The sequence below is a fragment of the Trachemys scripta genome, chromosome 2 (genome assembly GCF_013100865.1).
Source record: "Trachemys scripta elegans isolate TJP31775 chromosome 2, CAS_Tse_1.0, whole genome shotgun sequence".
Taxonomy (NCBI): domain Eukaryota; kingdom Metazoa; phylum Chordata; order Testudines; family Emydidae; genus Trachemys; species Trachemys scripta.
In genome coordinates, this window is record NC_048299.1 from 283,018,092 (window position 1) to 283,090,180 (window position 72,089).

Here is a 72,089-nt window from a genome sequence, read left to right on the forward strand (position 1 = left end):
AAGCATGAAGGGGCAAATGAATGTTTAACATATCTGGCACATAAATGTCTTGCAATGCCAGCTACAACAGTGCCATATGAACGCCTGTTCTCACTTTCAGCGGGCAGCATTATCTCCCGTAAATGTAAACAAACTTGTTTCTCTTAGCCACTGGCTGAATAAGGAGAAGGACTGAGTGAACTTGTAGGCTCTAAAGTTTTATATTGTTTTGTTTTTGAGTGCAGTTATGTAACAAAACAAATCTATATTTGTAAGATACACTTTCACGATAAGAGATTGCGCTACAGTACTTGTATGAGGTGAATTGAAAAATACTATTTCTTTTGTTTATCATTTTTGCAGTGCAAATATTTGTAATAAATAATAATATAAAGTGAGCACTGTACACTTTGTATTCTATGTTGTAATAGAAATCAATACATTTGAAAATGTAGAAAAACATCCAAAAATATTTAATACATTTCAGTTGGTATTCTTTTGTTTAACAGTGCGATTAATCGCAATTACTTTTTTTGAGTTAATCACATGAGTTAACTGCGATTAATCGACAGCCCTACTTGAAATATTTTAACAAATTAGCTAGCATCACTAAAATACATGGATATAATATCCTGTTGTGTAAACCCTTCAAGCCTTACAGCATGCATGTGCCTTCTGATTGAAAATCAGATAATTAACAATCATTAAGGCCCTACTTGAATTGCAGGATGACTGTACAAAAATTGCAGCTGAGTTGCGGACAAGCCATCAAAATTTGTGGAAAAGTAATAATGAACATTATTATTTGCACTAGTAAAGGTCATTATTATTTTTCCCCGATTTTCCACTGTCAGTCACCCAGGGCTGAGAGCGGAGGATCCCGCTGTTGGCAGCCCATGGCTCAGGGCGGGGGGAAAGGACTGAGAGCAGGGACCCAGGGCTGAGAGTGGGGGCTCTAACAATCTTTCAATCGTTACAATGACAGACATAATATAAAGTTGTCATGTTGGAATCTTCCCTTGAAAGGTTTTCAGTTTTTTATTTTTAAAACACAAGCTCACAGAATTAGCTGCATTAATCCTGATTTAACTAGTGACACATTAAATATATTTGAAAGCAGGACTGTTTTGAAAAATGTAGAGAATACCCACCAAATGCTGGCTAGAACTCATTACTGAGGTGCGGGTATTTTCTTATTCAACAGATCTACTCACAGTAATGACAAATATATGTTTTTATTACTTTTGGGGCAATATAAAGCTGCCCAGATAGGGCAGCTGGAGTTTTCTTTAGTAAAGGAAAATCTTTGGGTGGGGTAAAGCTCGCATGGCAAGCTCTATGTCACTTGCTTCTGGCCCCCTTCAGGTAGGAGGTAGCAGAATGCTCCCTAGTGAAATATTTCTGCTGGTGTCATTACAGCAGCTGTTTAGTCTGCTTTTAGTTACATTGGGGCCAAAGCAGACGCCCGCTAGGCTTAGGATTGAGGAAGAAGAAAGGAAGTTTACACCTAGTTTTCACTCCGTCAGGTCTTGCCCTGCGCATAGCTTGACTGGACTCAAGGATCCATTTATTGACGGCCCTAGTTGTCTTAGGCCCTGTCTACACTGGCAAGTTTCTGCGCAGTAAAGCGGCTTTCTGTGCTGTAACTCCCGAGGTGTACACACTGCCAAGCCACTTAGTGCGCAGAAACTGTGCAGTTGTAGCACCTTAAAAAGGATCACCCCAACGAGAGGTGTACAGCTTTCTACGCCAGGGTTACAGCGCTGCGGTGCCAGTGTAGACATTGTGGTCAATTATAGAGCTGCAATTGGCCTCCAGGAGGTGCCCCACAATGCCTGTTCTCGCCTCTCTGGTCATCGGTTTGAACTGCCCTGACGTCAGGTGACCAACCATCATCCCCACCCCGTACATTCCTTTGGAATTTTGAAAGTCCCCTTCCTGTTTGCTCGGTGATGCTTGCAATGGTCTCAGCACATCTTTCCAGGTGGCCATGCCTGCTCCATGCACCAGGCGATTCCCCGCTTGCAGCAATGCCGAGCTGCTGGACCTCATCAGCATTTGGGGAGACGAGGCTGTCCAGTCCCAGCTACGCTCCAGCCGCAGGAATTATGATACCTATGGACAGATTTCACGATTCATGACAGAAAGGGGCCATGACCAGGACACACTGCAGTGCAGAATCAAAGTGAAGGAGCAGCGGAATGCCTACCACAAGGTGCGGGAAGCAAACCGCCACTCTGGTGCTGCGCCCCCGAACTGGCGGTTCTACAAAGAGATGGACACGATATGCGACGGCGACCTCACCTCCACTGCAAAGACCACTGTGGATACTTCGGTGGCTCGTGTGCCAGTCGAGAGTGGACCGAGCCAGGAGGAGGAAATCTTGGATGAGGATGTGGAGGGGGACAGGGACCCAGAGGCAGAGGATGACTTGGAGATCAGAGATGCATGCAGCCAGGAGCTCTTCTCTACCCTGGAGGAGGCTAGCCAGTCACAGCTGTCGGATGCTGGTGCAGCGCAAACAGGAGAGGAGGCCCCTGGTAAGTGGATTTGATTTTGGGAATTGCTGAAGCGAGTTGTTGGGGGCAGGAGGATTGCAGAAAGCAGGCTTGTCTCCCACCACATGCCTAGTCTGAGCGGCAGAACAGGCTGTTGATTAACTCCCTCACTTCACTTATGATGTACTCCACCACCGAGAAACAGGATTTGAAGGAGCGGCGGGACAGAGAGAAGAGGGATCGAAAGGAGAACGTGGCACACCAGAATGAAGCCAAGGAACGGCTCTTAAAGATTATGGAGCGCCAAGCAGACACGCTCCAGGTGATATCTCTTCAAACCAAGCAGCTCCATGCCCGCCCTCCCCTGCAGCCGCTGTTGCAAAACTCTTTTCCATGCTCCCCCCAGACACCGCAACCCACTCTTATCAACCTCCTGGCTCCAGTCTATTCCTGCGGCATTCCACTCCTCCCCCTTACAGTCCAGCACTGCGGACTTCCACTACCCACTGCACTCAACACCCATCCCTCTGCAGTTTGGCCCTGCTGAAGTACAGTACCCGCTGCATTGTACTCCAAAGGATACGAAGATTGGATATGATCCCTGGACATACACAAGTCTTTAGCCATCCCGGGACACCTTCTCCTCCCAAGACCTTCCCTTCCCTCATCCCCCCCACTCCTGATGTTTTTTTTTGTTTGACTCTCTTCTCCAGTTGTTTTTTAATAAAAGAATTGTGTTGGTTTGAAAGCAATCTTTATTCTATTAATTGAAAGCAAAAATAGCCCTGCAAAGCAACATACAATTATGTTAAACCTACATATTGCATCGTCTGCACCAATCACCTCCTAGCATTACAAGCACTGCACTCCCGAACATACCAACAAATATTAGTGGCTTTCAGCTTCAAATTGCTTTCTCAAAGCATCCCTGACCCTTATGGCAATGTGCTGCGCCCCTCTAATAGGCCTGGTCCCCGGCTGTTCAAACTCAGCCTCCAGGCACTGGGCCTCTGTGGTCCAGCCCTGGGTGAAGCTTTCACCCTTCCCTTCACAGATATTATGGAGTGTACAGCATGCAGCTATAAGCATAGGAATATTGTCATCAGCCGCGTCCTGCTTCCCACAGAGGTAGCGCCAGCGGGCTTTTAAACAGCCAAAAGCACACTCAACAGTCATTCTGCACTTGCTCAGCCTGTTGAACCACTCCTTGCTGCTATCAAGTTGCTCCGTGTATGTCTTCATAAGCCATGGCATTAAGGGGTACCTGGGGGTCTCCCAGGATCACAATGGGCATTTCAACTTCCCCTACGGTGATCTTCTGGTCTGGGAAGAAAGTCCCTGCATGTAGTTTCCCGAACAGGCCAGTGTTCCGAAAGATGCATGTGTCATGAACCTTTCCGGATCAGCCTGTGTTAATGTCTGTGAAACGCCCATGGTGATCCACAAGCGCCTGGAGAACCATTGAGATATACCCCTTGCGATTAATGTACTCGGTAGCTAGGTGGTCTGGTGCCAGAATTGGAATATGCGTGCCATCTATCACCCCTCCACAGTTAGGAAAGCCCACTTGTGCAAAGCCATCTACAATGTCATGCATAGTGCCCAGAGTCATGGTCTTTCACAGCAGATGAGATTTATGGCCCTGCACACTTCCGTCAACACGAGTCCAATGGTAGACTTTCCCACTCCAAACTGGTTAGCGACCTATCGGTAGCACTCTGGAATAGCCAGCTTCCACAGTGCAATCACCACATGCTTCTCCAACGGCAGGCCAGCTCTCATTTTCTCAGCCTTGCACTGCAGGGCTGGGGTGAGCTGATCACACAGTCCCATGAATGTGGCTTTCCTCATCCGAAAGTTCTGCAGCCACTGCTTGTCATCCAAGACGTGCATCATGATGTGATCCCACCGAGTCGGCTTGTTTCCCGAGCCCAAAAGCGGAGTTCCACTGTGGTCAGCACCTCCGTGAATGCCACAAGCAAGCTCGTGTTTTAGCTACTCTTGCCTTTGTAGTTTAAGGAATAACTCCGCTGCCACTCATGACGTGTTGGTCAGAGCGAGCAGCATACTCAGGATCCATTCCTGCAGCTTGAAGAGGCAGGGCGTGCAGTACACAAACGGTTGAAAGATGGTGTCAAATGCGGATGGAAGCACAGGGATTACTGGGATGCAAAGCAATGCATCACGGGGTATTGGTACAGGATTCAGGAGGTCCCATGACCCCCTTCGCCTTCCCACAACTCTTAGCGGCAGAAGAGGAAGAGATGCTCCGTGGAATAGCTGCCCAGAGTGCACTGCTCCGAATACCGTCGCAAGTGTGAACATGCTATTGTGAACACAGGCAGCCGACAGTGTGAACACACAACACTGTTTCCCTTCATCACCCTCTGAGCGGCGCAGTAACTCTGCCATTGTAGACATGCCCTTAGTAACAATACTGTAAAGCAAACGCAACATACTACCAATTTACTATCAGAACAGATGAACACCTAATCAGAAATAGCTAAGCAAGAAATAAAAAGACATGGAATGAGGAGACCCACTTATGTTACAACATACACAGATGTGAACTTACCAGTCCAATTTGTAAAGAAAACAAATTGCAAAGAAATTATGAAAGAATTCAAAAAAGTTTAATTGGCTAGAGAGTAAAATAAATAACAAAGAAAAATGTATAAACTAACCATAACTTTCAAAACCTAAAATTTAACAAACAGAAGATGTGAAGTGCCTTGCTCTGAAATAAACTTCATAAGACAGCCAAGAACTAGTAATGGGAATTAAATCAATTTGTGCTGTAATATATAACAAAAGGCCCACCCCTGCCATCTTTTGAATGCAAAACTTCCACTGACTTCAGTAAAAATATGTGAATTGACCGCGAGCCTTTTACAACTTTACAGTCCTTCACAAACATTAACAAAGTAAACCTCACAACTCACCCAGTACTAGGTAAGTATAGTTTCCCCATATTACAGTTGGTGAAAACACTCAGAGAGATAAGTGACCGTTCCTCAGGGATTCAGACTGAGTAAACTAAAAAGCTAGGTTTAAAACTGAGACGTTCCTGCCTCTCAAACCTCTGCTTAGTCCATTAGACCATACTGCTTTGTAAAAAGTGCCTTATTCATGAAGTTGGAGTTGCAGTCTTTTGATGACACTTCATGTTTTTTATATTTTTAGACAGTCTCTTGTTGTAGGTATATATAGAGAGATCAAAAAACCCCAAACTTCTGTGATTTACCTATCTAACATACTTATATCTCTCTTCTACCATAATATCTGAGCACCTCACAATTTTTAATGTATTTATCCTCACAACACCCCTGTGTGGTAGGGAAATACTATTATCCCCATTTTACAGATGGGGAACTGAAGCACAAGTTATCAAGGTATGTAGGTGTTGTTCTGCTCAATATTACAGAGCCTAGCTGATTTAGAAGCCTAAGGGTACGGCACGGCCCTGCAGTTTGGACTACAGGAGTGTGTCTTGCAGCATGTACTAGAGAGCTGCACTGTAACTCCCATGTGGATGTTGCGGGCGTGAACTAAAAGGTAAGTGGTTTACATTAACATACTCCTCTGCACTAAGTTAATGTGAACCATGTACCTTTTTGTGCCTGCACCATCTGCATGGCGGAGTTACGGCACAGCGTACTAGTGCACATGGCAATTCTCACCCCTGTAGTCTGAACTGTGGGGCCACGCAGGATCTCATTTTCAAAAGTGAAAAGTTAATGGGTCTTACGCTCTGAAGTCAATTGGGCATTGCAATTGTGAGCAGAGCAACACCTAAGTACCTTTAAAAATCTAGGCCAAAGAAACTGAATGACTTGACTAGAATCTGTGGAAGAGCAGAAAATTAAACCTGGGTCTCCCACATCCCATGCTAATGTCCTAATCACTGGATCATCTGTCCTCTGACTCATATCACATCATGATCATATCTAATAGCATAAGAAATGCTAGGAGAAATAGTTTAAGCTACTGAACACAACCACATTACTCTGCTTGAATGACAGATTTTCATACTCGCTACAATCAATTATTTTCCACATTCAAAGTCCATGATACTGAAACTAATATTTTGCCATTATTTTTTTTTTCTCATTTCTTCTTTCACTTATTTTCTCAAGTGGTAGTACTGGAATAGTTAGTGGGCCCAGTAAACCTTCACAATCTTTCTTCAATATCTCTTCTACCTCTTAAAAATATCTTTAAATATTTCCTAGAATTGCAGCTGTCCAGCAGTACTTCTAAGAGTCTCTGCTTACAGAACTGCTAATCAAGCTGAGCAACAGAGAGGTGAGCCAATGAAAAAGGTTGGAAGGACAAGCATTTCAAAGACATATAACAACTTTCCAAAATAAAGACATCTGGCATACACTGTTTCCAACCTAAAATATGAAGAATGCAGTTTCACTTATGCTTACTGTGCCCAGTATTCTGAATCATATGGGCATAGTAGTTCTCACTCTCTTGGAAATAATAAAATCTTTCTAGTTATTGGACAGTATTCCCTGGATGCTTAGACTGTAAGAGCTGTTTGACAATTTTTAAGCTTTATGGTTGCAGAAGACAAATTTGATGTCACCAAAGAAAAATATTTGCATGAAGAAAATTGATTTAATTCTTATGTGCCTAATCTGGACAAAAATAAATGGTATTAATTATTATACAATCAACCCATTTCTATCTAACTCATTTGGTTGAATATTTAATAAAATGCCATTGCAAGGATGCTAAAATAATCTAATCCCTGACAAACAGCATCCTAATACAGAACAATCTTTCCTTACATGTGTTTTCCACATATAATTTTCTTGCCCCCGAAGGCTATGGAACTTCATATTGGTTCCCATTTAAACTACCTGCCTTTTCCTTGTAAAAACTATTAATAAATCCTAAAAATGAAAACTAAGGACTTAATTCTTCAAATACTTAGTACCAGGCATAGTGCTTCCCACTGTGAGTAGACCCAAATAATTCAACAGGATTACTCAAAGTTTTAATTATATAGTTTTCAGCTCCTCCAATTTCAAAGAGAGCTAGACATAGTGCCTACACTATATATCTGAAGCAGAAAAAAAAAGCATCTCCTGCAAAACAGGATAAAGCATCATTTTAGGATTGCATATTTATTTTAAGTCAATATTTTATGCACTTAGGTTTGTTTGAAATATATTTCCCACACTCAAAACTGCTAATTATTCTAAGTTATGATTAATCAAGGTATTGTACAGGTTGTCAGTTGGGAACAGCAGAGTAGCAGAAGGGAGATATACTGGCCACTGGATAAGTAGTTTTCTGTTCCCTGAGTGACCAGAGCAGGGGCTGCTCCAGGCTAACAGACCACCTGACTCCAATTAACCTGCTAAGAGTCAGGTGAGGCAGTTAAGCACCTGACTCTAATTAAGGCCCCTCTGATGCTATAAAAGGGCTCACTCCAGTCAAGCCAGGCGGAGCCAGAGGAGAGGAAGTTTGCGTGAGGAACTGGGAGCAAGAGGAGTGCAAGAAGCTGAGAGTGAGTAGGCGTACTGCTGGAGGACTGAGAAGTATAAGCGTTATCAAACATCAGAAGGAAGATCCGGTGGTGAGGACAAAGAAGGTGTTGGGAGGAGGCCATGGGGAAGTAGCCCAGGGAGTTGTAGGTGTCGTGCAACTGTACCAGGAGGCACTCTAAACAGCTGCAGTCCACAGGGCCCTGGGCTGGAACCCGAAGTAGAGGGCGGGCCCGGGTTCCCCCCATACCTCCCAACTCCTGATCAAACACAGGAGGAATTGACCTGGACTATAGCTTCTACCAGAGGGAAAGGTCTCTGGACTGTTTCCTGACCAACAGGGTGAATCTGTGAAGCGAGCAAATCCGCCAATAAGCGCAAGACCCACCAAGGTAGAGGAGGAACTTTGTCACACTGGTGTCAGGGGTGGGATTTGGGGTGCACAGCACGGCGGAAGAAGGAGGGTGATTTAAAAAAAAAAAAAAAAGGGAGGGTTTATTTATTTTTTCACCACAATGGATGACGTAATGCGGGCACTGATACAAGCTACGGCGGCTCAGCAGGAGGCTACCCGTGTCCAGGCAGTGCGGCTGCAGCAAGAGACTAATCGCCTGCTGATGGACCAGACTGCTCAAGACCGAGCTATGTTGCGAGAACTGGTAAGCCAGGTAAAGACCCTTACAGAGCTGAACCGTGGCCATGATGGGATGCAGCTCATACGGGCCAGCCATTGGGTGCAGAAAATGACATGGGATGATGATGTAGAGGCATACCTTCTGGCTTTTGAGAGAACAGCCCTACGGGAGGCCTGGCCTCGACATCAGTGGTCTGGCATCCTTGCCCCATTCCTGTGTCGGGAAGCCCAGAAGGCCTACTATGATCTGCCTGAAGAGACTGCAGCAGACTACCCCCAGCTGAAAGCAGAGATCCTGGCCAGATCTGGGGTAATGACTGCAATGCGGGCCCAGCGGAATCACGAGTGGAGGTACCAGGAAAACAAAACCCCGCGGTCCCAATTGTATGACCTCATCCATCTCGCACGAAAGTGGTTGCGAACTGAGTCCCAAAATCCGGAAGAGATACTAGAAGTTCTGGTCATTGACCAATACATGAGGGGACTACTGCCAGACCTTCGCGCCTAGGTAAGCCAGAACGAACCCTGCACCTACAACGAGGTCGTCGCATTGGTAGAGAGGCGAAGGACCGAGAGGGAGCTCACCCGACCAGTTAAGGAAGAGGCACCCGGGTTAAATTAGCAGCACCAAAGCTCGGGTGACTGGGCCACTAAGAGGGCCCAGGTGGAAAAAGAGGGCGGCTGAAGGCCTATTAGAGGCCACAAAGAGTCAGAGCACTGAGGGAGAAGAGGATCGGAATGTTAGACTGCCCAAACCAAGAGGCCTGGGAACACTTAGGGCTCCATACAGATGTTATGCCTGCGGGGAGTGGGGACACATAGCTGCACAGTGTCCCAATGCTGAGGAGCCTATGCAGTGTAACCTGGGGAACTGGGCAGACTCATGCTCCCTAATCCACCTTGTGGGGGTCTCACTAATCCCACATATGTATACCAGACCAGTGAAACTAAATGGGGTAGAGACCACAGCACTGGTTGATTCAGGGAGTGCTATCACGCTTGTCTCGGGGAAGCTCATGAAGCATAGTCAGCTGCTGTGGGCTAAGCATTCGGGGATAACCTGTGTCCATGGGACAGTTGGTTATTACACTACCATCCCAGTAAAAATCGAGATTCAGGGGAACACTACTGAGGTAGCAGCAGGTGTAGTCCCTAAACTCCCATACCCGGTGCTCATAGGGAGGGACTTCCCAGGGTTTGGAGACTTACTCCCGGTAAGGGGATTGGAGAAAGGGAGAAACCCTGAAGTTAGTGAGGCATCCACAGTAGACTGTCAACCCCCAGTCTTCTGTGAAATATCCCCAGATTTGTTCTCCACTCCTAGACAGGGTAGAAAGACAAAAAGGGAAAGGAGGGCAGCTAAGGCCTTGGGAACCCGAATACTGACCCAAAGCCAGAGGGTCGCTCTCGTAGGTAAGCGGACCTGAGCAGCTGAAAAGGAGGCCACCCAGGAGGGAGAAGCACCACTGTTTGGCGTCCCAAGCTGCCCAACCCCTTGGTGTTGAGCAGGGGGGAGGGATATGTGATAGACCAAGATCAGTTGGGAACAGCAGAGTAGTAGAAGGGAGATATACTGGCCACTGGATAAGTAGTTTTCTGTTCCCTGAGTGACCAGAGCAGGGGCTGCTCCAGGCTAATAGACCACCTGACTCCAATTAATCTGCTAAGAGTCAGGTGAGGCAGTTAAGTACCTGACTCTAATTAAGGCCCCTCTGATGCTATAAAAGGGCTCACTCCAGTCAAGCCAGGCAGAGCCAAAGGAGAGGAAGTTTGTGTGAGGAACTGGGAGCAAGAGATGTGCAAGAAGCTGAGAGTGAGTATGCGTACTGCTGGAGGACTGAGAAGTATAAGTGTTATCAGACATCAGAAGGAAGGTCCGGTGGTGAGGACAAAGAAGGTGTTGGGAGGAGGCCATGGGGAAGTAGCCCAGGGAGTTGTAGGTGTCGTGCAACTGTACCAGGAGGCACTCTAAACAGCTGCAGTCCACAGGGCCCTGGGCTGGAACCCGAAGTAGAGGGCGGGCCCGGGTTCCCCCCATACCTCCCAACTCCTGATCAAACACAGGAGGAATTGACCTGGACTATAGCTTCTACCAGAGGGGAAGCTCTCTGGACTGTTTCCTGACCAACAGGGTGAATCTGTGAAGCGAGCAAATCCACCAATAAGCGCAGGACCCACCATGGTAGAGGAGGAACTTTGTCACAAGGTATATAACCTGGAGTACACACGCTTTTCAGATCCAAGTATCTTTACAACTACTGCCAATCTTTACTTTCAAGGCAGAGAAAAATATTTCTTATGGAAAACTAAAGGGGTAGTTAAAGAAAAAACAGAAGAGAAAATAAAGAATGCCAGCTATGGAATTTTACTTAACTTGAATGACTGTAAATGCTAGCCAAGCAACCATAGCAGCAGAAAATAAACATAATTGAAACAGTTTCTAGATGACACTTGTACATGTTGTAGATTACAACACTGCCCATATGGAGATGATATTTAAACTAATATACAAAATGTAATAAACAGTGTAGAATACTATAAACAAAGTTATCTAATTAACCTTAGTAAAACAGAACATAATACCTACGATAGCAAAGCATCTAAGTATTAACTATTATTGTAATACTTTCGCTACTTATATACTTGGCATAACTTTAAAATCCCTTAGGAGAAACACCCTTACTCAGGGAATGGAAAGAATGTTCTTAAGGACTGTGGAGGAAAAGTATTCTTAAAGTCCATTCCCAAAAGACCACATGATGATGCTGGTAGATAGAGACAAGTGTTTTGAGGATTTAGCTGTGATATGCCCCTCATTAAAAGATATCTGTCCTCCTGTCAATGTGTCCCACAATGTCCAGGCCCTTTTGGATTGCCCGCTATGAGTGGTCATCATATCTTTCATTTCTCTTTTAGCAGATTATGCCATTACTTCTCAGATGCAGATATAGACACAGTGGCACATACTTTTGGCACTTCAAGACTGACCTACTGAACATTGCTCTATCGTGACCTGACCCTGAAGGTCACCTAAAAACTACAGCTGGGTTTATCATGCAATTGCCTGCCTGTTAAGTAAGGCAGACAAGCATGAGAGAGACCAGTCCTCTATTGCATACATTGTCTGCCTATCCAATACGGGGCCATTTCAAAATCCTTGATTCCTTTACTTCAAGCTCTAAATAGGCTAAGGCAAATCCTTCAGAGAGAGTTTTTTGCTTCACACTCCGCCACTGACAATGTTTTGATTGAGAGGCTGAGACAAATAGAGCCCAAAGATCCAGATAAGCACAAGTCTTGCCACTTTGAGCGAATGTTGCCAGATTTCTCTTTTTAGCAAAACTGAGTTGCAAAATGGCTTCAAGCTGGATACTTTAGTAAACAAACCTCTAGCTTTGATTCTTTAAAAACATAACTGGCTTTAATCTATGGCAGGGGTTCTCAAACTTCATTGCACAGTGACCCCCTTCTGACAACAAAAATTACTACATGACCCAGGAGGGGGGACCGAAGCCTGAGTCCGTCTGATTCCCACCTCCCCGAGTGGGGAGTCAAAGTCAAAGCCTGAGCCCCACTGCCCTGGACAGGGTAGGGGTCAAAGCCGAAGCCCAAGGGCTTCAGCCCCAGCCAGGGGGCCTGTACCCTGAGCCCAATCCTTCGGGGTTCGGCTTCAGCCCAAGCCCCAGTTTGAGAACCACTGATCTATGGAGAAGGGCAGAGGGACTTTGTTCCTCTTCCTTGAGGGAACTGATGTACTCTGCAAATATTATTGTGATGGGCACTTTAAAAATATGCCAAGTAATACTGGTTATAAAACATATGGGATTATTATCAGGATATTATACATCTGTTAGCTACAGCAACTCTTTAATGACCTATATAGAAGTTTTGGGAGTGCAAGACATGCAGTATGTGACCTAAATTCTTATGCAGTTAGAAATAAAAGGGAAGGTGTTCTTTAGTAAAAGTGTGTTTTTCTGATGCATTTAAATTATCTAGTGGGAAAGAATTTGGGAAGTGCTGGTGAGATCGAATATCACTTGTTGGAAACTAATGAAGAATCCTTCTGATTTCATTATATATGTGGCATTTTCACAGTTGAAGATCTTCTCATTTAACCTCATTAATGAAATTTCTTAGTCAAAAAAGATCACTGGACACCTCTGTTAGAAAAAAATATAACCACTAAGGAGGAATTCTCAGGATCACTCCAATGATGCTGTGATGCACTGTACCTCAATGTAGTACCCTGTAATCCCCATATTCATCATTCATATGTGGTTGAGATATTTCAGACATGCTCTGTAAGATATCATATGAAAGGCCATGATCTGCTGAAACTTATTGTTCTGTCAAAATATGTATATCGTTATTGTGTATGGAGTTATGAGATTTTGCTATATGGTTGTTATTGAAATGTTGAGAGCTTGGGAAACACTCACTGGTAGCTCTCCAGTGACAATAAAGGTGGTGTGGGTGTGTTAAGTGACCATCATGAGCCATTGACCATCAGGGGAATTGTAAACAAGAGATTTAAAATTCTGTAAGAGACAGTTGAGCAGTACACAATGGGGATTGCTCAATGCTGTGACTCAGCATGGCTCAGCGAGATATACCTGGGCCATTATCTTTCCTGGGACATGACTTGAGAGTATAAAATAAGGGACAGTGGCATCATGAGTCCACCTCTTTCCTCCTCCACCTACGCTGAAGGCAACAAGAACACTGGAAAGACAAAGATTTTGAACTGAAGACTGGTCCCAGGCTGAAAAGAAAATTCAGCCTGTGTATTAAGAACTGTAACCTGCCTGCAATATCCAGCGGCGTGAGAAAAGCTGTTTGATTCAAATCTTGCTTAGTCTGAAAGTTTAGGATTTAAAATGCATGTTTACTTTTTATTTTCTTAGGTAACTATCTCTGATCTTTATGCCTACCACTAATAAACACTTAAAATCTATCTTTCTGTAGTTAATAAACTTGTTTTAATGTTTTATCCTTTCCAGTGAGTTTGTCTAAAATGCTTGAGGAATCTGCTCAGATTACAAAGGCTAGTAATCATGTCCACTATCCTTTGACGAAGTGACGAACTACCATATATACTTGTTCATAAGCTGAATATTTTTGGTAAAAAAGTGACACATCAAAGACGGGGGTCGGCTTATAAACGGGTCTACACCAAAATTTGATGATTTTAAACTCTGTGGAATCATTGAATTGAATATCTAATACATTGTTGTTTAGTTTACCTGGGGCGTCTGCAGGCATGGAGCCCCTCAGCTCCCTGTGGCTGCGGTTCGCCGGTCCCAGCCAAGGGGACCTGCGGGATGTGGCACCACGTCTCGCAACTCCCATTGGCTGGGACCGGTGAACTGCAGCCATAGGGAGCTGAGGGGCTCCATGCCTGCAGATGCTCCAAGTAAACAAAACGTCCCAACCTGTCAGCAGCTTACCCTGACGGGCTGGGAGCCAAAGTTTTCCAACCCCTGAAATATAGGGTCAGCTTATGAAAGGGTCACACAGTTTTTGCTATTTTTACCTATNCAGGGAAACACCAGTGCTCAGGATATACTTGTTCATTAGCCCGTTCGTTTATAAGCCAACACCCCTCCCCCCCAAAATGGATAGGTAAAAATAGCAAAAACTGTATGACCCTTTCATAAGCCGACCTTATATTTCAGGGGTTGGAAAACTTTGGCTCCCAGCCCGTCAGGGTAAGCTGCTGACAGGTTGGGACGTTTTGTTTACTTGGAGCATCTGCAGGCATGGAGCCCCTCAGCTCCCTATGGCTGCAGTTCACCGGTCCCAGCCAATGGGAGTTGCGAGACGTGGTGCCACATCCCGCAGGTCCCCTTGGCTGGGACCGGCGAACCGCAGCCACAGGGAGCTGAGGGGCTCCATGCCTGCAGATGCTCCAAGTAAACAAAACGTCCCAACCTGTCAGCAGCTTACCCTGACGGGCTGGGAGCCAAAGTTTTCCAACCCCTGAAATATAAGGTCGGCTTATGAAAGGGTCATACAGTTTTTGCTATTTTTACCTATCCATTTTGGGGGGGAGGGGTGTTGGCTTATAAACGAACGGGCTAATGAACAAGTATATCCTGAGCACTGGTGTTTCCCTGTGTATGATTCATGAGTGGCTTAGAGAGCATTCATGTAACTAAGCTGGGTATGTCCCTGAATGATGTTGACTGAGTGACCACAGAACCTTGAAAGGTTTGCTTCTTGTCACTAGCAAAGCATCATGGAGGAGTGTTAAGGGGCACAGAGATCCCACAGTTCAATGTTGTACCACGGGAATCCCATCATAGATCCATCTATAAATGCTTTGGTGAGAAATCACTTTATACATCTTGATTTTATAGCTCCTTTGTATAAAGGAGCGTAACATGTCTTCTTAAAAAGTTATCCTTTCCACCCATTAGCTGATAAAGGAAATCAGCTAAACGTCACTATATATATATTAAGAAGAAAAAAAATGTTCCAAAACCCAAGGTGGGTGGACAAAGAGGGACACACTTAAATTATGAATCACTATTATTTATTATTTGTGTTAGCATAGCACTTACGAGTCCTAGTCATGGACCGGACGCCATTTTGCTAAACGTTGTACAAACACAGAGCAAAAAGATTGTCCCTGCGCCAAGATGTCTTCAGTTTGAAAAAAAAAAAAATAGTGATGGTTTTCCACATGTGGAGCAACAAATGTTATCGATTACATCTCTACCTAACTGTATAAATGTCTGAAAAAGAATCAGAAAATCTTGCAAATTGGCCAAGTTTGCTACTAAGAAATGGATGGCTCCACTTCATGTTTTAAAAAAGTATGGAGATACTCAGAAAAGAGACCTTCTTACTCAATATGTCTGTTCCCTCTGCATATTCTAAGTTAGATGTGCTCACTTCAGTGATAAAGAGTGGTTACTTACAATATAGTAAGTGTGGTTCTTCAAATGGTGGATCCTAGTCTACCTCTTGTTTTGAGAATTTGAGGAGAGGGCATTTACAACAACACTGTTCCTCTAGTCTCTTCTGACTATTAAGCCCTGCTCCAATGACTCAAAAAGGCCATGCGTCTTAATCCTCCCCTTGCTGATAGAATATCATAGCTCCAAACTAAGACGGCCTGCAAATACTGTCAAACTTTTGTCACCATGTTATTCTTAGATAAGAAACATTCATGAAACCTTTACAGTATTTTAGCAATTAGTTCAGAAGACTTCAGCAAAAAATTTACATTCAAAGGCTGCACCTGAATGCCTAGTATTTAACATCTACAGACTACATAGGATGAGCGCAAAAGTAACAATACTTTAAAAAAAAATGATATTGGGTGACTCCAATCAGAAAAGGTTTAAGAATGCTATTAAAATGTGCCAGGTAGCTTCAAATGCTATTGCTTCAGAAGGCCAGACAAATAAAAAAAAGTCCTAGCAGAAAACAGTGTGTGCGTAAAATAATTTCACTATTTACATAGTATGCCTTCAAAAAAAAAAAAAAGCTAATTTAGTGGGTGTCGCTTGGAGTACTAACAATTTGTTTTGGTCAGTTCTGGACAGTTTTACTAATTTTGTTTTTATTTCTCTAACAGCCCATAAATAACTGGGCCAGGAATATTTCTGAAGGGCCAAACTCATGTCCCCACCACAAAAGCTGGGTAAATGAATGTTACGAGGGGGATATACAGGAAGATGTGGGAAGAAAAGGAATCCTTCATAACCCAGAGATAGGGCATGAATCAGTTTTGTAGCCAGTCTGTGGCTGCTGCTGAAACCTCTGAGTCACAGCACACTATGTTCCTCCTACAGAGACCACTGGCCCAGATCATTTGCATGGTTTGTCAGTCCACTGGCTACATCTTTTCCCTCTCCTCAGCCAGGAACTTGAGATACAGATTCTCCTAGGCAATATTCTACATCCTGTCCCTCTCATGAAGCAGAACTGTGGTGGATTTGCCCCTGAGAACATATTTGCATGAGACTAAGACAGAGGTGGGCAAACTACAGCCCAGGGGCTGCATCCGGCCCTCCAGATTTTTTAATGCGGCCCTCAAGCTCCCGCCGGGAAGCAGGGTTGGGGGCTTGCGCCGCTCCACGTGGCTCCTGGAAGCAGTGGCATGTCCCCCCTCCGGTTTGTACGGGTAGGGGCAGCCAGGGGGCTCTGCATGCTGCCCTTGCCCCAAGTGCCGCCCCCACAGCTCCCATTGGCCTGGGAGGCACCTCCGGACAGCACCTGTGGACGGAGCAGCACACAGAGCTGCCTGGCCACACCCCTGTGTAAGAGCCGGAGGGGGGACATGCCACTGCTTCTGGGAGCTGCTTGAGGTAAGCGCCACCCAGAGCCTGCACACTTGAACCCCTCCCGGACCCCAACCCACTGCCTCAGCCCTGATCCCCCTCCCGCCCTCCGAATCCCTCGGTCCCAGCCTGGAGCACCCACCCCTGCACCCCGAATCCCTCATTCACAGCCCCACTATAGAGCCCACTCCCCCACCTGGAGCCCTTACCTCCTCCCACACCCCAACCCCCAATTTTGTGAGCATTCATAGCCCACCATACAATTTCCATACACAGATGTGCCCTCGGGCCAAAAAATTTGCCCACCCCTGGGCTAGGATGTCTAAAAAACCCTTATTTATATAAACAATGGGTGTTCTTACCGCTCTTCTGGTAGTTTTAATAAAGTCAGCATTACAGAAAAACAATTCAACAAAGTAATTACACATACAAAATCTTATGTAAAACATGAATAAGCACAGTCCTACACACATACCTGTCAGCTGAACAGACATCACCTCATAACTGCTTAAAGAACCTCAATCTCTTCAAACTTGGAAAAAGTCATATTACTCAAACACAGCTATTTTCATGTAATTACTTCCATATTCCAAGCGAATGGAACTATTTAGACAGGTTTATGAGCTGATCTTGCTTTTGAGTGACAGACAAATGCACAGGAGGAGGCCTATGTGTTTTGCCAACCACTTTTCATTGCGTTGGCATAAAAACTGCTTGATAAAGGAAATAAACAGCCTCATTGTGGTAATTATACTCTATCTTATGCATACTGGAAAAAAAACTTGCCATCTTATGTATAGGAAACAGAACATCTCAGGGTTAGGGAAAGCAATAATAATTATTTAATTAATTATTGATAAAATCACTGTTATCTAGATTTGGTTCATTTTGACCAACTCTGCTTTTCTAAAATAACATTACTGATATTTGGACACACGGCCATGGAACTTTCACTGCTTTAAAAATGTTCAGACTGTTAACTTAGACCCTGAAAAGCACACAGTTCTAAGAAGAAATATAAATATTAATAAATCCCATGTTGACCATAAATAACAAATTCAAAGCTAGGCTTTCACCTTGGGGCCTATTAGGAACATTCAATATCAGCATGAGTCTAAGATGTGGTGAGTTTTTACTATGAAAGATACAGTGGATCATACAGTCATACACAGTTCATATTCAAATAATCAATGTACACATCTATAGCTATTTAAATTTATTATAAATTGAAAGTAAAAGCCATACTATTTTTAGTGTAACAAATTATATACATTACAGAATGGTACCATGCCCTAAATTATGGGGCTGTATTCTTTGTTTTCTTTTAATCTACATGACAATACAGATGCTATAATCTTTCTGAATTTCTTCTCATTACACCATAATGTACAATACATACCATAAAAAGTTAATATTAAAACACGGAGAAACATCTTTAAAACAACTAGCCAGATGAATTAAAATGAGCAAATTTGCTTGCCCCTTTGTTTTAAGAACAGAAACCTGTAATGAGCTGATATTCAAAGATCTTTCTTTTACATTTTGCAATGTAATTCTTAGAACTTTAATGGTTTAAAGGAAAAAAGGTTAGAGATCTAAATTACCCACAGCAAACATTATCACACTCTAAAAATGTAAAATATTTTAAACATATTCAGATGTTAGGCTGAAACCTTGCAGACTTTTAGATCAGACCTACAATTTCTGACAAGTACATGCCACGACATAGGCAGACCAAATAGTTCAAATGAAGGCCAAAATGATCTACACGGTTTATTTTATTTTAGTTTGGTTGGAATAGGCTGGTCAGACTTTGGCTATGGAATACTTAAAAAAAAAAATCATTAGGATCATCGCAAAAGCAAGCTAAAAACAGCTGTAGGGAGTACCTCTGACACTAAAATCTCATCACTGACAAGCATGAATACCAGTCCCCCAACCACTTTTACTGGTTAACTGAAACCAAATTAAAGCTGTCATCTTTACAAGGGAGTCAGAATTTTCTCTCTAGCCAATAAATAACTTTTTGCTATGTAACATACAATATCATTAATTAGATAAAATAAACTATTACTGTTAAAATTGTCTTTGGCACATGAGACAAGTGAATCCATTTCTGTACTGATTGTCTATAGTGAAAGGGGACTCTAACTGATATTGTACCAATCAATTGGCACCACTCACTGGATAATGGATGGTCTATGCTTTTGTCCATATTGGTGGCACTTCTCAGAACCACTAGATTTCACCGTGCAAAATGTCAGTAAACAACACTCAAGCTAAGGTTCTCAACAGAAATAGGATAAAATAGACAGATCCTGGGCTTCAAATCAATTGAAACAATTTTAAAAGGCAATTTCTTTAAGGATGGCAATATGCTTAATGGAATAATTAATATTTTTCAAAAGAAAACAAAAAATTGATCATATTACAGTATGAATGGAAAGGAGATTTAACACTATGGTACTGAATAGATGTACTTGGCCAGAGCAACATGGATCTTGGCTTGTTATCTTTTCAACTCTAAAGGTCTCAGAACTCTATGGACAGGTAACACTTGTTAAATCTACTACACTGCATTGTCCCCGATCAAACTCTGTTTTGTTTCCCCACCATCACAATCAATGCTGTTTTAAAATAACCAAGGAGGAATGGGAAAGGAGGCCAAAAGAAGCATAAAATACCTGTAAAGTACAGTTCATCATCCGCACTATGTAATCAAACTGCTGGTGGTCCAGTATTGCCCGATTTTGCTGAACATGCAGGCTTAGCTCCTGTGTGAGGCACTGTCGAGCTGCCTTTCCTTTTAGTGCCCTCAACGCAGCGGGCAGAGTCTGCAGAGAAGAAATCCTAACCTCATTAAAATGATCTGAAATGTCACTGAAATACTGGCAGTCTTTAATTCTTTGTCAAGACACTTCAAATAAGAACAGTAAATTAAAAGTCCAAATGAATCCAGAGCCAGAACATCAAATTCTCATGATAACTGATTTTTTGCTAAACGAGGCATTGACATTCAAGCTCTGATTGCTCTTTTTATATACACCATTAATCAACTGCAGAAATTTTCTGCTAAATCTCGAAGTGGGGAAAAATGAATACAGATAAGTAACAAAACGAATATGAAATCAGTCAGAAGATTATTGTGCATGAGAGTGAGGGCTCTCTGTCACTCTGGTAGAGACAGAACATATGATGGGCTAGGTCCTGAGAATCTGTCCTGATATATAGTGAATTATAAAGTTTTTCAGCATGAGATTGGGATGGACACATTATTCACAAGCAGTGGAGCCACTAGTATGTTATGCGGATCATCCCAAACAAGTGCCAATAAAATCTTTATACCATGCCATGATTTATTCTAAATAAACTACATATTTTATGGAAAAACTATTTTAAAAATACTTGGAAAAATTATTACAAATTTTATTGGGATTCTTTCATACCCCTCCACTACTAAAGCCAAGTGACTTAGTACATGAACTCATCTATACAGGTCTCCATGGAGAGCAAATTTATAGCTAAATTTTAGAAATCTCTACAAATTTCCTAAAATAACTTTTCCAGACATAATATCTAGAATTCACTTCTAATATATGTCATTTTACAGCCTTGGTGAGTTCTGACATAATTAAACTACGTTCCTATTTCAGGATTGAATACTGTCTGGCATGAACCACAGATCTGTGAAATTTGAAAGGCAACTTCCTCCAAATCTAATGAGTGGGGGAGAAATAACATTTCTGGATCAACTTTTCCCCCTCCCTTTAAATGCAGACACTAGAAGTTGCTCAGAGGTTTTGAGTGTTGGAAATAGTCTCAAAAGAGGTGGATTTGTGGGCACAATGCAGGTGAGACAAAGACACTTAAGAATTCATTTTATCACATGGATTTCACCACTATATATGTGATATATGTACAAAACTGGAAAAAAAATAGTAGAATTAAAGCTCTCATTTGTTTTCTGAATCAAGCTGACAATCCACTTGGTTTTCTGGCCTGAGCTTTTTGTTGTAAAAAATAAATAAATAAATGATATGCTGTTGAATTTAATAGTTGTAAAATTAAAAGCTGGCCATATCTGAAAGGCAGAAGTAATAAAACTATCAAGGACAACAATTGTGGCAAGTTACTAGTGGATTTTACTAAAAATGAGTCAAATAGTTAAGCACTGTCCTGTGTTCTATACATTGTACTAAATTCTGTTATCACTTTTAAAACAGACAAGAAATTAACTTAGTTGAAAAGTTCAATAGAGCACCTGTTGGCAAACAATGAGATTAAATGACTATGCCTATATTTTGTTTACATTCCTCACAACTGGAACAATTAGGCTGAAACTCTCAATTATCTTTTTTGTAAACCCATATGGAAAATAATATGTGATGAATAATCTCTGGATGGTTAGCCAAAAATTGAATGATCATACTGAACATTAAAAACAGGTCTTCAGAGGGAGCAATTGCGCACTACCATATGGTACTGTATTTAGACAATTTGGTGGTTATACTGCTTACCATTATCACACATTTAAATGACTGAACAGATAATGAACATTAAAATACACAACAAGAAATGTGACAGGGTTTGAGAGGAGGTCACTCAGTCACTTACCATGTGCTAGTTTAACTTGGAGGCAGTAAATGCTTATTTAGGAGAGTTAACTTTATTATTATTATTACCTTTTCAGTCTCCAAATTTTTATTTTCAAATATGAATGAGATGCAGTTTCTAACAACTTCCAGCCTCTGTGCACTGTTGAAAACTGTACTGGCCTTTTCCATTATGGAAACTAACAAAGAAAGAGAAGTACACACAAATGTAAAACAGTTTCTCTGTAAAAGCCACAAATAGTAATTAGACAGTACTTTTAGAAAAATCCTAACATGGCTTCAAATCTAAATTTTATTTTGCTAAGTTGTTTGTCATTATTAGGCTTATATGAGAAGGAATTTACAAACTGTTAAGTAGCCTTTAAAAACAAGTTCTTGCTCAGTCTTGCTTTTTTTCAGTTACCCTTATGCAGGACAGCCTGCCGCTGGCTTGCTGGTGGTCGTGCTCTGAATTTTAAGTGGAGTATTTATTTGCTTGTTTTGGTTGTCTGTTTCATATAGACAACCAGACTCCAACCTGTAAAACTAAATTAATGGTATTAACATACTAATTGAGTCTGGATTTCAAGATCACTATCTTAATCAATATGGCATGAAAAAAGTGAATTCTATGACCCTGTCATTTATTTTCATCTTACTGTACAGGGATGGAAATCACAGTTACATGAGTACAACAGTATTTCTTTTTTTTTAATTTCTGCCCTTCCTGGCTCCTCGTCTTAATCGCTCTTCTTTGGTTTGTCCACACACACAGATTAATGTTGGAGTCGCTACCAGGCCAGTTGATAATGAATTAGTGTAGAACCTTTCTTCGGCTCCATCTCACAATGCTAACCATACTTTTTTTTTTACACTCACCAAACTCAATATTACAGAAACACTTCAAATTTCTGTTTGTAATTTCACTTTCCTGAAGTTATACTCTCTCTCTGACAACCTCTGTTATGCATGCTTTGCATCTTTATTTTGCCTTGCTGCAAAAGTGTACAACCATATCAGTTATCTCTCCTAAGTTTTAAATCCAACAAACTGCAGTGGCTAATTAAAATAGGTCTTATTTTTTAGCCAGCTGTAGGTTAAACAACTGCATAGTTCCATATTTGCCTAGTTTTTAAAGAAACAAAACACAAAGCATTTATTAAATAAATTGATAGTTCACTATCCATTACTTCTGTTATCATGTACACCGAAACAAGTGTAAAGCAGACACTCAAGTCTTGCATGCAACCTGATGTATCTCATTCTTCTACTAAAACAAAGGGGGTAATTCATTTTCACATGAGGATTCTTACACTCAAAAATGTGCAAATCAATGAACCATGACAAATTTCAGGTAGCCAGATTTTTCTGTTGACAGTCCAATGAACATTGTGTGTATTGTGCTAAGAACCATCCTTTTTGATAACCTGATTAAATAATACATGGTTTCTTAAAATAGAGGAACCTAGAGCTGTTTCAAAGAATTTACAAAACTGGATCCTCCATAATAAAAATCCTCAGAAGAATCAAGCATTTAAATGATCTTCTGACTTGAAAAGCAAGTTTACAACCCGGTTCTCCTATCTAGAATTTGCTGAATTCTAGAGATTATTTGATAGATCTAGCATTCTCTTGCTCTTGCTTTCCCTCTCCCCCTCCACCTTCCCCCCATCAAAAATAGAGAGAACGCCATGGATATGAGAGCAGAATATGCCTTTCCCCCCCACACACACACACATAAGAGCTCCTATGTGTGCTGACATAGCCAACATGAGGAAAGGGAATTAATATTAAAAAGGTGTACACTGGAAAATCTACAGTTCAATCAGATAAAGGCAAGTTCCTCATTTCTTTGGGAAACTTTCTACCTGGATTTGTTCTGAGAAAGTTTATAATACCTAGCTCCTATTAAAAAAGGTATTGAAATGGCACATTGATCTTACATTAATTCTGAAACCAACCCACTACATAAGTGCTGAATTGGGAACAACAAATTTGATATATTAATGATATGTTCAATTCATTACGATAGGAATTCCCTTCTTGCCTTCCCTCATCTCTCAGTAAAACACCCCATTAAAACACATTTTAATTAAAGTAGATGTTTTCACTCATGCTAATATGGATTTATAAATATACGGCAGATAACAATGCAACATACCAACAGGCGGACCAGCAGGAACCACACACTTTTTTTCTACCCGAGTAGCCGGTGGTGCACTTTGGTTCTTAGCCAGGCCTTCTTGAATTAGCTCCTTAACCCGGCTGTCATTAATTTTGGGGAAAGGAAGGATATGAACTCGTAAATGGGATCCCTCCGTGGGCCGTGGAACTTTCTGGAATGCCATGTGAGGATTTGGATTCTCCTGCAACCAAACAACATAACATCTTACACTAAAATAGTTATTTTATATTAACACTTCATATAGAAGCAGCACAATATCTTGGAACACAGACAAATAAAGACTAGTCACACAATAGGTGAAGTTGGCAGGTGCTCCCCGCTACTGAAAAAGGCCTTAGTCTTTGTAACAGCACCAGAACATTTTAGCATTACAATAATCTTTGCACAAGCACAAAAAATTCTTCTACATTTTTCAGGCATTGAATATTTGGCTTGTTGAAAAAGTGTAAAGCCCAATTTCATGGACAATTTGTGTGCCCCTTATGCTTAAAGAATAAAAACTCTACGTACTCAAAATGTTATGTTCCAAATTCTCATCAATCCAATCCCCTTAACTGTAACTTTATCAACTTCACTTTTATGATTTTAAAGGATTTTATGAACAGTTTAATTCCTGGGTAAGCTCATATGATGTTGAAATGACAGAGAAATGTCACAGTATGCTCCTCAGCCACACAATTTACAAAATGAGTTTTGTTGGCATTCAAAGCAACTCAGAGGAGAAAGGGAGAAAATGGAAATGATTGCTTAAATTAAGCCAGATAAACTTAACTTAGTGCACAACTGACACTTAGCTGGTAGGTAACCAAAACAGCCAACCCTTTCACTATTGGAAAGGTTAGAGGAGTGGTGTGATACACAGTCATTTCACTAGGTTGAGTAGCTGAAATATATAAATGTCTCCAGCCACACAGACACCATAATAATGAACACAAAATAAGAATTTAATAGAGTAATTTCTTAGTCATAGAGTAAGAATGCACAAAACCTTGTTCTATCTGTATTAATTACAAGATACATAATTTTTGGAAGGAATTCAATTAGAATTTCACCCTCGGTATAAGTTTCAGGTTTCCTCTGCCCTCTTGCAGCACAACAGAGCAGTGATAGCATATTGAATCTTTCTGGAAATCCAAGGGATTTTCTGTTTGTCCAATCAAGTCTACATCATTATAGCAAGGGCAAATGAAAGTGTTAAGTGATCTTCTGCATGACTGGTTACATATATGTTGTTTATAACATATTTCTCTCCTCTGAGCAAGGAAGAACTAGTGTGTTCCTTGCATGTTCACGGAAATTTCTAGAATAGTGTCTGCGGCAGACAATATATAAATTAGAGCATTAGAAAGGGGAGTGCTTTGGGAACATCAATATGAGGACTTTGATGAGAGAGTTCTTTTGGTTTATGGTACAAAACTATCTGGTTTCTGTCCATTATGTTGCAGAGACTGGATTTTCCTTGCTTCTTTCATGCCCAGGTCTAGCATAGTTTCTCTACACAGTCAGGAGAAGGAGTATTTCAAGAGCACAATATATAAATATAAGATTCACAAAGTGAAAATGCAGTTTTGTGTACCACACTTTACCAGGTTTCCATCAGTGGGCATGTCTCTGTAGCTACTAAACTCCTGCCTGAAGAGAAGCTCAATATGGCTCTATAGCTCACTGTATTCACTAGACACAACTTGGAGGATATGGACAAAAAATCAACTAGAAGAAGAAAAGAAGGGCCAAAACCACAACAGCAAAACAGATATGTAACAGGGAGTTGGGACATAGGGTCTTTGAATCAGAGAAATGGAAAAGTTCAGAGGTCATCTTGTATGCAGTACAGTTGTAGCCATATGGGTCGCAAGATATTAGAGACACAAGGTGGGTGAGGTAATATCTTTTATTGGACCAATTTGGACAATCTTGTCCAGGGCCGCCCAGGGGCGGCAAGTGGGGCAATTTGCTCCAGGCCCCGGACCCTGCAGGGGCCCCGCAAGCCCTGGCCCGGCGGCAGTCCGGGTCTTCGGCGGCATTTAGGCGGCGGGGGGTCCTTCAGTCCTGCTGAAGACGCGGAGCGACTGAAGTGCCCCTGGCTGCTGAAATCCCGGACCGCCACCGGTGGGTACAAGAGCCGCTGCTCCCCCGCTTTGCCCCAGGCCCTCTGAATCCTCTGGGTGGCCCTGATCTTGCCTCTCTCACCAACAGAAGTTGGTCCAATAAAAGAGATGATCTTACCCACCATGTCTCTATACAGGTCATCTTGTCTATTCAATGGAAATTAATGTAGTATGGTTCCCTAAAGAATATTCTCCAAGGTTTTTGCTTTTTTCAGTTTTAAATAACTTAAGAGATTAGGACTTCCATTATTCCTTTTGGAAGGCTATTTCACAGTGTAACAGATATTACCATTAACAAATATTTTGTGATATTCACCCTAAATTTTCCTTTCCTCATATTTTTACATTACTCTTATAGTTACTTATTTATCCATTTTTGTTTATAAAAGTGCCTAAAGTTTCTGAGCATTGTACAAAGTGTTAAGAAGACATCTGTACTGCTGCAAAACTATGGGTTTCCGATCACTAAAATCAACCTTAATTAAGCAAAAGCATGGAAGAAGAGAGAGAGAGAGAGAGAGAGAGAGAGAGGCCTTACACCATGTCTTAAAAATGTACAGATCCTGGATCTGATGCGGGAAAAAAACAAATTCTCCATACTAAGAATGCCCTGGGGAGAGAGACTATCTTCCTTATGCCTCCAATATAGATATGGCAAAGAACCTTAAAATCCCTCTAGGCTGAAATCAGACTTGGTGCGTAATTTTCACCACTGGAGTCTCACCTTCATCCCAGATAGTTCATAGTTCTTCTTTTGCAGATAATTTGAATATCAAAATAATCTTTGAGGATGACATATAGGGAGCGAACGCTGAGGATACTGATAGGCATGGACATCAGCAGTAGCGTATTTACCCTTAGAAAACTAAATAGTACCATCAGGTCATTCAGTCTTCCTGAGTAGACCAGTAAAATAAGTCTTCTGCCATGATGGGGGCAAAAGTAAGTTTTAATGTCAAACAGGAGGTGACTGGACCATATCAGGACAGTTTTCAACCTTCTAAAAACTCAGTTCAAAACCAGTATCTAAAGAATTTCCACCTATATGGATAGAGCCCCAATCCAGATGGGAAAGGCTAATATCAGATGTATGATCTTTAGACAGCCTAGTACAGCTATTGTCTGCATGGATGCTGAAATCATTTAAGACAGTAAGCTGGGGTAGGTCCATGAAACTAAGTGAAACGAAAGCTCTGTAGTACAACACGGTGATCTTGACCACCTCCTCTGCACCTCACTAACCAATTACTCTCTGAGCCTTGGTATTTACAAATACCAGTAAATGTCTACCACAATCTATAAGGAAAGCTTAAAAAAACTAGGTGTGAGAAAAGAAGACTATAGGGGGACAGCCTTCAAATGTGTTAAAGACTGTCATAAAGAAGACAGTGATCAATTACTCTTCAAGACCACTGAAGGTAGGACAATCTGCAGATTTAGGTTAGATATTAGGAAAAGCTTTCTAACTATAAGAATAGTTAAGTTCTGGAATAGGGTTACACCAAGGGAGGTTATGGAATCCCCATCGCTACAGGTTTTTAAGAAGAGGTTGGACAAACAATTGTCAGGGATGGACTAGGTATACTTGCTTCTACATAAGCATGTAGGGATGGACTAAATGACCTCTCAAGGTTGCTTCCAGCCCTACATTTCTAGGATTGTATATGCCTCATGCCTTAGTGGTCACCAAGTCAAGGTCCTAGAAAAGACATCATGTGTCAACTCCTTTTAAAACAGAGAGGATAAAGAGTACCAAGACCAATTACACTGGTCTACAATTTTTGAGAAGTCGTCTGCTTCAGAGATAAAATGTGCTATTTATTATGTATTTTGATGTGCTAAATTCAAATATGACAATTAAAACAACTGATTGGCTACTGTTTCTAAGATATTTAAGTTTTTACATTTTATGTCTATGTATATTGTGTAGATAGTAGAGTTTTAATCATAAATTGTAAACCTAGGTCTTTTCATGTGTTTATGGTTGCTTTACATGATAATATTTCACCTGTCCTGTTTATGTAACACTTTAAAAATCAGCAAAAGGGTTATATAAATAAAATTGATTATGAAACAAAAGGCAAAAAAACTATTATGTACATAGTTTAGTTCTATTCAGTGTCTACTCGGCGCTTCTTGGCTTGTCTCTTGTATTCATTAAATGGAGCATCTCTTGTCACTGTCTAGCAATAGTCGGCAAGCATTGATGGGCTCCATTTGCCCTGATAGCGTTTCTCCATTGTTGTAATGTCCTGGTGAAATTGCTCGCCGTGCTCGTCGCTCACTGCTCCGCAGTTTGGTGGAAAAAAATCTAGATGAGAGTGCAAAAAATGTATCTTTAGTGACATGTTGCAACCAAAGCTTTTGTATGCCTTGAGGAGGTTTTCCACCAACAACCTGTAGTTGTCTGCCTTGTTGTTTCTGAGAAAATTTATTGCCACTAACTGGAATGCTTTCATTGCCGTCTTTTCCTTGCCACGCAGTGCATGGTCAAATGCATCATCGCGAAGAAGTTCACGAATCTGAGGACCAACAAAGACACCTTCCTTTATCTTAGCTTCACTTAACCTTGAAAATTTTCCACAGAGGTACTTGAAAGCTCCTTGTGTTTTGTCAATGGCCTTGACAAAGTTCTTCATCAGACCCAGCTTGATGTGTATGGGTGGTAACAAAATCTTCCTTGATTCAACAAGTGGTGGATGCTGAACACTTTTCCTCACAGGCTCCAATGACTGTCGGAGTGGCCAATCTTTCTTGATGTAGTGGGAATCTCTTGCACGACTATCCCATTCGCAGAGAAAACAGCAGTATTTTGTGTATTCAGTCTGCAGACCAAGCAAGAGAGCAACAACCTTCAAATCGCCACAAAGCTGCCACTGATGTTGGTCATAGTTTATGCACCTCAAAAGTTGTTTCATGTTGTCATAGGTTTCCTTCATATGGACTGCATGACCAACTGGAATTGATGGCAAAATATTGCCATTATGCAGTAAAACAGCTTTAAGACTCGTCTTCGATGAATCAATGAACAGTCTCCACTCATCTGGATCGTGAACGATGTTGAGGGCTGCCATCACACCATCGATGTTGTTGCAGGCTACAAGATCACCTTCCATGAAGAAGAATGGGACAAGATCCTTTTGACGGTCACGGAACGTGGAAACCCTAACATCACCTGCCAGGAGATTCCACTGCTGTAGTCTGGAGCCTAACTCCTCTGCCTTACTCTTGGGTAGTTCCAAATCCCTGACAAGGTCATTCAGTTCACCTTGTGTTATGAGGTGTGGTTCAGAGGAGGAGGATGGGAGAAAATGTGGATCCTGTGACATTGATGGTTCAGGACCAGAAGTTTCATCCTCTTCCTCATCTGACTCAAGTGAGAATGATTCTGGTGCATCAGGAACCAGCAGTCCTTCTCCGTGGGGTACTGGGTGTATAGGTGATGGAATGTTTGGATAATGCACAGTCCACTTTTTCTTCTTTGACACACCTTTCCCAACTGGAGGCACCATGCAGAAGTAACAATTGCTGGTATGATCTGTTGGCTCTCTCCAAATCATTGGCACTGCAAAAGGCACAGGTTTCCTTTTCCTGTTCAACCACTGGCGAAGATTTGTTGCACAAGTGTTGCAGCATATGTGTGGGGCCCACCTCTTGTCCTGATCTCCAATTTTGCAGCCAAAATAAAGGTGATAGGCTTTCTTAACCATAGTGGTTATACTGCGCTTTTGTGATGCAAAAGTCACTTCACCACAAACATAGCAGAAGTTATCTACACTGTTCACACAAGTACGAGGCATCTCTGCTCACTTTGGCTAAACAGAAATGTGTCCCTTTGCAAAATCAAACACTGAGAAATAAGAGAGCATGACACTGTGTGATTTCTAGAGCTGATATAGGGCAATTTGTTCAGCAGAGTGATGTAAGCTCCGTTATGATTGCATCATCCATGACTTCTAGGAATAACATGATGCAATTCATATCATGTATGACGCAATACCATCTTCAGATTGCATCATTCATTGTTTTGCCTAAAAAGCAAGTACTGTCCAAACCCAGTCATAGATTTATTCATAGAGCCAGTCAACGATGTATTTTAGTCATTTCTGGTTTAAATTGAGATCCCTTCCCTTTATAACTCACTTATCCTCCGCCATTCCCAAGTCATGGGTCGTATATACTGACCCAATAGCATATCTTGAAAACTAGAGCGAATCAACAATTTTAAGCATCATTTTCGTTCTCAGTGACCCAGAACTAGTAAAGTTTGACTACATTTATTTCAGAAGCATTTTGGCTGTCGAGCAGTATTACAGCCCTTCAACCAATGGACTGTGATGAAATTAAAATTATTTTAAAGCATAAGCTATAAAGTAATCAATTTAATTAGAAAAACATGCTTCAAAACAATATTATTTCAAAATTGTATTACAGCTTTTTATGGACCATTGCAACTTTAAAAAAAGTCTACAGTTCTTAATCCTAAAAACCTTTTAAGTTTTTCCCACCCTTGATCTGAAATGCTTTGATCTAAGAATTATTTGTCAAGCAAAACTAGTTTAAAGTATAACAAATTCATACTCTCCATCTGAAGAAAACAGAAATTGGCCTAATCTTCCAAACATTAATTTGGATACTATGCAAGGTCCTTAAAACAGCTCAGCTGAAGAAACATTGGGGCTCAAGTGATTTTATTTTTATACAAAAGGTATCTAAATCGTCCCTCAGTTTGATAAGCAATACTTGCAGGGATGGTAATATGATATTAAGAAAAATTTGGTGAAACTGAGATTTGCAACCCTGGCTCAATGCAAATGTTAATATTTTTGTATTAATAGTTTTTGCCTGGGTAAAAAGCCTTGTGCCAATATAGATGCATTTAGACTGATCTGGAGCATTATGCATAGCTGCAAAGATTGCTGAATATACTCAATCCCTGAAAAGAATTTTATTCAGGAATGCTGGACTCAGAAAAGGCAGTTAAAGACATGACAATTCACATTCATTTCATATTTCATTCACAATTCTGTGTTCTTTATTACTTACTTTTTAGTCCAAAAAACCCATTTGCCCTCCACCGCAAATTGCAAGTAAGAGATTCTTTCTAAGTAAAAAAGAAAAAAACTGTGCAACCTTATGTTCAGAGCAGGGCAGGACATTGATTCATCTGTTCTATTAGAATGATCTCTACATTAGCTGCTACGTAATCAGTATGAGGCTGGCCTCAGTCTCAACACTTATGTGCTGTGCTGCAACGGAATCACATAATAGGCTTCTATAACTGTCGCGTCTACTCAGGATATAAGACGGTTACTCACCGTTGTAACTGTTGTTCTTCGAGATGTGTTGCTCATATCCATTCCAATCAGGTGTGCGCGCGCCACGTGCACGATCGTCGGAGAATTTTCTACCCTAGCAACACCCGGCGGGTCGGCTGTGGAGCCCCCTAGAGTGGCGCCTTCATGGCGCTGGATATATACCCCAGCCGACCCGGCGCCCCCTCAGTTCCTTCTTGCCGGCTACTCCGACAGTGGGGAAGGGGGGCGGGTTTGGAATGGATATGAGCAACACATCTCGAAGAACAACAGTTACAACGGTGAGTAACCGTCTTTTCTTCTTTGAGTGCTTGCTCATATCGATTCCAATCAGGTGACTCCCAAGCCTTACCTAGGTGGTGGGGTCGGAGTGAGACATCGCTGTGTGCAAAACCGCTGACCCGAATGCAGAATCGTCTCTGGATTGCTGCACCAGCGCATAGTGAGCTGCGAATGTGTGGACTGACGACCAAACTGCAGCTCTACAAATGTCCTGGATCGGAACTTGAGCCAGGAAGGCAGTCGAGGAAGCTTGGGCCCTCGTTGAGTGAACGGTGAGGTGCGGTGTTGAGACACCGGCCAGGTCATAGCAAGTCCGGATGCAAGACATGATCCAGGAGGATAGGCATTGTGAGGAGACCGGTAAGCCTTGCATTCGGTCAGCCACTGCAACGAAGAGTTGCGTCGTCTTTCTAAAGTGCTTTGTGCGGTCAATATAGAAAGCCAGGGCCCTGCGTACGTCCAAAGAATGCAAACGCTGGTCTTGGCGAGTAGCATGTGGTTTAGGATGGAAGACTGGGAGAAATATATCCTGATTGATGTGAAACGGAGAGACCACCTTAGGAAGAAAGGCAGGATGTGGACGAAGCTGCACTTTATCCTTATGGAAAACCGTGTAAGGGGGCTCAGATGTAAGCGCCCTGAGTTCAGACACGCGCCTTGCTGAGGTGATGGCTACGAGGAAGGCTGTCTTCCAGGATAGGTACAGAAGTGAACAGGTGGCCAGTGGCTCGAATGGAGGCCCTGTGAGCTTGGAAAGAACCAGGTTGAGATCTCACGTCGGAACGGGCTGACGTTGTTGTGGGTACATCCGGTCTAAGCCCTTGAGGAATCTAACGACCATCGGGTTAGAGAATACCGAGGACGCAAGTTCCCCTGGGTGAAAAGCCGATATAGCGGCCAGGTGAACTCTAATTGAAGATATCGCCAAACCCTGCTGTTTTAGGGAGAGGAGATATTCCAATATGAGAGGAATAGGTGCCTGTAATGGGGACACGGCTCGTTGTTCGCACCAGCAGGAGAACCTCTTCCACTTGGCCAAGTACGTGGTCCGTGTTGAAGGCTTCCTACTGCTCAGCAGAATCTGTTGGACAGAGTGCGAGCATTGCCGCTCTGCCTGGGTGAACCATGGAGCAACCACGCCGTGAGGTGGAGTGATTGTAGGTCGGGATGACGTAGTCGGCCGTGGTCCTCAGAGATGAGATCTGGACACAACGGAAGCGGGATTGGTGTCTGAACCGAGAGCTCCAACAGTGTGGTGTACCAGTGTTGCCTCGGCCACGCTGGAGCGACTAGAATTACTCGAGCCTGGTCTCTGCGTAGTTTGAGCAGCACCTTGTGGACCAGAGGAAATGGGGGGAAGGCGTAAAACAGGTGGTCTTTCCAAGGAAGGAGAAATGCGTCCGATAGAGAGCCCGGAGCTCGCCCTTGTAGGGAGCAGAATGCATGGCACTTCCTGTTTGCTCGAGATGCAAACAGGTCGACCTGGGGAAATCCCCACCTCGGGAAAACAGAATAGATGATGTCTGGACGAATAGACCACTCGTGCGTCTGAAAGGACCTGCTGAGTCGGTCCGCTAAAGTGTTCTGGACTCCAGGGAGGAACGATGCCGTGAGATGGATTGAGTGGGTGATGCAGAAGTCCCACAGGCGAATGGCCTCTTGGCATAGAATCGACGAACGTGCTCCTCCTTGCTTGTTGATGTAAAACATGGCCGTGGTGTTGTCGATGAGAACCAACGCACAGCGTCCACGTAGGAGATTGAGAAATGCCTGGCACGCCAGGCGCACCGCCATCAGTTCCCGAACACTGATGTGCAGGGCTAGCTGGGGTGCAGTCCACAGGCCCTGGGTATGGTGTTCGTTGAGATGGGCACCCCAACCCAGAGATGAAGCGTCTGTGACCAGGTGCAGAGAGGGTTGTGGGGCGTGAAACGGCATCCCCTCGCAAACCACACTGTGATCTAGCCACCAGGTGAGGGAGGTCAAGACCGAGTTCGGAACCGTGATCACCATGTTCCCGATATGGGCGGTATACCGATGACACCCAGGTCTGGAGTGGGCGAAGCCGAAGTCTGGCATGCCTGGTTACGTACGTGCAAGACGCCATGTGACCCAGCAGGGTGAGGCACGACCTCACCTTGGTAATTGGGAAGGCCCTGAGTCCTCGAATGAGGCTTGTGATGGTATGAAAACGATTGTCTGGTAGAATAGCTTGTGCACGTCCGGAGTCTAGGACTGCCCCAATAAATTCTATCCTCTGGGTAGGCTCTAGCGTGGATTTCTCTTTGTTGAGTAGGATGCCCAACGCGTGGAATGTGTGTACTATTATGTGTACGTGAGCTCGAACTTGCTCTCTGGTGCGACCGCGTATCAGCCAGTCGTCCAAATACGGGAACACCTGTACCCCTTGTCGACGAAGGTATGCCGCCACGACGGCCATACATTTTGTGAACACTCTTGGGGCTGAGGATAGGCCGAAGGGAAGGACTGCAAATTGGTAATGTACCTTGTTTACCACAAATCGCAGGAAGCGCCTGTGAGGCGGGTAGATTGCTATATGGAAGTATGCGTCCTTCATGTCGAGGGCGGCGAATCAGTCTCCAGGATCCAGGGAAGGGATAATGGTCCCCAATGAGACCATGCGGAACTTCAACTTTACTACGAATTTGTTGAGTCCGCGTAAGTCTAAGATGGGTCGCAGACCCCCTTTGGACTTGGGGATCAGGAAGTAACGGGAATAAAATCCCCTGCCCCTTAATTCTAATGGAACCTCCTCTATGGCCCCAAAGATAGGAGCGTAGAAACCTCCTGTATAAGGAGTTGCTCGTGAGAAGGATCCCTGAAGAGGGACGGGGAGGGGGGGTGGGAGGGGGGGGAAGAAGAAAACTGGAGAGCGTATCCCCACTCCACCGTGCGAAGGACCCAACGGTCTGAGGTTATAAGGGACCAAGCACGGTGGAAATGGGAGAGGCGATCCCGAAAGGAGGGGGCTGGATTCTGGGAGATGACTGGGGCGCCGTCCTCGACCGCACCTTCAAAAGTTCTGCCTAGGGCCTGAAGGTGGCTGAGGTGGCCCCTGGTTCTGACCGGGTTGAGGGCCGGTCAACCTCCTCCTACCACCTCGCCCCCACCTTCTGGCAGAGTCCTGCCTCGGACGAGGTGGGGGGGGTAGAACCGCTGAGGCTGAGGTCGAAATGGCCTGCGCTGGGGTCCCGGAACATGCATCCCTAGGGAGCGCATGATTGTTCTCGAGTCCTTGAGGCTCTGCAGACGAGAGTCCGTCTTGTCTGAGAACAATCCGTGTCCCTCAAAGGGTAAATCCTGCAGAGTTTGCTGCAGTTCCGGAGGCAAGCCCGAGACCTGGAGCCAGGAGATTCTCCGCATAGCGATACCTGAAGCCAGGGTTCTCGCAGCCGAGTCTGCTATGTCCAAGGAGGCCTGTAAGGAGGTCCGTGCCACCTTCTTACCCTCCTCCACTAAGGCCCCAAACTCTTCCCTGGAGTCTTGGGGAACCAATTCCTTGAACTTCCCCATAGAGTTCCAGGAATTAAAGTTATAGCGGCTCAGGAGCGCCTGCTGATTAGCCGCTCTAAGCTGTAGCCCCCCGGCTGAATAAACCTTACGCCCAAACAAATCGAAGCGCTTAGCGTCCTTCGATTTGGGCGCTGCGGCCTGCTGACCGTGGCGCTCCCTTGCATTCACCGATGACACCACCAGTGAACACGGCTGGGGATGAGTGTACAAGTACTCATAGTCCTTTGAGGGGACAAAGTACTTTCTTTCCACCCCTCTGGCTGTGGGTGGAATAGAGGCAGGAGTTTGCCATATCGTAGTGGCGTTAGCCTGGATCGTACGGATCAGGGGCAACGCCACTCTGGATGGGGCATCCGCGGAGAGGATGTTCACAATGGGGTCCTGCACCTCCACTATGTCCTCTGCCTGTAGGTCCATATTACGTGCCACCCTACGTAATAGGTCCTGGTGTGCCCGGAGATCTATCGGGGGTGGACCTGTGCTCGTTGTGCCCGCCACCGCCTCATCTGGGGAAGATGAGGAAGATGCCTCAGGTGGCAAGGGATCTAAGGGCGGGTCATGGTCCAATGAGCCCTGGAGCGGAGCATCACCTGCCCCTGGGTCCAGGACGTCAGGTGGTGCGGGCACGGACGCCTCCATGCCCCCTGGAGGAGGGCGAGAGATGGTGGACTCTGGGGCCCTTCGCTCAGAGTGCACCGAGCGAGAGGCTGATGGTGGTGGAGCCCCTTGCGCTTGGTGGTACGCCCACGGGGTCCAGAACGACCAGTGTGAAGGTCCCTGAGCGGGATCCTCCGCTACCTCCTGCCAGTGGCCCATGTCCGGCTCAGCGGCCTGCCCCTGAGGGGGGTATGCCGATCTCGATGCCCCATCGGAGGAACGGGACACTGATCTCGATGGCCATGGCGGTGCCGACCGCGCCGAGATGAGCTCCGGAAGATACGGTGCCGTTCGGTGCCGGTCCGGAGATGAACGGTCCCTATGCGGTGCCGGTGAGCGGTGCCGAGATCGGGATCGGTGCCGATGACCACGTCGGTGCCGAGAGTCCGACCTGGAAGGCGACCTCGAGTAGGCCCGGTGCCGGGAGCGGCCCTTCGACGTCGAGCGTCGCTCGTATCGGTGCCAGGAACTACGTCTCGAGTTCGAACGGTACCGACGATCATAACGGTGCCGGGACATAGAACGGTGCCACGACGATGATCTTAGCCGCGAGTACGACCGGTGCCGAGGTGATAGTCGGCGCCGGGACTGCGAGCGGCGTCGGGACCTGCTTCGTGACCTGGATCGGTGCCGTGGTTCCAGACCTTGAGACGGTGGGCGCATCATGGCAGGTTTTCCCCTGGATTGCACCGGACGAGGAGCCAACGGTGCCGGTAGTTGGGGCGGTGCCGGCTCCGTGAGAGCAATCAAGTCTCTCGCCGTCGCGAAGGTCTCTGGGGTCGACGGGAGACACGGCTCTACCACTGACCGCGGTGGTGATCCCGTCCGCACCGGACTCAACGGCCTCGGAGCCGGAGTCGACGGTGCCGGAGGCACCTGCTTTTGGTGCTCCACCGGTGGACGCGGCTCTACCCCCGGCACCGGGGGGGCCGGCGTCTTCAGGACGGCAGTCTCCTGCGCCTTACGGGATTTCTTATGTCCCGGGGATAACGATCGGCGCCGAGGCACTTGCGGCAGGTGCGGTGCCGAAGGGGTCCGGTGCCGCGGAGGCTTGTCCGACTCCACCCGCGATGCAGGGGCAGTCGGTGCCGCAGGGGCACTGCGCACTGAGGCGCTTGGCGCTGGGGTTTGACGCGCCGATGGAGTGTCCGGGCTAAGTGCCGCCTCCATGAGGAGTTGCCGAAGCCGAAAGTCCCGCTCCTTTTTGGTTCTCGGTCTGAAGGCCTTACAGATCTTACACTTATCTGTTTGATGGGACTCTCCCAGGCACTTCAGACACGAGTCGTGCGGAACACTTGTGGGCATATGTTTAGCGCAGGACGCGCACTGCTTAAAGCCGGGAGCCTTGGGCATGAGCCCGGCTATGCGCCGGGGGAAAAAGGGGGGAAGAACAACCCCCTTAATCCCCTCTTAACTATCTACAACTATTAAAGGATAAACTGAACAACTATCTAAAACTATATAACAACTACAACTATCTACAAAAACGGAATAAGCTAGGGAGAGTGGAGAACAGCTATGCCGCGCTCCACAGTTCCAACGACCGTCAGGGGCGGTAAGAAGGAACTGAGGGGGCGCCGGGTCGGCTGGGGTATATATCCAGCGCCATGAAGGAGCCACTCTAGGGGGCTCCACAGCCGACCCGCCGGGTGTTGCTAGGGTAGAAAATTCTCCGACGATCGTGCACGCAGCGCGCGCACACCTGATTGGAATCGATATGAGCAAGCACTCGAAGAAGAACTGGTTGGTTTGCTGTGGCTCTGTAGGCTGTCTTGGGATCTCTCTCTACTGCTATCAATGTAGTGCTTCTCTTACATGCAGACGTGTGTGTTCTGCCTCTTAGTAAATGTAGCAGAAGCCTACTTTTTTCAGGAAGACCTCTCCCATAGTTAGCATTAATAGCATTGTATCTCACTGCTACTAGGTAGTGAGAATGTCAATCAGATTGATAAAAGATTTACTCTTCAATCAGCTACTTTCTGGGATTCATTGTTAATCATGCCAGTAACGTTCTTACATTATTTGTAGTGAGGTTCTGCCTAAGAGCCCGGTCACAGATCAGAGCTTCATTGTACCAGATGCTGTGCAAACACAAAGAACTCAAAGTTTACATATAAGACAAGAGAGAACTGATGGATACACCAAACAAACATGGGAGCACAAGGTAGTAACAAGACTATATTGCTGAGCAAGAGAAGAGCAGTCAAAACATACCAGTTAACTAATTACTAACAAGTTCTTTGTAGGCATCACAGCAGAGGAGAATTTTAAGATGGGATATTAAGGAGGGCAATGAGGTAACTTTATGAGCGTTTAAGAGGAGCTCCTTCCATGCATGGGGGAGCAGAAGAGAGAATGTAAAATGATTGTTTTAAAATTTAAGAAATTGGCAATGAAGGCTAGCATCATTAGCAGAGCAGAGGTGGGGACTGATATCTCGATTGTGTATACAAAATAACTCATGGTACGGGGAATAAGCCATGAAGGACTTAAAAATGAAAATGACTACTTTGCGTTTCATGCGGTGGAGAAGGGTGAGGCACTGTAGGGTTGCAAGAGAGGTGTGGAATGGTTGAAGTGATGAACCACGAAAATGAAGTTTACAGCTGTTTTTAAATGGATACAAATGGTACTAAGTATCAGGGGGTAGCCGTGTTAGTCTGTATCTACAAAACAACAAGGAGTCTGGTGGCACCTTAAAGACTAACAGATTTATTTGGGCATAAGCTTTTGTGGGTAAAAACCTCACTTCTTCAGATGCATAGAGTGAAAGTTACAGATGCAGGCATTATATACTGACACATGGAGAGCAGGGAGTTACTTCGCAAGTGGAGAACCAGTGTTGACAGGGCCAACTCAATCAGGATGGATGTAGTCCACTCCCAATAATAGATGAGGTGGTGTCAATTCCAGGAGAGGAAAAGCTGCTTCTGTAATGAGCCAGCCACTCCCAGTCCCTATTCAAGCCCAGATTAATGGTGTTAAATTTGCAAATGAATTTTAGTTCTGCTGTTTCTCTTTGAAGTCTGTTTCTGAAGTTTTTTTGTTCAATGATAGTGACTTTTAAATCTGTAATAGAATGACCAGGGAGATTGAAGTGTTCACTTACTGGCTTATGTATGTTACCATTCCTGATGTCCGATTTGTGTCCATTTATTCTTTTGCAGAGGGACTGTCTGGTTTGGCCAATGTACATGGCAGAGGGGCATTGCTGGCACATGATGGCATATATAACATTAGTGGATGTGCAGGTGAATGAGCCCTTGATGGTGTGGCTGATGTGGTTGGGTCCTCTGATGGTGTCACCAGAGTAGATAGGTGGACAGAGTAGGCAACGAGGTTTGCTACAGGGATTGGTTCCTGGGTTAGTGTTTCTGTGGTGGGGTGTGTAGTTCCTGGTGAGTATTTGCTTCAGGTTGGGGGGTTGTCTGTAAGCGAGGACTGGCCTGCCTCCCAAGGTCTGTGAGAGTGAGGGATCATTTTCCAGGATAGGTTGTAGATCGTAGATAATGCGCTGGAGAGGTTTTAGCTGGGGGCTGTATGTGATGGCCAGCGGTGTTCTGTTGTTGTCCTTGTTGGGCCTGTCCTGTAGTAGGTGATTTCTGGGTACCCATCTTGCTCTGTCAATCTGTTTCCTCACTTCCCCAGGTGGGTATTGTAGTTTTACGAATGCTCGATAAAGATCTTGTAGGTGTTTGTCTCTGTCTGAGGGGTTGGAGCAAATTCGGTTGTATTTTAGGGCTTGGCTGTAGACAATGGATCGTGTGATGTGTCTTGGATGGAAGCTGGAGGCATGTAGGTATGTATAGAGGTCAGTAGGTTTCTGGTATAGGGTGGATCTCTTGTGTGGACTGGTCCAGGCTGAGGTTGATGGTGGGGTGGAAACTGTTGAAGTCCAGGTGGAATTCTTCAAGGCCCTCCTTTCCGTGGGTCCATTTGATGAAGATGTCATCAATGTAGCGCAAGTAGAGGAGGGGCACTAGGGGACGAGAGCTGAGGAAGCGTTGTTCTAAGTCAGCCATAAAAATGTTGGCATACTTTGGGGCCATGCGGGTACCTGGACTTCAACAATTTCCACCCCACCATCAACCTCAGCCTGGACCAGTCCACACAAGAGATCCATTTCCTGGACACTACAGTGCAAATAAGTGATGGTCACATAAACACCACGCTATACCGGAAACCTACTGACCACTATACGTACCTACATGCCTCCAGCTTCCATCCAAGACACATCACACGATCCACTGTCAACAGCCACGCCCTAAAATACAACCGAATTTGCTCCAACCCCTCAGACAGCGACAAACACCTACAAGATCTTTATCAAGCATTCATAAAACTACAATACCCACCTGGGGAAGTGAGGAAACAGATTGACAGAGCAAGATGGGTACCCAGGAATCACCTACTACAGGACAGGCCCAACAAGGACAACAACAGAACACCGCTGGCCATCACATACAGCCCTTAGCTAAAACCTCTCCAGCGCATTATCTACGATCGCCTGTGCTTTCAAGCCACTTGGGTCTGTGTAGCCTCAGGGGATAAGAGGGAAGGTCCTCTCATGGATCGTTAAAAGATAGGACAAAAAGATAAGAATAAAAGGTCAGTTTTCACAGTGGAGAGAGGTTCCCCAAAGATCTATACTGGGACCAATGCTGTTCAACAGATTCATAAATGATCTGGAAAACGGGGTAAATAGTGAGGTGGTAAAGTTTACAGATGATACTAAATTACTCAAGATAGTTAAGTCCAAAGCTGACTGCAAAGAGTTACAAAGGGATCTCATAAAACTGGGTGACGTGGCAACAAAATGGCAGATCAAATTCAACATTGGTAAATACAAAATAATGGACATTGGAAAATCTAACCTCAACTATATTCCTTAAATTGTTAGAGCCAAATTCTACCCTCATTTATGATATACGATCTCATTGAGTCCAATGTTGTTGAATGGGCATGAGGAAAGAATCTGACTCTTTGCAGGGAAAACAGTAAAATTCAGCCTTTAGCTTTATTGAGACAAATTCTCAATGAAATCAAACTAGGGAGTACTGGGCAAGCCTGAGATGTCTAGAAGGTAATAAGCGATAACATGGAGTGTATATGTGGGGATATTCTAGCCAAATCCTAATCTCTTAGATACTTCCAAGGGAGGTTATTAATACTTACTATGTCAGCAGGAAAGTCAACAGACAAATTATATCCCATATCATTTTTTCAGAAGATGCCAGTGTATTTCATATCATATTAGAACAACATGTGTGTCATGTTATAACTCTGGTAAAGAAATGTTAAGAGAACAACATCATGAGGTCAGCCTTTAAAAATTGTAAGTTTTCACATTTCCAGCCAAGTTTATCAAACTTGGCTGCATTGAGAGTATTGTTCCAGTGTACTATCATTAGTCTTTCATTCCCATAGTCTTCTACAATTACCATGACAGAGGAGGTCCTGTTAAAAGCTGCAGCAAAAAGTTTTTAAAAAAACAAAGAAGTGGAACTGGATGGCTATGAATTTGGGAAGTGTGATATCCAGTTCAGTTTTTCACCTCTTAGTCACTAGTTTTAAATCCATCCCAGATAAGTAGTAACCAAATGTCAACACAAGCTGATGGCTGTTTATGTATTTAATTTTACGAAAGATACAAGAAGGCTCTTCTGTTCTCTGGCAAAATTCTATCTGTAAAGTTTGTCAATCCAGCATCAGACTAAATGATTGAAGGTCTTCTTAGCTAGCACTTTAATTCTTTAGTATGCACCTTGAAAAATTACACCTGAGAAGGCTTTTCAAGCCATATGTTTTGATATTATGAAATGTGGAAAAATCAATGCCAGTGATTAATCACACTAATACGAATTCTCTGCTTCTAAAAAATAAGTCCTGAATAGGCTCTGCATGCTGATAAATGTAGATGATGTGTAGCACTTATTCTGTAGAAAAATGTTTCCATCTTTCTGTCTACTTAAAATCAAATTATCAAGATTCACATTATGACCCCCCCACTTAAATTATGGGGAAAATCAAGCCTTATACTACAAAAATTCCTCAGAATAAGTGCCTGTATTATGCCATTCCAGGTGTGAAATCATTAGGAATGTAAGTCTAAACTGATCAACTTCACTACATAAAAATAGTAGGGAACAGTTGTCAAATTAATCCCTTCAATGCGTTGGGAGTTTAAGAATGATTACACCAGGGAACCCTTTGCATAACTTTTGGAATGTATGTTGTGCACCATGATGCTCTCTATTTAAATAGATTCAGATTTTAATATATGTGGCTTGATGCATGACAGTCTGAGGAATATCACTTAATTGTTAACTACATTTTGTCACTGGTGGTACCTTTGTTTTCAAGTAATTCTATAAGGTCAGTGATTTAAAATATTTATGCTCATAAATTAGACTAAAATGAATGAATATTGACTCTCCATTTTAAGAAATGTTAAAAGTATTGTCTAAACAGTCACATGCGCTTAGCGTTTCCCAAATGTGGCCACCATCGCCATATGTGGCCGCCAGGGGTTTTTCTTGCGGCCACAGCCTCCTGGGTAGTGATTGGGAGGTCAGGGGAGGGCGGCAAAGCATTCACCCTTCCCTGCGGCCACCAGTAGGGGTTGGGCCCTGCCCCCCTCTGGATCCACAAATGCCAGAGGAGCAGGCAGCCTGTGTGAGTTCCCCTCTTTCACAGGGGCAGTGGGGCTCGGGCTTCTGGCTCCGGCCACTGGGCTTCTGGTTCCGGCTGCAGGGTTTTGGGCTCTGGCCTCACCACCCTCCCCCGTCGACCATGGCCCCCGCCTTCCCCAGCCCTCCATTGCCTTGGCCCCCGCTGCCTCCCTACCCACCTCTCCATTCAGAGCTTGATTTGTCCCCCAGCTTACCATGGCTGAGTAAGTCTGCTGTGAAAAGCAATATTAACAAACGTACAAATATCAGTTTTCAAAGGAGCTGACTAGGAAGTCTAAAAAACAAACAAACCAGCAACCAAAAAAACCAGAAGTAGCAACAAAAAAGAAAAGAACTCGCAAAGCACCTTATTTTGTTTCTATTCTGTTTGTCCAGTAAAGAATAGCAACAACTGTACATTATTTTTATTACTGAGTCTGAAAAAAACCCTACATAAATAAATTACAATGATTTGGACATGGATATGTGCATATTTATTTGTTTTTCCTAAAGTTAATTAAGTATTTTAGGGAAAATTGTCAGAGTGACCACCTCTAAGGCCATCAAAAATTTTCTTGTGAGAACCCCTGGTTTTGGCCTTGTCTACACAGGGGTTTAAAAGAGGATTGAATGCAGTTTGAAAATGGTTTGCATACACACAACATAATCCATCACTGTGCACTTACTCCACATTTGCCATGAACTCTGGAGTCTTCTTGCCAAGCGGACTAGGTTTTGCTGCAAATTGAATTAGTGTGGTCTACTGTTCATGTGGACAAAACTGCTGCATACCATTTTTTCCCCATGTTTCCAACAGTGCCTTGTAAGTCAACCATTACTGACCTGCCTGTCCACCAGTGTGCCTTCCCCTGACTCTGATGTCAAGTTCTCAGGACATCACCTCCTCCCCATAAAGGCTGGCACAGAGCCAGAATTCACCCATTTGTTCCTGGATCTGAGCGTATCAGCATTCTTGTGATGCAACCACAATTGCGCTCCAGAAGTCCCACAACATGCTTTGCCCAGCTGTTTAAAGCTGTGCCGGGACCTTGGATCTCATTGCTATCTGGGGAGAAGTGTTGGTGCAGAAAGCTCTTGTGATCAGCCACCTGAATAAAAACCTTTTTATGGACATTGCCAAGCAAATTTCTGAGAGGGGCCATGACTGGGATGACAACCAATGCCAGATAAAGATCAAGCAACTTGGGAGTAAGTACATTGAAAGGGGGGACAAAAGGATACAATTTGGCAAGGGGCATGTGACCTGTCCATTTTATGATGAGCTTGCAGGATCCTACATAATTATAGCACAACCTGTCCAAGACACCATGTGGAGCCTGCTGGCCACACTTTCCTGCCCACTACGGACAACCAGCAAGGCCTACTGTAGGATGAGTGGGAAAGGATGCCAGAGAGGAGCTGTGCCCTGATAGACAATGATCTTTTTGGGACCCAGGACCCTGACACTGGTCAGTTGGAAATCCAACTGCAATAATACCCTGCTGCAAAGTACCCCAATTCTTGCCTTGCATTGGCTGAGGTTAGGTCCCAGACAGAAACCCGGTCCAGAACTGAAGACGCAGATTCTCTGGAGGGAACTTTGGAAGGGAAGTACCTATCCTTCCAATTTTTTTATTATTACTGTGTTACATTGTCTTTCTACATTCTATTCTGGGTACCCCATGGAGGTAGCCATTTCAGATGAACGTGAGCTAGGACCCCTTTCAAATATCCAGCCCTTGTGCCCTCTTTGTCTCCATCGGCCCACACTCTTTGGCACACCCCCACCGATGTTTCCAAAATGGTGTCTGTTCCACATGAGTGACTGGCCTCTGTCTCATGCTAAAGCCATGAGACTAGTGACAGTTTTCAAGACTGTGGCATAGAAGGTGCTTGCTCATTTGCCTGTTTTCCTTTCCCATTCCCTTATTTTTCCTGCCCAGCAAATGCCCTTCCTGCCCTATAATAATATATGAGATATACCTATCTCAGAGAACTGGAAGGGACCCCGACAGGTCATCGAGTCCACCCCCTGCCTTCACTAGCAGGACCAAGTACTGATTTTGCCCCAGAGCCCTAAGTGGTCCCCTCAAGGATTGAACTCACAACCCTTGGTTTAGCAGGCCAATGCTCAAACCACTGAGCTATCCCTCCCTATTCGCCTGCCTGAAATGGCGGCAGGCAGCATGGCGCAGCTTCAGCTTCAGCCTCTGCCCGACCCTCCCTCCTGCAGCACATTCAAATAATGAAAAAATAATTTGTGCGAAGTGCAACAGTTTATTAAGACAATATTTAGAGGGCAAGAAGTTTGATTGTGTTCATAGTTTACATGGACATCACATGCCTGGTAAAGATGCAAACAGAACTCTTCCCTTATGAGATTTAAATGTCCTGTAATGTACATTCTAGTTGACAATCATTGCAGGACTCTATCTATTTTTCTTTGCACTTTATGTCTGCAACGGAGATAAAGCAGAACTTAAGACTGAGAAACTGCTCAATTTTGGTTCACACATTATAGGGAATTCACTGCATGCTCATTTCCCCAATATAGTTCACAAGCCTCTTCCACTCTTGCAGCACTTCTGGGATGACCATCCTGGTGAGCAACTTCAATGTATATCTTTCTGGTTTGCCCTTTGGCTTTTTGAATAAGACTATTCTCTGCTTTCTAGTCTCCCGCCTCTGTGTAATAGCATCAAGAGTCAGGGCAACCTAAAGCGGATGCAGAGGAGATTACTATCTGGCTTGGCACCCCGATGCCCTCCATAACCCCTCCAAACCCAGAGATGCAACTCAAATGCACAAACAAAACTGGAGCACAATTCCACTCCCCCACTCCCATCCCCCACGCCACTAAGGCACAGTGGCAAATTGCATATGCAGCAGACAGTAAAGTCACATGCACATAGAAAAAAAAAAAAAAGTCTTATCATGGACTGTCCGGAATATGAACAATAAGTGACTGTTTCCCCCCACACACACTACCACAGCACCTGCAATAGCCAGACCATCAAGGACAGGGCCTCTATCCACTGTTGAGAGGCTGGCCCACCTGAGGGGCAAAAAAGGAGACTCAGGAAGAGATGTTTGGTCAACTCATAGCAAAGTCCCAGAGAAAAAACGCATTGACTGAGAGGTGGAGGCAGTACATGATGAAGCAGAAAGAGAAAGAAACGTAGCTCTCCTAGGAGATTGTGGCAGTAGCCAAGGAAAACAATAGCCATGGCCAAGGAGAGCATGGAAAAAGACAAGCAGATATAGAGGCAACTCAGAGACATTATCCAGTAGCCAGTATTGTCCAGAGGCTGAAGGACATGCTCCTGCTAGACCAGCAAGCCATGCAGTCCCATAAACTGGGGACCCAGCATCTCCTTCAGCCTTCTGGACAATACTGGCTACTGGGACCAGCAGCAACTCTTCCCCATAAAACACATACAACACACGTCCCAAACACCACTCTCCTCTCAGGTCCACCATCTGCTCATCAAGAACACTGGCTCTTGGGAGCCAGCATTTTTGAGCCCTGCAACATACATGAAAATTTTGAGCAATAGCACTCAACCCCAGTACCCTTGCATACAAGAAGAGGCAGAGGGAATATGAGCCTGCAATTTTAAACCCTTCTTTCAACCTTGTTATTTTTGCAGATTGAATTGTTTGGTTTGCACTGTTGTTTTATAAAAAAGGTTTTCTTTTTGACGGTTAGTCGGTTGACTGTTTGGGTAAATGTATTTTCAAATAAAAAGGTATTATTTATCCATCAGTTCAATTAAAACTTTATTTTTGGCTTTGTTACTGTTGTTTCTAAAAAAAAAATCGCTAAAAATCCATTTTGGTCCACTATGACTCATCATGGCATGTAACACACAAAATCCTTTAAGTAAAGCTAAAATAATTCATTTGGTTTTACAAAAGTATATAGGCAATGTCCCCCTTCCATCACCATAAACAATACCGCACTACTCACAGCTATCCCAACCTGCCTCCATAAATTAGCAGCTGAACGTCCACACGTGTTCAACCTTGCGATTCAAAACATGAACACAAGGCATCCCTGACAATATTCTACTGGGTGTTAGTGTTCTCTATGGGATGCCTGGCTGCTTGCTTGAACCACCAAGTAAGTCTCTGCACCTCCGCCTACCACCCATTGCTAAGGCTATCCTCCTTGGTCTCACAGATATTGTGCACAACACAACATGAAGCTATAATGATTGGGGCATTTTTTTCCCCTGATACTTCCATATGATTCCATAAGCAGTGCCATCTGCCTTTCAAACAACCAAATGCACTCTCAACCTCCATTCTGTACCTACTCAGGCAATAGTTAAACTGTTTGTTCCTTCTTTCCAAATGGCCTGTGGATGGCTTCATTAACCAGGGAATCAGAGGAAAGGAGGGGGTGTCCCCAAATAACTGTCCCAACCTCCATGCCATTAATGCAGAATGAATGTCTCCCACCATTCTACATAGGTTGGTAGGGCCCAGAAATGGTGCAGCTGACACTTGAACCGATCCTCTGGTTCCAACAGCTCAGCATCCTCATTTTGATGCAACAGTTTTGCAGTGTTGTCCTGTTGCTGGAGGAGCCAGTGATCCTGCCATTGAATATTCTCTTGGACCCACAGCATCTGCTTGGTGGCGTGGCAGGAAAAATCTAATGCTGAATGTGTCTGGGTTTGAATACTGTAATACAGTCCAAGCAGCCTCTTTGTATTCACACTTGCCATGATAGTGGAGCTGTGGATTTCTGGGTCCATGCTAGCAGACAGCAATTTGAAAATTGTGCTAGCCCACCCAAGAAGGAAGCCTGGGGCGCAGGCAGCAGAAATATGGGCTTTAAAAAAAAAAAAATCTAATCTCCCTGGCTTCTGCTTTGAATCCCATGATTTACAGCAAGAACAATCCAATGATGCACGCTGCTCAACCATGAAATAAAGGATCTAAGGATACCCGCCAAGAACACTACTCCCTCAGCTCACAGTAAACCACTGCTCTATGTTCACACAATGCGAACTGAAAATGGAACAGGCATCCTGTGCGCACACTATTGATGTGACTTGTGTGCTGCAAGTTACAAAACCAAAGCCTACCAAGGTCACACTTTACAGAGTTTTGGGATAACCTATGGATGTTAATCTCACTTTAACTGGCATTTCCTTGATACTTAGAGATTACAGGTTTAAAGGAAATTCACTTAAAAAAAAGCCTTTAACTTTACATTACTTTGTGTGAATGTCCATATTTTAGAAAAAGTGTAAAAGTGGAAAGTAATTCTGGGAAGGGGGATGTAAAGGAGATGGGGACAGTAGAGTTGCTGGTTGAAAAAAACATGTTGGAGGCAGGGAAGACAGCAAAGCTGTCATGTGGTGGGTGGCTTGGAGGATCACAGGGTAAGCAGAGACACTGATGGCTAATGGAGAAGAGGATACGGGTAGTCTTGGGTGGGAGGACATAGGATATACCGGACCAGCCAAAAGCATGGGTTGTTAGGGCAACAGCATGGAGGTGGAGTAAGGATTAGTCAGTATAAGGGAGGCAGGAGGCAATGGAGGATGGTGTCCTGAAAAACGTACAAAGTGCATGGGACAGCTTGGGGTGGGAGTGAGAAATGGAGTAGACAAGATTTGGTAGATGGATGCAAATTGGGAAGCAAGGTTCTCCTGGGGAATCATACACTGGGAAAATAGAGATTGTGCTGAAATGGGGGGGAGGGGAACAGGGTTTGAGGAGCATAGAGTTGGTGGGAGATGTGGAGAGGCTATACTAGAGGCAACAAAGAAACCTTAAAAGCATTAAGTGATATACGTTAACTAAGAAGTGTGCTATAGTGCATCGGCTGAAGGGAAAATTAACAATAATATTGAGCTACTTTAACATGTGTTGTAAATTGCTGGAGTATAATACAATTTAACGTTTCAAAGGCTTTAGCCAAAATACAAAGATGACCGCCACAAGGAGTCATTTGTTTCAGCTGTTCAGGCTATAAATCATGTTAGTTTAGTGAAGAATTATTGAAGCATTCTATAGTACAGTACATACATGGCTACAATAAACTTACATTTTTGAACAGCTGTTCGGCAAGCTCTCTGACGTGCTTCATCATTTTTGGTGGATTACTTTCCTCAGCTTTAATTCTTTCCACTTCAAAAGCTACCAACTTAAAAAGTATCAAAATGTTTAAAAATCAATTTAAAATAACTTTGCTAATATAGAAAATACATAATATTCATCTTAAACTGAAAGGTGCACAGAAAATTGGACTCTGAAAAATCTCTTATGCTTCTGGGAAGCAGTGTACCATTTCCTAGGTGAATTATCAGGAATATTCACTTTCCTCTGAAGCGTTAGGCATAGGGCAAATCACAGCTCCAGAGGCAAGATACCAGACTTGATGGAGCTTAAGATCACTCCGGTGCAGGAAACCTGTGTTCCTGTAATATTCATTTAACACAAGCATGCTGTGTTTCTGAACCTTCCACATAAAAGTAATACAGAGCTATATCAGTATTGTATAAAACATTCAAGTTTAAACAGCACAGCAAGTTTGGATGAAAAATTTACTGTGTCTGGTCTTTTTAGACAAGAATTTAAAAACTGCAGCTCTAGCAGTGGCAATATTGATGATTCCATTGTACTTTGTACAAGAGAAGATGTTTGCCTCAGTTTCCTTTGCCAAGTGTGTATTTAATTTATTAACATTTGTCAAAAAATTTACTTCTGCAAGATATTTCTAAAAATATAATTAAATTATTCAAAATAATTCTGTCCTAGCAGGTATTATCAGTATACCGAGTTCCAAATGGGACCATAAAAAGATTAGGCCACAATCCTACAATGACTTACACACATGGTTAACTTTAAGTAGGTGATTGTCCCAATAACTTCATGTGTGTAAAGTTATGAATGTGTAGCCTCATTAAAGCATCAGGGCTTAAAAGATCATATGTTGCTTGATAATTTATAAAATATGTAATTTGTAGTAATTATATTTATTTTGATATATTAAGATTCAGAAGTTTATCAATTACCATTTTTCTACATACAGAAGCATCTCATCTATATTTTAACTGTCTTTTGAATATAACATATCATACAGAACAGAATTTTTACCTCATCAAAGAGATCACAGGATCTGTAGGGAGGACCTCTCTCAGATACAAAACCAGCAAATGACATTCCATTGAGAATTTTGGTGAGAAAGTCATTCTCAATCAAGCCTCGCTGGCCCAAAAAGGCCGCCTGCAGTGAATGTAAAGAGGGATTGGTCACTGTATAATTGAAAAGTTATGGAAACAAACAGAACATTTAATCAACTCCAGGTATATTAATAGCTTAAACCTTCTTCTGCTTCTAATAAGTGCAAAGTGTTTTAAGAGACAATAACTGTAAATGATCTTTTTTTTAATAAAATAAAAGGTATTGGAACTGGAACATTCCCCCTTCTCGCTCAGACACACTTTTAAAAATCATTCAAAAATCTGTTTTCTTTGAGCAATAAAACTTCTGGGAGGCAAAATACAAAATAATTCTAGTACTATTAAGTTGATTCCTTTAACTATAGGTAAACATTTCTTGAAATCCATGAATTACTTCCAAAATTGTATTAGTTTTAACTTTAAATATTAACATGTGGTCTTTGCTACAGATTTCATCTTAGACAAATCTGTTTGGAAATGCAACAGTAAATGGGCCTGTTAAGCTGTACTGTACAGTACCACCTCAGTAATATCAGAATGATATGATTTTACTATATCATATAAAAAGAAACTTTTGTATGTCAGACACAAAATTAAATTCCAAGATTGTATAGTTGAAGTTTGTTCAGAAAGCAACTATATGAGTCTGATATGAATTCAAATCGTATGTGAAATATTCATAGGGTGACCAGATATCCCGATTTTATAGGGTCAGTCCCGATATAATAGGGTCAGTCCTGATTTTTGGGTCTTTTTCTTATATAGGCTCCTATTACTCCCCACCTCTATCCCGATCTTTCACATTTGCTGTCTGGTTACCCTAAATATTCACTAAATACAAACAACCTTTTTTTCTCTTTTACCTTGTGAAAATGTATAACTGGTTCAGCATGAATTCTGATCAGCTGAAGGCATGACCTGTATCCTTGGAAAAGTTGTGCAAACAATCTCAGGAAAATTGCTCGTACTTCTTTATCCTGTAAATGATGATCAAATATGGTGTAAACAACTTTGCTTCTATAACTTCCTCCTCCCTCCCTACCCCCTCGCAAGTATAAAACTATGTCACAAACATTTGTAAAACAGAATAATCAGTTTTCTCAGACAATATCCAAAACAGAACAGCAGTGTAGCAGCGAGAGCAATTTAATTTGAGTATTATGCTCATCACTACCAATCCCTTTTGTCACTTCAGATTACTACATTTTACCTCAGCTAAAACCAGACTCTCAATACAATCACTCTTCTTGCAGCCAACCTGCAGGCTGCTCTGGGACTTCAATTTTACAATAAGTCTCAAATGCACTTTAAAATATGACCTTTGATTTGAAAAATACAAGCACAAATGAATTCCAGGCCACAGTGAATCAAATTAAGATATGACATCAAGATTTAATCTTTCAATAGATTGTTTTGGAAGCAGACTTTTATGTTTCACTAAAGATTCTATAAAGAACAACTATTTTTTAGATGACGGCCCTGAATTTCATTAAGAATGTGCTCAGTGTTGTTCTCTCCTCTTACAAATTAATTTAGAATTCAATAAAATCTACTCTTATTGGCAGATACACTATTTATTTCAGGGCCAGACTGCTCACCACAGTTAGCACCAAATAGTTTATAGTAACTTGTATAAATTATAGACGTCATATACACAGGTGTCCACCACAAAACATTTATCGGTCTGTTTCTCTTATGTTAGACAAAAATTATACAGGATTGAAAGCATCAATATTGTAATATGCACTACACCAATTTAAGACTACCCACAGAGGGTGAAATCCTGGCTTCAATGTTCAATGGAGCCAGGATTTCACCTCGACTTCAGGACTGAAAAATGAATCTTTTAAGGTGAAGCAAGAAATATAGAAAACCAGGAAAAATACTGAGTGAAGTGATGCTATTCTTATCTTTTACTAAAGATTTCCATTTTATGTCTTAGATAGCATTACATACTCCTCGCCCCAAGTTTATGTTCACCAGAGCCCAATGCAACATTAAGAAGTTAGAATTCTCTTTGTAGTGTATAAATAAACCATGTGTATGCACAAACATAAAATATACTCCTAGTTTCCCTTTTTATTATAAAATTAATGAGTCCCATCTCTATTTCTCATACAGTCAGACCATTGCTGTAGCTGCTAGATAACCTATAGCATCTTTTTTTTTTTTAGACACACAATGGCTTTCTTAAAGAGTTGAGCTGACAATGTTTTCCAAACAAAATTCTCTTTTATTCACTCTTCTAATCAGGTTTTTATCTTACAGTAATGGCTTCCAGAGATGGTGGTATCAAATTTCATAAGTGAACGCAAGTATGTTGATTTCCAGGTTTATTCCACCTTTTTGAGTCCGTCACTAGAAGCTTGCATTCTGGAGCACTCTCAATCTCTTACTTCTCTCTTCTCCTCCTCTATATTTAGTTCTCATTCACTTCCAACAGCACTGATTCTTCCTCTTCTTTCTTTGTTTTTTTTTATTTGTGAACTACTGGTCTTAGGAAATCTTAGTGATGCATAGTAATTTCTGGCTTGGCTCTCTCTCTCACTGGTTTAACACAGTCTCCAGCTCAAACTTCCAAACCTGTGGTGAGTAGTTTATGGGTCTGTACAGTGCCCTCTCATGAACACCTTTCCCCCCACCACCTTATATTCTGTGGAATTTAAGTTTTCATTAAAAAAAATTTCTAGTCTACAAAGTAACTACGTAACTGACAACTATCCAGTCTTTGCAGGTTTAACAAATTTCAAGTAGGGGGAAAAATACTCTACCTCCCAAACCTATGTTTAAAGAGACCTAGTCTAGTTCAATAATAGTAATAATAATACTTTGCACTTCTATAGTACTCTCTACCTGGGCAATATTGATTTAGATCATTTCTCTTTTAACATACCAAAATAATGGAAAATAATAAATCTGTAGATTACTTTTTAACTTCTACTTCATATCATTTCTGTACAAGAGAAAGAAGTGAATATTTATAGTATTTCCTAGCTAAAGAACTTTTTCCTCCTCATATATATTGTAGAAGAATAGAGAAAACTAACTACAGAAATCTAGCTTCTTAAAAGAAGCTTATTCTAAAAACTTAATATTTTTCTATTTATTACAAAGTCAGAAATAATATGTCTTACCAGCATTTTTGAGTGTGATAAACCTGTTCGTGGTGGAGGGAATGCATAATCTGCCGTTTCCAAATCGGGGTGTAAAACCTATGACATTTTTTAATTAATGAAAATAATTGTTAAAACGTGAATACAAATTGAATTGTTAACTTTTTTCCTGGTCCTATTTAATTTTTGTTAATACTCTTTGCACTGTAAATACTTTAAAAATGATGCATACACAATTAAACCCTAAATACTACACAAAAATTAGGAATTAAAACGTCCTTGTTCAATTGATGGAATACGGGGAGTATTTGCAATAGATTTTAGTTGGTGTTGAAAGCCAGGGTTGTCATCTTAAATGTCATAAGCAGCATTGTTAAAGTTTGTGCCATCACTATTATTTCTAACTGGTTTTGATTTGCAACTCCTGTATTGCAGAGGCTTATAACTGCAAAACATAAATATCTCTGGGATGAAATTTTTGAAAAAATTCTAAATCTGAAAAGGAATTTTTTGGAGTATAATGTAGCAAGGAAAATGTTTTAGGTTTTTTGCTTATTTTGCCTTTTTGATTTTTCTGTTCCTTTGTGCATAGCATTTTCTTCGTAGAATTCAACAGGAATTTTATATAAACACTTGCTGGTAGGGCCAGAACAGAACTGAAGGTACACTCATTTAAATTACTTTTGCACTTCTGTATCCAGAAAATGGATTACATTTTCAGTGATATTTGTCAGGTCATTAGTCAATAAAGAAATTATTTTTATTAGTAACAACAACAATTACGTGCACTCCTAGAACATCTTTTGTCCAACCATCTCAAAGCATTTAGTAAATATTAATCAAGATTCCAAAGCCCTTGTGAAGTAGGTACGAATTATTATCCTGATTTTACATTTGTGTTAGCTGATGCAGAGAAGGTTAAGATATCTGCCTAAAGTCACACAGGGCGTCTGTGGCAGTCAAGAAAATAACTCAATTCTTCTGTAACTATATCTTATGGTATATGCAAAACATAAATTGACTCTCTATTGCAGAGTATAGTCTAGATTTTCAAATGTGACTAGTGATTTTGGGTGCTCAAACTGACAAACATTAAAGGGGCGTGATTTTCATACAAAGCTGAGCACCTGCTCTCTGAAAATCAGGCTCTTCCAAGGTGTTTTGAGTTAAGAGCCCATAACTAATGATATTGGATGCTTTGGTTATTTGAAAATCTTGGCCTATTTACTTACTCTGTTTAAAAGTACTGATAATGAAGCTGTAACTTAGCTTTGGTAACTCCTCAGTTTAAATTCTGGTGCTAAGCCACTACATTAAAATAAAATCTATTGTCACACACACACACAATCTGTAACTCCATCCAATTTTCTTTCATTTGTTTTCCCTTCTTCTTAGGGTTAAAACTTTTGCCTGAACCACACAGCAAAGCATGCACATGAAATGACCATGGACGAGCTCCAGTGTGGTCAACCCTATAAAAGAGAAGAGGAAGGAAAGATGGACGGAATAAGGAAAGAAAAGTGAAATAACCCAACCATTATAAAAGCTGTGTCGGGAAATCAGTCACCATATGAGGTTGGCCCTATTGGTCAGACCAAAAATGTTTGAAACAGCATTTTTCAGTTTTTGATAATGCTGGATAAAGACAGTTCCTTTGATGACAGGAAGCTTGTGGTGATTCCTCAATGTGGAATGATAATCAAGCATAAAAAAAAAATATTTACTGCAAAACTCAGCTCTTCTTTTACAATTCTTTTGCCAGGCATCACAGTAATTTAAAATTAAAATGGATTCTTGGAATTGTGCATTCAACTGAAAAGCCACCAAGGTAAATCATAATAAAGCAGCTGAATTTTCAGTAATAATTGTTAAAGCAAAATATTAAACTGAGATGTATTTCCAAATGTACTATTAGGGAGAAAAAGGTCACTTTCCCCTTCTCAGATGTTAAGAAGACACAACATGCCATAAATGAATGAAATCTTAGGATATGTGATAAGTGGCATTAGTTATAAATCAAGAAAGATAATAGTTCTTTTAAAAAGAGTTTTGTTAACAGAGTACTGTGTGCAATTCTAGGCATAGAAAGGTGAAAGGCATTTTTCTAAAAAGAGCAGAGAGAAGCAAAGAGTTCCTTATGAGGAAAGGCTTAAGGAAGTGAACATGCTGGGTTCAACTTAACCCTGGCATAAGCTTCAATGGCTTCAACAGAGTTGAGCCCAATTACACCAAGGTAGGTTTGTATGTAAATAAATTAGGGAAAATCAATCTAAATGGAGCTACTATAAGTGGGATCATAACTGGTTGAAAAACCATTCCCAGAGAGTAGTTATCAGTGGTTCACAGTCATGCTGGAAGAGCATAACAAGTGGGGTCCCGCAGGGATCAGTTCTGGGTCCGGTTCTGTTCAATATCTTCATCAATGATTTAGATAATGGCATAGAGCAGTGGTGGGCAACCTGTGGCTCATCAGGGTAATCCGCTGGCAGGCTGCCAGACAGTTTGTTTACATTTGCACGGCAGCCCGCAGCTCCCAGTGGCCGCGGTTCGTCGTTCTCGACCAATGGGAGCTGTGGGAAGCAGCGCAGGACGCAGGGACGTGCTGGCCGCAGCTTCCCACAGCTCCCATTGGCCGGGAATGGTGAACTGCGGCCACTGGGAGTTGCGGATGGCCGTGCAAATGTAAACAACCTGTCTGGCGGCCCGCCAGCGGATTACCCTGAGAGGCTGCATGCAGCCAGTGGGCCGCAGGTTGCCCCCCACTGGCATAGAGCATACACTTACAAAGTTTGTGGATGATACCAAGCTGGGAAGGGTTGCAAGTGCTTTGGAGGACAGGATTATAATTCTAAATGATCTGGACAAACTGGAGAATGGTCGGAAGTAAACAGGATGAAATTCAATAAGGAGAAATGCAAAGTACTCCATTTAGGAAGGAACAATCAGTTGCACACATACAAAATTGGAAATGACTGCCTAGAAAGGAGTATTGCAGAAAGGGATCAGGAGTCATAGTGGACCACAAACTAAATATGAGTCAACAGTGTAAAACTGTTGCAAAAAAAAAAATAGCGAACATCATTCTGGGATGTATTAGTAGGCGTGTTGTAAGCAAGACACGAGAATTGTAAGCAAGACACTCTACTCCGCACTGATTAGGCTTCAACTGGAGTATTGTATCCAGTTCTGGGTGCCACATTTCAGGAAAGATGTGGACAACTTGAAAACAGTCCAGAGAAGAGCAGCAAAAATTATTTAAAGGTCTAGAAAACATGACCTCTGAGGGAAGATTGAAAAAATTGGGTTTGTTTAGTCTGGAAAAGAGAAGACTGAGGGGGACATGACTACAGTTTTCAAGTACATAAAAGGTTGTTGCAAGGAAGAGGGAGAAAAATTGTTTTCCTTAACTTCTGAGGATAGGACGAGAAGCAATGGGCTTAAATTGCAGCAAAGGAGGTTTAGTTGGACGTTGGAAAAACTTCCTAATTGTCAGGGTGGTTAAGCACTGGAATAAATTGCCCAGGGAGGTTGTGGAATCTCCATCATTGGAGATTTTTAAGAGCAGGTTAGACAAACACATGCCAGGGATGGTCTAGATAATAATTGTCCTGCCATGAGTCCAGGGGACTGGCCTAGATCACCTCTGAAGGCCCCTTCCAGTCCTATGATTCTAAACCTGAGATGATGTTTAAGAGAAAAAATATATAAACCTCCAATATCATATCTGGGTATACCTGCATATAACAAAAATTGCTTGCCAAAGAGTAGACTGATGGGCCTTTAGGGCCCAGTGTAATCTCCATCTTTTAAATTCTAAGTATTTATGGTATTCACATACAATGCATTTAGGAGTTAATTCATCTTTCTTTTAAATCTTCATAAGTCATTTTCAAAATGTTTCATAATATTCAGAGATTTTATTTTTTCTTTTTACATTTTTAAAAAGATCTGGACAAGCTGATCAGGAAATGAGACGTACTAAAGAAAGAGCTGTTTGAGTTTGATGTAGCAGTGGCTCTGGGAGCTGAGATAGATGAATACATTCAGGAATTTTAATTGTGCCTCCATCCAGGTCTGCTATAATTACATCCAACTGAAAAAGAAAAACAAATATTTTATATATAGTATGTTCTCTGATGCACACAGTTAAAACACCAAATGGACATTTCAGATTTTACATATGATTTAACCTAAAATGAGTGAAGATAATATTACTTCACAATTCTATAGTGCCCTTAATGAAGGAGCTTGAGCACAAATAATATTAATGAATGTAACCTCAAAACACCTATGTGACTCAGAGAGAGAGAGGCCAAACTTTCAAGAGTGGCCTCTAGTTCTGGGTGCCTCAGTTTTAGGGTCTCCAACTTGAGATAGCTTATGACTGAATTTCAGAAGTGCTGAGCAATCACAACTCCAAAAAATCAAAGGATACCTTGGCAAATGTTGGTCTAATTGAATTGCTCAAGGTCACAACAGAAGTCTGAAGCAGAGTTCGAAATATATCGCTGTCTTGACTTTACACCCTGCATCTTAATCGCAAAATCATTCTTCTGAGTTTTTCCTTCCCTCACCCTATTTCCTTCTGACAGGTTATATTGGTATTTGTAGAAGAATTTACAACAGGTTCAATTAATTGGTGTGTGAGGTTTTTTTGTTTGTTTTTGCCCATTACTGATTGTCCTGCTTTATCTACTGGTACTTTTATTCCTGGGGGAATTCTGTGTCACTGTGTGTGTGCGGAATCCATGGCCCCCGCAGATTTCTTTGCTTCCCCACAGAAAAATGGCTTCTGAAGGGGACGCAAAGGGAAGCTGCAAAAGCGGTCATGCACCCCTGCCTGCATTGTTTGGGCACCTGGTGCAGCCAGTAGAGACATAAATCACCGCTGGGACGGGAGGGCTGGGCAATCGTGTGTTTGAGACAGAGAGATACTCTGTCCCCTCTCAATCGCTATTGCGGCATGCTCAGGGTGAAAGGGCAGGGCTTTGGGGTGTTTCTGGGAAGGTAGGAGTGTCTCCTCAGACACAGCAGAATATAGCAGCTTGCCTGCTTAGTGAATTGTTCCCATTGTTATTAGTGAATTCCCCCAGGAGTATAAAACAGGTCTAAAAATGTTAAGGCTACTTGCATTGTCAAAGTGGTGTAACGGAGTCTTATTGTACAGGACAGTGTGTCCTTATAAATGCTTATGGTGCTTTAGTGATTACAATTGATCTAAATTTTTGGACTGAAAAAATTTCCTATCAAAATGTGCTTCATGAACTGTTTGTTACTGACCTTTCTGGAGATGATCAGTAGCCAATATAAATTGTGAGTTTGAGTCCCCAGCCCTCGCTTACTTTTCAGTTGCCTATGATGTAACACGGAGTATATGGCTGCATATATTTGTTGACTAATAACTAGCAGTAAAGGGTCAATACTAGTTACATTACTATTACAGAGGGGGCTTGGGGGATTTCCTCCAGTGCTCCCCACTCCTTTTCTTCATCCATTGTATTGTAGTTAAAAATAATTTAAACCAGAGCGATTGTATTTATTTTTTAACAAATAAATATGCAGAATTTTAACAAATTGTGTGCAAAAATTTTAATTTTTTGGCGCAGAATTCTCCCCAGGAGTATACTTTGTATGGCTATGAATAGCTTAAACTATGATGCTTGAAGAACAAAAAATTCTCTACACAAATATCATATTTGACACCATGACTGTACATATTCTTTTTAGGCATACTTACAAGCTCATGAATGTCAGCACAAAAGATGGAATGTACACCAATAATGAAAGGCGTTGGTGAACTGAGAACTTCTAGCAGCTGTGCAGGGAGAATTGGAATATAGGGATAACTGTGAAGAGAATTAATAAAAAGTTATGCTTTTTTGTCTGCCCCATTACATGATGTCTTTCTTTACCTTCCTGCCACCTATTATAACTACTTCATAATTTGTCAATTAAAATTCTGGGGCATTCAGTACATCAACTATGAAGTACCATACTCAAAGTTAGAACAACATTCTGGCATGAAAATATAAAGAAGTCCATTATCACAAGGGGCTTGTAATTTCTTTATAAAAATCTATCACAAATAGATAAACTATTTTTGAATATGCACGTAAACTAAGAAGAAAAGACAAAAAAGAATATTCATAGTAATCTATCTAGGCTCTTATATGGTGCCCATTAATGTGATAAATGTGTACGAAGAGATTATTATTGCACTAGAGACATTAGATCTGTTATGGAGTGCACACTAAGTTTTAAAAACATAGTACTTTTGAAGTAAAGCATGCAGTACAATATATAATGCTAATTACTGCTTTTGTACAGTGTCACATAATAATGAAATTCCCAAATGTAGAGTTTAGTGATGCAGACAATGTTTATTTAGGACTAAACTGAGACCACTGTACTCATGTTACTTGTGATCTGAGTCATATTTAAATATGATCTAAATAAAAAAAAAATGTAACATCACTGACACATGGCTCTCCAAGGTTGATTTTGACATGGGAAATTTCACAGATATTTTAACATTAAGGAACAATATTTCAAAATTCACTTTCAATCTGTTACGAAGTTTTTCTATTGTTGTTTAAGATACAAACCTGTCTTTGAACTATTTTGAACAAATACAAGAATTCTGCATACTCAATCTTAGAAGTATCTTTTGCAGACACTTGCGTTAGAATTACACCTCTTTCATTTGTGCAACTAAGAATATATCTACACTGCAATTGGAGGTGGGTCTGCAGCTCAGGTAGGCATACTCGCACTACCATTGAACTACCTAACCTACCTAAAAATAACAGTGAAGACATGGTGGCACAGACCCCAGGACGGGCTAGCAATGTAAATACATTGAGGGTTCCCAGTGGGCTTGTTCAGCCTGCACTGCTGCATCTTCACTGCTACTTTTAGCCATGCTAGGTAGATTAAAGCTAGCACGGATATGCTTACCCCAGCTGTGATGGCACCTCTGACTGTTGCCCTCAGATGCTGATACACTACCTTTTGACCTAAAAAACTGGGTTCAAATGTGGCTTTTTTCACAAGGAATTAATTTATTGATTGCAGCGTAGTCCATAGTGGACATCTGTACACCTTACAAAACTATCGCACAAACTGGCACAAGTGTCAGCCTCTGCTCGTGGACCATGACTGCATTAGAAAAAGAGATTTATAATCAGGTAGTATTGCTGTCAAGGTGTCTACACCGTATTTTTGTTAAATTACATACAATTTACATTGAAATGGATTAAATGAGAGTCTGATCGATGAAGTACACAAACCGTAAGACCAAATGTCTGATCCTGAAAGCCTTTCCTTATGTGGGTAATCCTTATTCATGAAAATAGTTCATTAAGTTCAATGGCACACCTTGCATGAGTAAAGATAACTTGTATAAATACAGGTTTTCAACATCAAGTCCAAAGTGTCAAAGTTGTCTAACAAAACTCACCTATATTTGAGAGGAAACATTAAAGACTCCAGTGCTCTACAGGCATCACTGAGCCTCTGAAAACTTGCAGAGTGAAAGAGAACCTTATTTTCTGTAAGGACCGCACAGAACAAGCTCAGCACATTTTGGATTCCTTTAAAAAAAAAAAAAAAGTGTGCTTTACAAATGATAAACCCATAACCAAAACAGAACAAAGAATGAAAATGAAAAATTGTTAAGAATTCTTGGAGTCACTGGAGGAAAATTTGTAATAAGTATGCAAATGCCTTATCCTGTGATTTTTCTGCCTTTTCTTTGACTATCAGTTTTGTTTTCTATTTTTCAAGTTGGTATAACACCCAGTGAATAATTTCCAGTAGTTCAAATATTTTCTATTACACCGCCTTTTCTATCCCATTTCCAAGGATTTTCTCTTCTGAAAACAATCCTAACAGTGCTTAACAATGACCGCAAATGGTAGTATGCAAAGGTAAACATGACTCTAGAGCCCATTGTTGGTGGCTGATCCAAGCTCAACTTCTGAACCTTTATGTACTATCTCTGTGAGTATTGCTGATCATGGACAAAGAGCTCATGAGGTTTGTCTAGTAAACACATTAATACTTTTATCTGTAAAAGTGTTTTCTGTGACTCATTAGGTTAAACAAAGGCCTGTAAGGCCTAGACACTATATTTGTGATTGGAAGGAGTTAAAGAGGAGCTGACTGTCTAAACAAGCCCTGCAAGATTGAGGACAAGACACATGAAGCCGATTAAACTGGTTTTGGTAAGATGGTATAAAGGATAACCTGTTGCATAGGTTACAAAGTAATGTACTCCTGGGGAAGACCAAAAAAATGCATTTCCTTTATACAAAAAGAGTCCCATCCTTTTAAATAGATGTGTCTTTGAGATATGCTAGAAATAATATCAGAGGGGTAGCCGTGTTAGTCTGAATCTGTAAAAAGCAACAGAGGGTCCTGTGGCACCTTTAAGACTAACAGAAGTATTGGGAGCATAAGCTTTCATGGGTAAGAACCTCACTTCTTTAGATGCAAGTCTTGCATCTTACCCACGAAAGCTTATGCTCCCAATACTTCTGTTAGTCTTAAAGGTGCCACAGGACCCTCTGTTGCTAGAAATAATGAAATTTCTTGAGAAATGCTGCAATTCATAAAATTTCCTGAGGACGTAGACTGTGTTGTCACTAAGAGGGCTTGCATCACATATGTAGGGTTTCTCGTTACCTTCCTAATAAAGATGGGGGGGGGGGGTTGTTTACAGGCAATTTTCTGTAGTGATCTTCTAAAACAGCATAGTTTTGCCTAACTAAATTTTATTTAATGCTTCTTAAAATCAGTTTATATTTTCTGTATTGCCAGAAAAATTAGTTTCTCTTTAAAAAAATTGAGATTTGGAGCCTATTACATTGGGGGTAAGCACTTCATTCTGACTTCTGAGAAGGCTGAGTCAAGAGTAACATAATGGTTTGTGGTTACAAACTCCATCCACATAGTACCAAAAAGGGGCTGGCATAAGCCAATGTAAACATGGAGAGAGACAAGCAACCTGAAGGATGGTAAGCCTTGTTGCAAATATGAATGCAGAACAGTTTACTTTAAAACATGGGTGATACCGTCCAATTGTTTGTATCTAATGAGTGCACCGGCAATGTCACGATTATATTCTGAAGAGTTAGATCTACTACTTTTCTTTCATCTACTTCTTGGAAGTTAATCTACCCTCCCACCCACTGAGAGATGGAAAAAAAGATTAGAAAAATGACTGGGTTGGCTGGAAGTTCATATTGTCCTAGTTGAAGAAACAGTAAGTTATGAATCTATAAGTCTTATTTGTATGGTATACTAAAAAAAAGTTCTGAATGAGCTACTGAACCCATGTCTCTTCTCAGGTGGTTCTACATCTGTAAGTGAAAGTTCAGACAGCATTCCTTAGAGAGAGCAAGAAAAGACCAATATTCACACACTTCTAAAACTGTTTATAGGCTCCAGACTCCAGCACAATCAATAGCAGTATCTAGGCCAGGAGTAGGCAACCTATGGCACACGTGCCAAAGGCGGCACATGAGTTGATTTTCCTTGGCACTCACACTGCCCAGGTCCTGGCCTCTGGTTCGGGGGGCCTCTGCATTTTAATTTAATTTTAAATGAAGCTTCTTAAACATTTTAAAAACCTTGTTTAATTTATATACAACAATATTTTAGTTATATATTATAGACTTATAGAAAGAGACCTTCTAAAAATGTTTAAATGTATTACTGGCACGCAAAACCTTAAATTAGAGTGAATAAATGAAGACTCAGCACACCACTTCTGAAAGGTTGCCGACCCCTGATCTAGGCCATGGGTTAATGATACATTAAACTTGAAAGGTTCTATAGAAAATCAAGTTTTTTTCATCTAGCTAAAACAACTTCGAGCAAAAATCACTTTTTAGGAATAAACCTGAAGTGGATGATAATAGGCTGACCTGAAACTTCAAAATCAAGCTTATTACAACAAAGGTTACAAATATATATTATTAGATTGCTTCATCATATTCTTGTAAGAATCTGACATAGCAGCTGACTATAGGTATATCTGACTCACAAACCATCCTAGAAGAGCTTGTATAGTTCTATTAACTATGTTATAATAAAAGAAAAAGCTACTGTGCTCTAAGCATTCTGGAAGGAAGGCAACTCCTATAAAACCCAGAGGAAGGACAGGAACATCCATATTCACTTATTAGAAAGTTTTGGTGTACCAAAATTTTCTCAATGCTCGTCTGATCAACATCTGTAAAGAAAGATTCATTAAAAAGGTAATTTTCCCCTCCCATCCCCAAGCCACAATATTTGCCTTCTAACATGAGAGATCACAATAGATCAAAGATTTTCCTGATAAAAATGATTACAGCTGTGTATTATAAATAGCGGGGGGGGGGGGGGTGGGGGGGGGGGGGGAGGGGGGTTTAAACAAAATACTCTGGTGAAATCAAGCTGTGGAGACAAAAAGTCCTATTTTTTTCCCAGCTATGTGACATAAGGGGTTGCAGTGGATTATGATGAATGTAAAACTTTAAAAAGTATCTTAATTCAAATACCTTGGATACTCAGTAAACTATTATCTGGGATCAACCTTTTTTGGGGGGGAAAATCATTCTAAGTACATGTTCACAATCACATATCAAAACAATACAGAGTTCTAAAAACTACCAGCATAATTAAGCTACTGTTGACAAAAACATTAATAAGGAACAAAATTTGCTGTTATAATAAATTACAGGTATGTTCAATTTAACTAATAAAGGACTGCCATGTCTCAATATAAATGGTATATGTCTTTCAATATTTATACAATGTATCCATGCAGCTTATTTTAAGATATAATAAGCTTCTTACTAACAGGATTATTTTGGAAGATTTCCAGTATGAGGCTAGTTCTACAGTCGCTTTAGGAAGTTGCTTGAGTGATTAAAAGAACCAATGGCTCAGGCCATCTTCACAACCAGGTAAATATTTTAATGGATTACTTGTCCAGAACTAAACCTTAGGAAAGTTTATTTCCTCTGAAACATTTGTATTTGTCTGTCAAACTCTTTCTAACCCTGGCAGGTCATTCTTAGTACAAATTTGCTTCACCTTTTCCTCTTCTACCTTGAATCCTGTTACAAACAACCAGTATATCACAACTCTATGAAAAAGATCAAGGTCCCAATTTAAAATGTATTCCTTATACATATATGCACCCACAGATACATATTTTTACACATATACCCACCTACTCCCCCACACATTTTGTATGTATACACAAACTGCATAAAAGTGGGTGTTTTAGCACCACTTGTGCCACATACACTATTTGTAGAAGTCTGAATACAAAAATAGGTTCACAAGTGAGCACTAAACTCCAGCTTTTTTAAGAACTGGTCCTACCTAATATTTTATGTCATTTGAATGCTGTATTCCAAACAAGCTGACAGATAAAGCAGCAGCTTGAGCCTCTAGTTCTAGTAACTGCCTAGAAAGCAGTCATTAATATGCTAGAACTCAAGTGGGAGAGGGGTGGGGGGGGAAGAAAACAGAATAGCAGTGAGAACAAAGTAGTTGCACAATACAATATTACACAGCATGCCAGGGCAAACACCAAGCTAGTATACTATTTTACAGTTGAGAATCACTGCTTGCCAACAGCATATAGCATTCAACTCATTTCTGATAGTTTATGATACCAGATTAAAAATGCCTTTTTTTTTTTTTTTTTTTTTTTTTAAATATTGGTCCGGGACTGACTACAGGAAGTTTTGGACTTTGGGTCAGTGTATTTTTCATTCCTTGATTGTTTTTCTGTTAGACACTCTCAGCTCTTAAGAATATCACTTCAAGTACAAGCATGTTGGAAGCTAGATGGACTATAACTCTATGCTGAAGTTTAGATGAGTGAGCACTTTTCTACCTGTTGAAATTTGATCTTGGATGCAAGCAAAAGTGTCCCATAAGTTTTTCATTTGCAAAAAATCTTCTGAAACAAATGGTAGAATAAGTGATTAGGCATTTGAATTCAACTACACGGAGTCTGGAGTTCACCAGTTCTGTCTTCATCACTAGGTGTTATCATAGATAACAAAATAACTTTTTAAAAGGCCAAATATAATAGGATAAGATGTAAAGAAAGTATGAACAAATTAAATTATTTATTTGCAATTCTCTAAATTAAAAGAATGGGCAAAATCTTTCAAGAGCATTAAGCCGTATCACTTTTAAACACACAATGGAATCTGAATGTTGTGGTCAGTGTGTAAATATATACCATACATACAGAAAGCACACATTTATATATGTAGTACATATATATCTGTGATGTGTGTGTGTGTGTGTGTGTGGGGGGGCGTATACTGCACTATGTAATATCTGACAATTGACTCTTTACACTCATTCATAAATTCAACTTTGACCTGGAATTGTCCATGCTTGGTCTCTGCCAATTAAATTGTTTATATTTTTAAAATCATTCAGACTTTTTTTTTTTGAGTTCTGAGCACATGAGCATCAAACCATCACCACCATTTCTCTTTGGAAAAGAAAACCTGGCCACATTTTTTTGATCAGATTACAGCAGTAACAGATGAATGCAGTTTGAAACTTGGCTTATAAATAGAGCTCAGCGAGGAGTCTTTTGTGCTTTATTAAAATTGGAAAAAAAGGACTTTCAAAAAGACCTTAAATTGTAAGGTATGCACTTTATGCTATACTGGAAGAAGGACATGAGACACTGGATGTAGTTTAATTAGGCCACAACTTTATTAACAGCTGTCTGGGGCTACCTAACAGACAAAAGTATACAGTGCAGGTAACTCCATGATCATTTCAATATTTACTGAGGGGGGCTTCCCCACCCCTTTTCTATCCTGGTTCCCAACCAACCCACTGCTGGGACCTTACAATCCCCCTCCACTCTCAAATGAGGGTTAAGGTGGGTTATAAAGGTGAGGGGGGTGGCTCTGCTGTGCCAGTCATAGGATCCTCAGTTTTCTGCTCCTCCAGTTTCTGCTCCTTTAATAAACATCTCCTTAAAATCCTTTACCAAACCATTTATCTGATCACTGTATCACTTCCCTATGGAGTGCCAGAACTAAACAGCTGCTACACACTTACATAATGAGTTGTGACATCATACGTTCACCTCAACTAAGCCCCCATCCCTGAACCCTGTGGGGAAGGCAACCCGCCTCCCCAGTCTGCCTTGGCCAATCTGGCAGCAAGGGAAAAATTCCTTCCCAGCCCCCCAGTAAAGGGGTGGCTAGCACAGTGCTCACAGCAGAATCTGACCAAACCTGGTATTTTGCCACTTTCAAGGGTGGGAAGATGGTGCTGCTCCACTTGGTCTAGGAGAAAGAGGGCTTCTCCCACCCAGCTGTGACCTCCTCTCTTTCCAGTCACTTTGGGGGAAATGAGTCAGCATCCCCATGCTGACCTCCTCTGCATCTGCAGCAACATCTGTGCCTTTCTGCCCTTAAAGTGGTATGCCCCTTCCCCTAGAAAGCCAGACAACGGTCCTCCACCCCCGACACTCCCCTCGCTTAAGATGCGGTGCGGACATAATCTGTGCATACCTTTCAAAAGCCAGTTTACAGACACAGTTCCCTAGCTCTTTGGCTTTGCACTCCAGAATGAGACATTTAGAGTTTGGGAAATATGAAGTCTATGCCTAGGGACAGGTTCTTCAAACAGTACCCAAGCTGGGGAGTTGGTCCCCATACATCTCTTGGACCTTCCAGTTTTTTGGTTAGTGATCGGGTCCTGAAGCTATCCCATGTCCCCATGAGAAGCTGGTCCCCAGTCTAATCCCGACTTCCTCAAAGGAGTGTTGTAGGTTTACTAAACTTACATCAGTAAACTTCTTGGACTAAAACTTGTCTCTCATACACAGACTGATTTTGAAACTTGTGTGACTCTGCTGTGAGATATTCATATTGCATTATTTTATTTATTTGTTAAATACCCTATATAACACACAAAGCAAGATTTTAAAATTGGGCGTCTCAAGTTAGATACCTACATCCATGTACAGACACCCGAAGAAGAGATGAACAGCAGCTTAGTACAAAATTATGTGTTTATACACATATATTGCAGCATATCTTTACAATATATTTTTTCAAAGATATCATAAGTTCAGTATTATGTTTCTGAAATCAATCCATATCTGATATCACAGCACTAACTCTAAAATTTGTTTACTTATTTTTCTTCCTTTCTTAAATCATTCGACTAATCAGACAAACAACCAAAATGTCATTTCAAGCCCTGAGAGATATTATTGCAAGCAATACAGAATAACAACTTTTGAGGATTTTTCATGCTACAAAGCATAACCATACTTGTTTGCAACCTTGAACTGCTTAGTGACTTCAGACTTCAAGGTACATCTGATGTTAAACTGTCAGGACACAAACAGACAACATGAAAAACAACAAACAAGTTGATTTTTTCAGACTACTCATCTAACAATCCACAAGCAGACATACATCCTGTTGAACCTTACACATATGCTGGAAAATTTTAAACAAGGCTTCCTGACCTTTGCTGTTTTCAAGGATTTAAAGGATTTGTAATATGTACTAAAATATCTGACATCCTACCCTAACAAATGTATTAATCTGTCTGCTTCCTGTTGTTCTGCAATACCAATTTAAGCACTGCGTATGTGCAGACACAAAGTTTGTCAAATTGTTAACTGTATTTCACAGTGCAATCTTTCATGAGATTAAATTACTATTGCTAACTTTTTAAAAACTTTTTTATAGTTAAAGTTTTAAACCTAAGATTTGGGAAATTTACCTAGCACTATAGACTCAAACCAATATGCTGCAACAGGTTTCTGGCTCTTAGAATAATGGGCAATAAGGAAAAGCTTACCCGAAAAAGTTACCCAATTTGGCCTGACTAATCCAGGAAATGGGTCAGCAATGACCGAAAAACTTCTCTAAAGAACACTGGAGGTTGACGCTGCCTGTTACAAAGGTTTTACGATTTGTACAGTGCAAAATCTCAAGGCGATTAGGAAACAAAAACAGTTGAGAAAAACACAGAAAACCTTTCATTTTTATTTTTAGATGTTACAGACAGTAACTACAGAGGCACTTTGCTGAAGTACTGCTAATGAGAAGATAGATATTCTTGACTAATAAATAAAAGGCAACAACTTTACTCAAACCAACTCTCAAACAAGTAACCCCTGCCAAATCTAATTTATTTTCCCCATCTATCATCATAAGATATGGCTATCATCAACCTCTAGGAACATTTATAATACAAACTAATAAAACTCTGTCACCCAATCCAATATCGGTTCATACATGCAAAATTACTCAGCCCCTTCAGACAGAAAATGGGTGAACTGAGCATCCCTAAAGGTCAATTTATTTGGGCTTTGCCAGACTAAAGAGTAGAGGAGCAAACTCTAAATTCCAGAGCCTTCAACAGATCATCCTGACCAGTCAAACATATCTCAGGAATCAAATGTCCCTGATGATTTCAACTGCTGGGATAAAGCACAGAGAAGTGATATTCAAGTTACATAGAACCCAAACCAAAAGGGGCTTTATAGATCAAAATCAAAACTTTGAATTGGACCTAGAAATGAACATGAAGCCAGTTTAGTCTTTGGAGCATAGGTGTAATGCATTTCCTACAAGGAGCACCATACAGTAAATGAGACATTGCCTTTTGAACTAATTGAAGTTTCTGAGAGAGGCCTTTAAGTGACAGCTCAACTGGTGTGGACTACTAGGATTCCAATATAGAGGTGACAAAAAGCATGCATCAGCAGTTGAGTGTCCAACAGGACATCAGGTTGTGAACCCGAGTCACCGACGGAGGCAAAACATCTTTATTTGAAGGGACAAATAGAATCATAGAATATCAGGTTTAGAAGGGACCTCAGGAGGTCATCTAGTCCAACCCCCGATCAAAGCAGGACCAATTCCCAACTAAATCATCCCAGCCAGGGCTTTGTCAAGCCTGACCTTAAAAACCTCTAAGGAAGGAGATTCCACCAACTCCCTAGGTAACCCATTCCAGTGCTTCACCACCCTCCTAGTGAAAAAGTTTTTCCTAATATCCAACCTAAACCTCCCCAACTGCAACTTGAGACCATTACTCCTTGTTCTGTCATCAGATACCACTGAGAACAGTCTAGATCCATCCTCTTTGGAACCCCCTTTCAGGTAGTTGAAAGCAGCTATCAAATCCCCCCTCATTCTTCTCTTCTGCAGACTAAACAATCCCAGTTCCCTCATCCTCTCCTCATAAGTCATGTGCTCCAGCCCCCTAATCATTTTTGTTGCCCTCTGCTGGACTCTTTCCAATTTTTCCTCTATTTCCTACAGTTGTTTCTTCATAACCTATTAGCATTACCTACATATATTTTATCCAGGTTGAGCTTCAGGCAGGTAGTTCTCACCCAACTTCAGTATTGTCTAGTCACTAGGAAACCGGATCAGCCACAATGTATGGCACAATTAGAGAGAGAGAAAGAGCTGACTGTAATCTTCATGCTGATGCCACTGCCACCCAGTGATTCCATAAACCAGTTGAAAAGGAGGAGTGAAAAAACCGAACTCATCAGTTCTGCTACACAAAAGCACCTTTGCAAGCACATCAGCAATTGCCCAGCTATACTAAACTACTTGTAGTCTCCGACAGAGAAGACACTCAAGTGCACCTCTGCCAAAGTCCCCAAGGCACATCAACACAAAACTCTGTCCAGGCTACATCAGGTAAAGCTAAAGACAACCAATAATAAAATAATTAGATAAATGGGTCTTCATCCACTGCCAGATAGAGACCATTGATCAATGACACCAATACAATCTCCATGCCATATTCAAACTTAAACCTGGGATGAAGGTGTAAATCAGAGGGTGTGATGAAATGCACCTGTGTTCACACCCTACACACTATTGTAATAATCTTTGTATAAGTTTGCCTTGTGAGATATCATTTGAAAACTCATAACTTGCTGGTCAGTATCATCATGGTGAAATTTATGTAGCAGCATTATGTGAAAAGTTATGAAATTCCCCAGGCAGAAGTCATCACACAGATCTGTTTTGAATAAAGGAGTGTTTGCTTGTCTTAATTTGCATTTAAGCAGTAAACAAAGTCTTCAAACAGAAACAGGGAGGAAGGGAAAACAAAGGAAGCTCACACAGATTAAAAAAACAAGCAGGGAACATCCTTCCACACAGACAGTGTCTCCTGGTTCTCAGCTGGAAATGCTTTTCAAATATTTTCATGATAATATGAGGTAACAGACAATGGGGGGCATTACAGAGAAATAATAGTCCAAGATACCTAAACTACACTGAGTAGTCATGTGGAAAAAGTGTCAAATATACATTCCATAATATATCACCTTGAGGTATGTGTATTTAACTTACAGTATAAGACTTTAATTGCCAGTGTAACAACTGTATGTTCTGCCCAAGATGATGTCTTAAGAGGTATTGTACCATTTTAGTCTCAATTATATAAATTGTAAAAATACATATTTTATAGATACTGCTTAAAAAGAACAATTATTCAATTACTCTTATTGTAGTAACATTTTCCAAGACTTTATTCTTTGTGTAGATTTTACTTTTAATCTCAGGATTATAAACTCTCCTTTGTTTCCTTTGAAAAGATAAATATCAAATCAAAAGAAATTAGACTACAGTAAAGAATAAATGCCAAAGGGATGTGAGGCAGTTAGGGCTGCATGTAAAAACTGAACCTCAAGATTGTGATTTTAGGAGGCAAAGACTTCTATTGTGACTACCTTTCTCCGAGCTGTACAGCTGAACCAAAATGTAAAATGGGAAGTAATAAGTACGTCAGTTTGTCCCTCTATCTGCATGGCTGAATGAATGTGTAATTGCTATTTTCTTAAGAGTTCAGTTCCAACATTTTGCTAGCTTTACATTTTTAAAATGATTTTTGAGTCAGGAGTTTTACAGGATTGTTGAGATAATGTCTATGGACCCATGACCTCTGGACCTGCTGACAGACAGGATATATTTTTGGATCCATGGACTTCCTGAGTCTTAATAATTGGAATGGGGAGATTCTGTATTAGCATACATGGGCCCCGCTGTGTGATGTCAGTGACCTCAGAAGGAGAGTGCTCTATTCTGATTTGCCAAGGGACTTCTGAGGAGGAGTTCTCCAAGGGGGAGGAACCAACCAGGCCCCTCCACCTTCAAAAGGAAAGTTAAAAAACTAAAGGAAAGGAAGATAACTTCAGTTGTTAGCATTCTGGCTTTTTGGTCTACATTGCCTGATGCTGCGGCCACTGGCTTCTGGCCATGCAACACTACCATGCCTGACCAAGAGGTCTGTACTTCCTCCCATCGGGCCAGTGAAGGATAAGAGTCCAGCAACATGCTAAATCTAAGATCGGACATCTACAAGTACATAACCTTTAGTCAGCCAACAATTTCATCAATATTAAAACATCTGAATCAATAAGACCACCAGCTAATCGTTTCAACCCCATGTCAATTTCCTGAAGCTGAATAAAATCACAAGAGTCATGAGAACCTTCCTGCATTGTGTCAGTATTTTTGTTTTATTTTCTCATTTTTATCAGTAGAAGGACACACTTGTATTTAACATTCTTCAACTTTTTTAAAAAAAAGTCCTGAAGATGGCTGGCAGAGCGTGTGTGTGTGTGCATGCATAGAACTCGCAGACTCCGAAAACGGTGCTTATGGAATAGCTCCTAAAATACCTAAAACAACCCTAGGTTAAACAATCAGCTGGCTAAGAAATCACACATGCATATATTTCTTGGTCTAGTAGTTATATCTTTAACCCTGAGTAGTCATGCATTTTCACCTCAATTGTCATTTGAATATTAAATGTAACAAGGTGTGTCATCTTGAATTGTATTAGAACGTTTACAGTAACCTTATATTGGGAGTAAGAGACTGGCAAGTACTACCTAACTACTGATAATTTGGGCATGCTGTCTTAACTAACATTAGAGCTGTAGTTTCAACATTAGTTTCAACCTGGAAGTGATTTGACCCTCCCTGTATTAGCTATTTGGCTAGAACATAAATAGATCTATTGGCACTGTGTTTGATAATACCCTGTTATTTCTGAAGTTGATAGCTAACCAAGACTACTGTCTTCCCAAATCATTACACAGAGCTTATAAAGAATGGTTGGTCTTTTTAATATGGTTTAATCAGCTGGTAATTAGACTAATTTGAGGTTTGATATTAACATACTATATTGTAATATGATTTGTTTCTATGTATTTTATGATTTTGATTAGTTCCCTGTAGTTTAGTTAAGATAATAAAATATTGTGACCTCAGAACACCACCGTGCCAGATGGCAAAGGGCTCGTTTGTATGTAACAATAAAACTCAGCTGGCCTGACCAGCTCAAAACACTCACACTCTGTTGTCAAGATATTGATTTAAAAGGTGTCATGTAATATACCATTTGAAAACAGGTACAACATTTGTCATTAAGATCATTAAGAAATGTTTGTAACAACACTGTTCATGACATTATGGATATTCTCTG

The 72,089-nt window shown here is 41.7% G+C and overlaps 1 protein-coding gene across 1 annotated transcript; it reads right to left on the reverse strand.

Moving 5' to 3' along the window:
* Positions 1–19,421: 19,421 nt before the first annotated feature.
* LOC117873920 (myotubularin-related protein 13-like) lies at positions 19,422–60,152 on the reverse strand. The gene is made up of 10 exons (XM_034763822.1): positions 60,025–60,152; positions 58,303–58,411; positions 56,545–56,658; positions 52,587–52,664; positions 50,316–50,429; positions 49,367–49,495; positions 48,315–48,413; positions 23,660–23,864; positions 21,589–21,698; positions 19,422–19,740 (listed from the first exon to the last, which is right to left on the reverse strand). The coding sequence occupies exons 1-10, from the start codon at positions 60,042–60,044 to the stop codon at positions 19,528–19,530; spliced, it is 1,191 nt and encodes a 396-aa protein (XP_034619713.1). The 5' UTR covers positions 60,045–60,152; the 3' UTR covers positions 19,422–19,527.
* Between the last annotated feature and the right edge of the window lie 11,937 nt (positions 60,153–72,089).

Coding starts and splice junctions, on each gene's coding strand:
- LOC117873920 (XM_034763822.1), bottom strand. CDS start 60,044: ATGTTTCCTCTCAAATATAG. Junction 58,412..60,024: donor ATGTTTCCTCTCAAATATAG/GTGAGTTTTGTT, acceptor TTCTCTTCACAG/TTATCCCTATATTCCAATTC. Junction 23,865..48,314: donor CCGAACAGCTGTTCAAAAAT/GTAAGTTTATTG, acceptor GTTTGGTTGCAG/GAGAATCCAAATCCTCACAT.